The 72,089-nt window shown below is 40.8% G+C and overlaps 1 protein-coding gene across 3 annotated transcripts; it reads left to right on the top strand.

Annotated features, from left to right (window-relative positions):
- Window positions 1-18,658: 18,658 nt before the first annotated feature.
- Window positions 18,659-61,227, top strand: LOC149205128 (lysM domain-containing GPI-anchored protein 1-like). 3 transcript variants are annotated; one of them, XM_089394899.1, is made up of 5 exons: window positions 18,659-19,879; window positions 60,104-60,221; window positions 60,326-60,487; window positions 60,606-60,637; window positions 60,773-61,227. In XM_089394899.1, exons 1-5 carry the CDS (start codon window positions 19,237-19,239, stop codon window positions 61,036-61,038), a joined length of 1,221 nt encoding a protein of 406 aa, XP_089251025.1. In that variant the 5' UTR covers window positions 18,659-19,236; the 3' UTR covers window positions 61,039-61,227. The 3 variants fall into 3 exon arrangements, with proteins under 3 accessions (XP_089251025.1, XP_089251027.1, XP_089251026.1); XM_089394900.1 differs by having other exon boundaries at window positions 18,662-19,879; window positions 60,326-60,447; window positions 60,773-60,928; XM_089394901.1 differs by lacking the exons at window positions 60,606-60,637; window positions 60,773-61,227 and having other exon boundaries at window positions 18,660-19,879; window positions 60,326-60,491.
- Window positions 61,228-72,089: the final 10,862 nt, after the last annotated feature.

Genomic DNA, 72,089 nt, shown 5'->3' with positions numbered 1-72,089 from the left:
TACGAGTTTACTCAAATTTTGAGTGGGAACACTCATTGGATGCATAATTTGATTCGTCATCCAAGGAGTACCCATGTTGCATAATTTCGATGGACTCTGCTACACAAAAATGAGAAATACATGAAAAACGTGATTGCAATCAAGTTTTTCATGTATTTTTCATTTTTCGTGTAGCCAGGTCCATCGAAAGTATGCAACATGGGTACTCCTTGGATGAGGAATTAAATTTTGCATCCAATGAGTACTCCCGCTTAAAATTTGAGTAAAACATTAGGGAGATAAGTTGAAAATACGAGTTGAAAAAGTAGTTTTATTATTTTATTATAATTTTATTCTTTTTACTTTTTTTACACAAAAAATGGTGAATCATTCTCCATGGTTGACATCATAATCTTGAATCCTATTGGTTCTTATAAAGTTTATTTTGGTTGTACATTTTTCTTAGAAGGCCCATTTTAGACCTCAAAATTCCTCTAATGTTTGATGAGCTCAAATTTAACCAAATGTTGAATGTGAATGTATTTATTAAAGGGAGATTCCAAAAACTTGAGATGTAAATTTCTTAGTGCTTAAAATATCCTAAGTTAAGATAAATTTACACGAGCATCCTTATATATATATATATATATGAGTGTTTTAACAAAAAAATGTTTTAAATATCTCTTCTTCCAATTATTGATATGATTCAATTACTACAATGCTACTTATATATAAAAGATTTGTATAAATATTATATTTTACTTGACATGTAATGGGATAAACAAATGGGAGGGACATTACAATGTCTTCAAAACTAGATTCTAAAATGCATCTTACTTGTATTTCAATATTGGATTGTAAAATTCATAAAGTACTCAAAAGAAAGGGCTTAAACATAAGTCTCATCTTAAATTTAAAAATGTTTTTTGTTTTTTCCAATTAGGCTAGACCCTATTTTTAAGGAAATACAATCTATAACTTCTATTTATGAGTAATAAGTAAAGGTTACATAAGTACACGATGTAAGTATTTTAATAGCCCAAGGCCTCTCAATAGACAACTTGAAAATAATCAATATTTACTTCCACTAAAGACCATACCAAAATCTACCAATCCCAATATCATTTGTTATGATTTTTTGACAAATTATCCCAACAAAAAAAACAGACAATCTAAAACTTGCTCTAATTGATCTATTAAACAAAATTTTGTTCGAATGCAATGCATAACATATATTGAAGGAGATCATATATAAACATAGATAAAAGTTGTTTTGAAATGCTAATCCATCTGCAAATCAATCAGACCCAAGGGTCAAAAAGAAATTCTTGTCATTGACATTATTTGACTTCAAGGATCTTGCATGAGCCTCGGTCCAAATCCAATCAATTTTTTGACAACTAGTCAACTTCCTCGTTCGTGTTCTTGTAGATATGATTGAAGGAAATATGAGTGAAAAAAGTTATATTTTGTGTAATTTTTTGGAAAGGAGCAGAGTGAAATTCTTGATAGTTGTAGATCCCTTCATCCAACTTTTGAATTTTATAGAGTCACCATATATGTGAAGAGAATGAGCATCAAATTTATATGTCAAAAGAAGAGTTCAATATAATGCAAAAAGTTCTGCATAGTTGTTTGAAGCATGTTCGATATTGGTAGAGAAGGAGAGACTTTGCGAAGTTGAAATATGGAGAATTTCCCTCACACCCCCCATAGAAGGGGTGTCGTAGATTGCTCAATCAAAGAAAGCCCATGATGTATTTGTTAGGATCTCAGTTGGAGGAGGAGAAGTTGTAAGTCCATTGAAGGAGATCTGTGTAAAGGAATTTGCAATGGTCGGGTAAGTCGTGGACACTTTCATAAACTGAGGTCAATTTTCAAATATGGTTATATTTCTCTCCAACCAGATACTTTATAAAATGCACAACGAGAGTTCCTTGTGATTTTCTAGGAGAGTGTGAGATATCCAAGATTGAAAACAATGGTTTAAGTCATCTGCTTCCCAACAGATGGAAAAATTGCCAAGATTTCTGGTATCAAGCCATACTCACTTGAAAAAATGAAGAGGTGGGAGACTGATCTAAGTCCTTCCAACACAAGGGATAGATGCTAGGTCATGAACCGATATTTTATGTAGATTATCCCTGGTAGGGACTTTGTCCCTAAGCATAAGCCACATGAATAACTTGGTTTTGGGAGGGAAATTGAGTTTCTAGAGATCTCCCCACCCCCGCCATGGGGGGTCATTTAGAGCTTGAATTTGTGAGAGATATCAATATTTTGGGGGCATAACAACCACACAGGCTTAGTGTCCAGATTAGTTCCAAGACTCAGAGAGTAACATTTGAAAAATTGAGAGCTCAAATGTAGTGATCTTAGGATTCCACTACTTCTCTTAACAAGAGAAGGTCAGTGGAGGACATCCAGGCTTGGGTTCCATTTGGAAGTTGATTTAGGGAAACTTGATTGAGAGGTAAGACCTAATTCAGATAATTAATTACTATATGATATGATTTGATTACTATAATGTTATTTATATATAAAGATTTGTATAAAATATTATATTTGGTTTGACACATAATGGGATAAATTAACGTGAAAGATCGTAGAATGTCTTCAAAACTAGATTGTAAAATGTAGCTTATTTGTTTTTTAATATTGGATTGTAAAATGCATTAACAAATACTTAAAACAAAAAGCTTGAACATAAATCTCATGATAAATTCATTTTTTTCCTCAACTAGACTAAGCCTAAATAAAGACTAACTTCAATATTAATAATTAATTTAAAATCTTTGCCATTACTTCTAAACAATATTTGAATTTTTTTATTATCTTATAACCATTTACATTTCAATCATTATACAAATTTTTTAATTATATAATTTATATTAAAATTACTTAATAAATGTTTTTTAAGCAGCAAAATATTAAATATAAATATTCATATTATATAAAATAAAAAAATGTTAATGTAAATATAATTGTGAGCATTTTTTCCCAATTTTAACGGAAATTATTTATCACCAAACTAATGGAAGAAGCCAAACTAATTAAAAAAGAGGACCATTATCTTAAAAGGAAAATCAAAGAAGCTATTGAAATAGAAAAAAGAAAGAACAACTTGAATCGCCCAGATGGATTAAAACTAAGCAACACCTGGAAACCTTTATTTGAAATCCTAAAAAACCAATAATTAACTCTCATTACATAGGTCCCTTGTAATAATTTAAATCCCTTATCATTTCTATTTCCTATGAATAATCTTCATTATTGTGCATTCTTTCAATCCTCTTTCATATAATATAAAAATAATTCACTGAAATTAATCTAACATCCTCTTCTAGAATTGCTCATCCTATTAATTTTATAAGATAGTACAATGTATATAAATCCATTATAATACCTCTAAATTAACAAATCTATACATCAAAGCTCAAAAAATCCTTTGATTGTAATAAGATGCACATTTTTTTTTAACAAGAACGGTTAATGTTTTTATTGCCAAAAGTGGAGCAAGCTCCTATTACAATCGATAGTAGCTTTTAAAAACTGAGCAATGAGAATGAGCTGATGGTAGTCCCTTCTCCTATGCTTATATTCAAAAGTTTTGTCAGGCCAAGCAGTGACTCCACAAAACAAAAACTGATTCATGTATTATTCCATTAGGTAGGTCTTTGTTATATACAATAGGGAGTGACTGTTCAGTTCATCTCCCGATGACTGTTCACATTCCTAATTTAATTATTTACATAAATTCACCAAATCATGAAGATTAGGTGTCAACATTCCCCCCCTTAATCTGAAGGGATGTTGTTGAGTCCAAGCATCATTCTGAATCGTTCAAGCTTTTCCCTTCCAAGCGCTTTGGTGAAGATGTCTGCAATTTGTTCATTTGTGGAACAATGACGGAGATGGATTGTTTTGGCCTCAACATGATGTCGAATCAGATGATATTTAGTATTGATGTGCTTCGTTCGATCATGGAACTTTGGGTTCTTGTCCAACTTTATTGCAGAGGTATTGTCAATCATGAGTGGAGTTGATTGTACTTGTTTTACCTGCAAATCTTCAAGAATTTTCCTAAGCCACACAATTTCTTTTGTTGCTTCAGCTGCTGCCATGTATTCTGCTTCTGTTGTGGAATCTGCTGGAACTGATTGTTTGCGTGATCTCCAGGAGACAACTCCTGATCCAAGACTCGTAGCATATCCTGAAGTAGATACCCCAGTTTCTTTGTCTCCATCGAAGTCTGAATCAGAGTATCCAATCAAGCTGAAGTCGTCCACCTGTGTACTTGATTCCAAGGTCTTGAGTTCCCTTCAAGTACCTTAGAACTTTTTTGCAGCAGACCAATGTCCCTCACAAGGCTTTTGCATAAACCTGGAGGATTCCAACAACAAACGAATTGTCTGGTCTGGTTGTAGCTAGGTAGTTGAGACTTCCTACAAGCTGTCTATACTTTGTTGCATCCTCAAATTCTTTTCCGTCAATAGATGTGAGCTTTAAGTTTTGTTCCATTGGAGTAGTAAGGGGATTGCACTCTGTCATACCAAACCTGTTCAACAGATCTCCAATGTATTTCTTTTGAGAAAGAAATATGGACTTTGGATGTTGGGTTACTTCAATGCCAAGATAGTAATGAACATAACCCAAATCAGTCATTTCAAAACTTTTCCCCAATTCCTTCTTTATGGATGCAATGTAGCTTTCATTGTTCCCTGTCATCAAAAGATCATCTACATATACCACAAGATATACCACTGTTTTGCCAACTTTCTTGACAAATAAAGTTGCATCATCAAGATCAAAATGTTTGAAATTGAGTTTCAGAAGATGCTCAGTTAGTTTTTCATACCAGGCTCGCGGTGCTTGTTTGAGGCCATATAAGGACTTCACAAGTTTGCATACTTTATGTTCATGTCCTTTCACAACAAATCCTTCAGGCTGGGACATAAAAACATTCTCTTTTAGATCTCCATTCAAGAAAGCAGTTTTTACATCCATTTGATGGACTTTCCAACCGTTCTGAGCTGCTAGTGCAAAGAGTGTCTGGATGGTAGCCCATTTTGCTGTGGGAGCAAAAGTTTCCTCATAATCGACCCCTTCCTTCTGTGCAAAACCTTTTGCCACAAGCCTAGCTTTGTGCTTGTCAAGTGAGCCATAAGCTTTATACTTGTTCTTGTAGACCCACTTGCAGCCAATTGCTTTGGTTCCTAATGGAGGATCAACCAGCTTCCAAGTGTCGTTCTTTATGAGGGCATCATACTCCTTTTGCATTGCTTCTTTCCATTCATCATGAGAAGCAGCTTCTTTGAAGGAAGTTGGTTCAAAATCTATAGACAAGTTCAATTCACAATCATAAGAAACATCCATATCAACAGGTGAATTAAAGTCATCTACATCACCTCCATTTTGCCGGTTTGAATTTCTGGTTCCTATCTTTCCAACTTCATCAGGATGAACACTTTCAAGTGTCTTTGTCAGCCACTTTGGGGGACCTTCCTGAGATGGTCCAGGCTGCTCCGTTGATTGAGTTGGGATTGAATCAAGATTGAATCTCCCAATTCTATCAATTACATCACTTAAAGCATCATCCGTTGTTGGAGTTTCATGTGGGGGAGAGTGTTCTTCAGAAGAAGATTCCACATGTTGATCTAGTATAGGAATCCCCCCTTCAAGATGTGGAATCTGATTATCAAATTCTTGAAATGATTTTGCTTTTGCGAATCTATCCAAGCGATCAAGTTGTCGCTCAACAACATTGTCAGTTTTGGATGATTCAAGAAAAATTACATCTCTAGATACAACAAACTTCTTATTTACTTCATCATAGAGGCGGTATGCTTTGGAGGTGTTTGAGTACCCCAGAAAGATACACTTACGACTTCTAGCACCAAGTTTGTTTCTATGTACCTTTGGTATCAAAGCATAACAGGTGGAACCAAAGACCCTGAGATGCTTTACTGAAGGAACATGTCCATACCACATTTCATAAGGAGTCTTGTTTTTAATAGCATTAGATGGACATCTATTCTTTATATATGCAGCACATAGAACAGCATCAGCCCAAAACATTATCTTTACATTCTTGAAGAAGAGCATGGATCGTACCATATTTAAGATTGTTCTATTCATTCTTTCAGCTACACCATTCTGTTGGGGATTATAAGGCACAGTTGTTTGATGTTTGATCCCATGTTGGCGAAGATAGTTTTCAAATTCATTTGATGTGTATTCTTTTCCATTATCAGTGCGAATAGACCCAATGTGAGATTGTTCATCATTTTCAATCCATTTATGAAAAATCTTGAATGTTTGAAAAGCATCAGATTTGTTCTTCAATAAATAAACCCAACACATTCTGGTGTAGTCATTAATAAATGTCATGATATATTTATTTCCATTTGCAGAAGGAAGAGGCATTGGACCACATAAATCTGAATGAATGAGTTCAAGCTTCCTATGTGCTCTTGAATGTGAATCATGAAAACACTGTTTGCTATGCTTTCCTAGAATGCAAGGATCACATTGCTTAAGTTTCCTAGGAATTGTAGGCAAACCAGTAACACCATTTTTCTTCAATAAGCGGAGACTGTCATAGTTTAAATGTCCAAATCTAGCATGCCATAATAAACTTGATGGAAGTGTACCTTCTTCATGATGAGAAATATATGAGAAATGTTGTGCATGAGCAGAGGTTCCTTGCAGTTTGAGAAGCCTTTCTTCTTCTATTCCCCTCATGACGAGTGAGTGGTCAGATGCTTTTTTACCTCAAGCTTGCCATGAAACATATGAATGGAGTGACCTTGCTAGCGGATGTGGACCAAGGACAGCAAGTTTCTCTTGAGCTGTGGGAGATATAGAACATGATCCAGAAGATTTCAAATCTCTTCCTCATATACCAATATGTACATCAATACCTCATGCTACAACTTTATGCAACATATTTTCTCCAAATGTATTTTCTTCAAATGCCTCCAATGTTAGATTTAAATGCATCCATCATTACATTCAAATATTACATGGTATGGAAAATATGTATAAACATGGGCAGAATAATCCATTGTATCCACTATTTTTGAGCTTTCAATACATAACAAATTATTTGCAACATCTCAAATTTACAATATTCTTTGACCAATCAACGAATATTATATCAAATACCAATCAACACGCTCATCGAGGTATGGACCGGCCAGATATATATACAAAGAAGAGGCCGAGCTGATTAGCTTCCTGCATGAAGGCTTTGAAGACTCCAGAGAACCAAAATATCCCAACAATCCGAACGAAATCTGATGGCACTTTGAAGACAGCAAGCGATGATTTAAACGGGGGAGTAATCTTTGACAAACCGTCCCAAAAAATCGAACGCTCATAGCACCACCATAACTTCTCTTTAACTGATTAAACAAATAAACAACGCTGGGGTGTGCCAGGCCACCGAAGCTAAAGGACGAAATAAACTATTCAAATTCGAAACAACAATAAACTAATCAAATATTGTGTGCTCAGATTCGAAACAGCAATAAACTAATCAAATACTTTCTGCTGTTACGCTATAAAGTAAGCTTGAGGTTTTCAACGTTGACGGTTTCTGGTTCTCAGATCAACGAGTGGTGGTGGTCGCGATGAACTACAATGCCCAACATAACTCATGACAGGCTTTCAAAACCTTAGCAATGGTGGTTAGAATGAAGCCCGTATACAGCGATTCAATACAGGGCAACATTAGCAGGCGCAAGAATGTAATAACAAGAGAAAAAAAACAATTCCCGTGACTCTTCAGGCTTGGAATTATGAGGAAAACAGATACCCATATGTCCAAGATCGAGCAGGCCAGGCAGAGGCGTAAGGTCGAGCGGTCGATAGTGAGTTTGCAGCAGCGCCTGGCATCAGTTTTTTTTTTGGAATATGGACAGAGGCAGCGCTGGAAAGGAATATGGCAGAGGCAGCGCGTTATGGCAAAACAGAGAGCGTAGGTAACTCAGGACTGTACCATGTCAGGACAGATGGGATATGGCAGACAGAGGAGTTACAGGAGCATAAGAGCTAAAAAAAGGAGCTGGCTTTGATACCATGTCAGGCCAGGCAGTAACTCCACAAAACAAAAACTGATTCGTGTATTATTCCATTAGGTAGGTCTTTGTTATATACAATAGGGAGTGACTGTTTAGTTCATCTCCCGATGACTGTTCACATTCCTAATTTAATTATTTACATAAATTCACCAAATCATGAAGATTAGGTGTCAACAAGTTCTGTGAGTTCTTTGGCTATTCTTGTTTTCTGTCTTACATATTATCTCTAGAAGAGAAATTTCTGCGACCTTTTCCTTGCATTTTTCTTTTTGTTGTTTCTTGAGTTTGTCGTTCCTTCTGCTGTTGTTCTTTCTGCTTGCTATTCCTTCAACCTGTTGTTCCTTCGGCCTGCTGTTCCTTCAAATATTGTTCCTTCAGTTTGTTGTTCCTTCGGATGTTGTTCCTTCTATTTGTTGTTCCTTCAACCTGTTGTTCCTGTTGTTCCTTCGAATGCTGCTCCTTCGGCCTATTGTTCCTTCGGATGTTGTTCCTTGTTCCTTCGGCCCGTTGTTCCTTCGGATGCTGTTCCTTCTGTTGTTGTTCCTTCGGTCTATTGTTTCTTCTGATGTTGTTTATTCTGTTGTTGTTCCTTCTGTTGTTGTTCCTTCTGGTGCTATTCCTTCTGTTGTTGATCCTTCTGATTATTGTTCTTCCTGTTGTTGTTCCTTAATCTTCTTGTTGTTCCTTCTGATGCTATTGTTCCTTAATCTTCTTGTTGTTCCTTCTGCTGTTGTTCTTCCTTCGGTCTGCTGTTCCTTCTCCCTATGAAAGGCTAGAGAGAGTAGATCCGCCTTTTGTAGATTGTCTAATGAAAAGGATGAATCGAGCAGGGTCCTCCATTAAGGCCAAGATTACCTTGAGACAACAGGCAGCCTTTATTTGCGAGCGAGTCTACTTGTTTGTTTAAATCCCGCAGAATATGGTATGAGTCGACTGTGTCGAAGTCTTTCAAAGTGTTTCAAATTCTCTACAAGGTTTTGTTTAAAGCTAGGTTACAAAAATATTCTTTGGAGTTTAAGAGCTTTATCAGAAGCTCCGAGTCTCCGAATATTTGGATTGTTTTGTAATCTAACTCCTTCACAATCTGGCAAGCTTTTAGGAGACTGTAATTCTCTGCTTGATTGTTCGAACTTATGCCTAGGCCCTAACTGAAGCTGGTTATTTTCGATCTGTCTGGGGAAAGAAGCAATCCCCCTGTGCCTGTAGTGCCTGGATTCCATCAAAGAAGATAGTGGCGTTTGGGGACCCCTGCCACCACTTAAGAAAGTCTCCTTCAGTGAAACGTAGGTGCCAAGTAGGATCTTTCATCGGTTTGTTCATTGAATCTTTCCTTTCTCCTGACATGCAAGGTCCTAGCCATGCAGAGACTTCTGCAGATAATATAAAGGCAAAATTTGATTTACCTATTATTTCCAACAAGAGAGATTTAACTTTGGCAGCCACTTCCACTGATTTCAGGATCCTGTTGTTGAAAACACACTCATTTCTAGCCAACCACACTTTCCACCAAAGGCATTTTGGAATAACTTGCCAAATGTTTTTCCACGCTGCGTTTTTAGATTTTTTCTTAGGGTTTTGATTTGCCCAGGAGGTAAAGAGAGAAACGACTGAAATCTGGGAGGGGGTGGGAACGCTGAGTGCGTGGAGGACTATCTTCCAGACTTTTTATGTGAAAACACAGTTAACCAATAAATGGTCAAAGGTTTCGATAGCAGAAGTGCATAGGCAACATCTAAAGGGCTCGTGGAAGCCTCTTTTGTTCATATTTTCTCCTATTAGTGCCTTTTTATGCATGAGTAACCAAGTGAAGAAATTCACCTTTAGAAGGCAAAAGGGGGACCAAACGGATTTCCAGAGCTTCGAAGTCAGCAAAGATGTGTGTGTGGCTTGTAATGAGGAGAATCCTTGAGCTGTTGTATAAGTTTCGGTGCTTCCCCACCCCCATTTGTCTTTGGATGTACGATGGACAGGGGCGAGGCCAGAGAGTGTTGCACAGAGCAAGTTTTTTTGTACTTCCAGAGGGTCAGGAACCCTTGGAAAAGTCCATCCTGCCCAATTCCCTTTGTTGTCCCAAGAACATATGTCTGCAAGCCGAAGAAGTCCTTTGTTCACTAGCCAGATCTTTAAATCGTTACAGAAATTTAGGGTGGCCAATGGGGCGTTCCCTTGAATGGTGTAATGTTCTCTGTCCATTACCTGGGATTTTGTATAAATGCTGTTGTATATGGTCGATGATTCTTCTGACTAAATTCCATATTGTTGTTCCTGTTGGAGTAGAAGCAGTTGTGAGGTTTCTCAGGGAGCCTCCCTTTAGGTATTTCTTCCAGAGGATCTTGCTGACAGGATGATTTTTATCTGCATACAATTGCCATATGATTTTTCCACCATGATTGCCCTTGCCCCTGTTCCATAGGAAGTCTCGAAGGAGTTTGGAGATTTGTTCCATGGTAGACTTAGGAGCTAGCAGGAGGGAAGATTGGAAGATGGGAAGGGCGGAGAGGACAACGTTTATCTAAACCAACTTCCCAGCCTTTGTTAGCCACTGGCCTCCCCAATATGCTATTTTTGCTTTTATCTTGCTAATTACTTCAGTCCATAGGGAGGGAGGGCTTGGTCCCAAGGTTAAGGGAAGGCCTAGATACCGATGATTAGCAGTTTGCGCTTCTCTCGACCCATCCCCATAGCTTAGGACCAGCCTTCCCGTTCGCTTTCGTCTTAGGACCAGCCGGTAACTCGATAAGCTGGGTAGGACCAGCCTTTTGAATTGAGGGGAAGAAATCGATCTATCATTCATGGCATAATAACATATATAATATATGCATTCACGCTCTCTCGATCGAATAGGGTGAGGTACAACCGACTGGATCCACTCCCACAGACCAACCAATTGAATCTCGATTAGTATTAGTACATAATTCAATTGGATCGAACACTATTTTAAAATAGTTTTTTTTAGAAAAAACTTGTTTCAAATATTTCATAAAGTATTCGGTCTGATTGGACCATTTGTACACATTCAAATTCCGATTGATATGTTTATCAATTTGAATAATAGAATGGTTGAACCATTCTCTCTTAATTTTTTTCCAACTTGATGAATGCCGGTCAATTGTATCTTTCGTTACATTATTTAAATTTTCATTTTCTATAAAATTTGTTCTAATTTGATCCTTTAAATTGCGACTGAGCCTATTTATAAAATAGAATCTATTTAATAAATTTTTCGAATACCTGTTGTCAATGTTATACTTAATTGATTCATACCAACCCAAAGCTTCAGTTCTATAATTGTTAAAGGGAGTTCCTATCTCCAAGCAATTTTTGGAATCGATTTGGCTCAATTGTTTGTCGATTATTTGATCTAAATAATCATCCGCTTTATCAATAATATTGAGTAGGACCCATAAAGATTGATTCTTCCATTTTTCTCTGTGATTGAAGATCCGATCCGATCTCAACGATCCATTCTTGTTGAGTTCATATAATGGATTCATTTTATAATAAATAAAAAATGAAATTTTATCATGAACCTGACTAGGCTTAGTTATTGATAGAGTGAATTGATCTGTCATTTCCAGAAATTTTTTGTGCAATATGTATTTTCCTTTGCTTTGATCACAGAATGCAGAAAATAGATTCCAAGGCAGAGTAAAACTCCGCATAGCACAATTCAAGGAAGGATTTTCAATTTCAAAATATGTTTTGATCAGTCGAGCCTGCTTACGCATCCTCTCCTTATCAATCGAGCCCCGTTGCCGGTCCTTATCAGTCGAGCCCCCTAAAGGGTCCTTAACAGTCGAGCACCTAAAGGTGATGGCGGCCTTAACAGTCGAACCTGCTTACGCATCCTCTCCCTCTTGGTCGAGCACCTAAAGGTCCTCTCCTTAACAGTCGAGCCTGCTTACACATCCTTAACAGTCGAGCCCCTGACGGACCTTTTGATATTTTCCCACTTGTCATACCCAGGGAATCCCAATGTGCAAGCAATTCAAAGGATAGTTGGGTGATCTACATTCCAGCCATAAACCACACTTTTTCTCTTATTTATCAAGGCTCCTGTGATTAAACAGAAGTGTTGAAGGATTTCTTTGAAAGCCTTTGCTATCTTAATCGAGCCCCCTCCCAAAAGGAGAGAGTCATCAACAAAGAGGGCGTGATTTATAGGGTCCACCCCTCTTGCTGCCTTGATACATGGGATATTGCCTACTTCCATTTCCGCTATCAGCTTTCTGCTTAGGGATTCTGCCAACAAGATATAAAGAAAGGGAGACAAAGGGCATCCTTGGCAGAGCCCTCTAGAAGCTTGGAAGAAGTCAGAAGGTCTGCCATTGACTAGGGGGGCTATTCAAGGTCTGTGAGTGCAGACTTTTATGAAGTTGACAAAATCAACACTAAACCCGAAGGAGAGGAGGCTTTTATAAAGAAATGAGAGTTTAACTCGGTCAAAAGCATTTGACATATCCAACTTGATGAGCATACCTTTTTCATTTTGAGGGTGGCTAGAGTGGAGGGCTTCATGCACTTGAATCACATTGTCTATGAGGTGCCTTCCTTTGACGAAACCGCCCTGCAGAGGGGAGATCAGGTTCCCTAACAGAGGCTTCAGTCTATTGGCAAGGAGTTTGGCAAGGATCTTGTAGGAGGCATTACATAGAGAGATTGGCTGGAATCTGTCGAAAGTCTCAGGGTTAACTTCTTTCGGGATTAGGGCAAGGAAGGTGGAGTTGGTGCACCCTCCCACTTTGGCTTTCTTTTGGAAGGCTTTTACCATTTTGAGAAGATTGAGTTTTATTACATTCCAGCAAGCTCTGTAGAAATGTATGGTGAAGCCATTTGGCCCAGGTGCTTTGTTCGACTGCATTGACCAAATGAGTTCAACTATCTCTTTTTTAGAAAAAGGCTTCATTAACCCAATGTTTACATCTGCAGTGACAAGAGAGGGGATGTTTGACAAAAAGTCGGCAACCAGGTCGTCATCAGAAGAACCATCCTCCTGGAACAAATTCTGATAATGGGTTGTGGCTGCCTGTTTTAAGAGAGATTGTCTTTTGATAACTTCCCCCTCCTCGTTGGATATTCCGGAAATGTGATTTCGAGAGAGATGAGCTCTGCACTGTCTGTGAAAGAAAGTTGTGTTTCTGTTTCTAGCTTGGAGCCAGAGGCTGCGAGACTTAAGGCGCCAGTATTCCTCTTCTTGTCGAAAGGAAAGAAAGGAATTGAACTGGGCCTTCTGTTCATTGAGCATCTGAGCTTTGGTGATTTCAGATCCTTCCATGCCTAATTGAATCTCTACTAGAGCCTGAACTATCTTTTGTCTATGGCTCGTAGGAGTGGAAAGGGGTTTTTTATTTGCCCAGCCTTTTAATGCAGACTTAGTGTATTTGAGTATATGTTCCCACATGACACTGGGGGATCCTTCAACTGGTTGTGCCCAAACGTGAGCCACTATGTCCATAAAGCCATCTCTCGATACCCAAAGAGGGTTGAATCTAAAGGGAATATGGCCTAAGTCCTCTGCTTTCTCTATCAGCAGCGAGATGGGGTTATGATTAGATGTTATTTTGAGCAGAATTTTTGTAGAGATTAAATGATTCCCCTCCAGCAGAGTACTTTGGACTAGGAACCGATCTAAATGGGCAACAATGTTGGCATTACCAACTCTATTGTTGGTCCAGGTATAACGACCTTTCTTAGGTTTGTGGTCCAGAAGGTCCCATTCAAGAATTAGAGACTCCACCGAGGCATGGAAGGGATCTTTACCCCATACTTCGCCTTTTTTCTCGAGTGGGTCTACAGTGATGTTAAGATCCCCTGCCAAAATGATGTTTTGGGGGGAATAGATTTCTAGGAAGTCTGAGAGAGAGTTCTAGCAATCCTTCTTTTCCAAAAAATTGACAGGAACATAAAGATTGAAGAGAGCTAGAGAAATCTTACTTGGGAGATGAAGAAGATCTGTATATATCCAGTGTTGGGTTGCAAAAGAGCTTTTAAGCTGGAACAAATCCTCCGACCAAAGGGTTGCAAGGCCCCCTGAAGTGCCTCGGGCGCTAACCGCTTTTCCTGAGTTCTTTTTCCATTTGGTTCGACTTAAAGATAGAAGAGCATCTTCTTCTATCTTTGTCTCTTGGAGCAGGAGAATGTCTGAGGTTTCCATTCTTAATAGATCTTTTACTGCTTCAGCTTTCAGAGGGTTTCCCAGACCCCTGCAATTCCAAGAGACAATCTGCATTATTTACTAGAGGGGGGCAGTGCAGACCCACCCTTGGGGGGTCTGGTTCTTGTGTTCCTGCCTAGTGACATTTCGATTGTGGACTGACTGCCCTGCATCTTTAGTCTCTCCGCCTCTTCTTCTCTGATCTCCTTGCGAGACTTCCTGCCTTTTTGATGGATTGCTCAAGAGGTTCGTCTTCGGAAGAACCAGGACTATCTATCAGCTTTTTCTTTTTGGTCATTTCTGCATAAGAGGGTGGGGAAGTGGCGCCTACAGGAGGGCCCTGATTTTCCTGTTGGATTGCATCTCCACAAGGGGTTTCTGAAGTGGCTTCTACAGTTTGTTCCTGAGATCCTGGGTTTATTTCTGCATCTTCTATCTGTTCCATATTCTGTTGCACCTCTCCCTCTTCAAGTTCTGGTTGGTCTTCTGGGGGGTTTAGAGTGGCAAAAGGATTTGTTGAGATGGTGGCTTTTGCTGTGGCTTGATCTTCAGTTAAAATTTTCCCAGCAGAGGGTCCTCCGGTCTCTGGATTCCCTCCTTTCCTTTTCGCTCTATTGGTCCGTTTAGTTGTGGCGGTTTTTCTGGTTTGTGTCCATTGTTCACCCTTTTCTTTTTCAAATTCTTCCTCAGATTTCTTCTTGCAGTTTCGAGTGAAATGACCATAGCCATGACAATGTCGGCACTTGAAGGGGAGCTGTTCATAATCTAGTTCCTAGATGTGAGACTAGCCAGCTATGGTCAACTTGATCGCCTCAGGCAATCCTATCTCCAGATCGACTTCGACACATATTCTAGCACACAAATATTGTTCTCTCCTTTCAGCCCTATCAATGTATTTTCCTAATTTGTTCCCGATTGTTTCCATAGATTCCGGGTTCCAGCAATGAAGAGGAAGATGGGGTAACCTTACCCAGACAGGGACGGTTGAAGGAGTGTCCTGGGAAGGATCAAAGTCCGGCGTCCATTTATTCAGATAGAGCCCTTGGGGGCCCATGAAATATGGACCATTTTGGAAAATGAGATCTCGATCTTCTGCTGATTCGAAAACAAAAACATAATACCCTCTGCCTACCATATGGCTTCGTATTCCTTCAGAGACAAGGGGCCTCCAGTTTCGCTGGACCCATCCATCAATAGCTTTGGGAGAGGGCTAGAGACCCGTGAATTGTCCAATGAGCCCTCGTTCATCCAGGTTTAGCGTAGTCCGGCACGGGTGTTCCGCAAGCAGTTCTACCGAAGGGATGGATTCAACTTTCTTAACAAATTTCTGCTGGTCCGAATTTGCTTTCCTCTTGCCACAGGAGGCTACCAATCTTTTGAAGGCAGCAATCTCAAGAGGGGGGTGGGGAGCCCCCTCCGACGTCCATACTGGTTGGACTCAAGTTTTTGTTGAAGAAACTCCCCGCGCAAAGCTATCTCTTCACTCTTACTAGTTGGTCTTAGCAGCAGGAGACTGTTGAGAGAGCTCTGGAGGAGCGATGGCTTAGCATGCTCTAGAGAAGAACCCTAATCCCCCCCAAAAAAATAATAAGATCCACAATTTAAACAATTGAAAAAATAAGCATAAAATCCCTATTAACTAATTAACCTTAATTTGATATTAAATCTAATTAGAATACTTCTTATAATAAATCCTCATTTTTAATTAAATCTCTTATAATTTTTCCTATTTCATAGATGCAATTTTTGTATTAATATAATATAATGAAGCTTAAGGAAAATTTTACATACTAATTGTATATTATTAATTATAAGCTCATAAGAAATCGATGAATTTAAAACTAAATATTGTAATAAAGATTCATAATTCAAACAAATGAAAATGAAACATAACTAATTAACACTAAAATCTATATTAAAACAATAGATTATAGTGAACAATTATATTTAAATATCACTTTTAATAAAATCCCCTTTTTTAATTAAATCCTTAATGTTTAGAATTGCAATTTTATTAATATATTACTAAACTATTTAGATTATGGCTGACTATATCTCTTATATTAATCCTCTTCATAATCTATATATATACGCTCAATATTAGCTCCAGGATATATCATTAATCTCTTCTTAATCTATTGGCATATCCCCTGAGGATGGACTCACATGTTCGAAACGTTGAGTTAATGCAACTCTATAACAAGTTATTTCTCCATTATCTATTAATTCATATTGTCATCTAGGTATAACAAAATTCATTAAAACTCTTTGAAATTTTATGTTCCATCATTTAAAAAATACATTTATTATTATACATTCTTTTTTTGGGGTCAATCAACAATTTTCATTAATTCATAATCAAATTACATCGTTTTAGTAGCTTTGTCAAAAATGTTGTAGCCTCACTCCGATCGGATTTGTTGGCCAATAAGTATCAGCAAAAAGTTCGGGATAACAACAAAACAAAACTATAAGTCCACATATCAACAACCCATAAGGCCCAAATCTTAGCAAAATACAAAAAATAGTCAATCCTCTTTATCATTCCTGAGCATTGTTTGAATCCAGAGCTACATTGTTATCCTCACCATGGCGGTGGAAAGCATCATGCACATGCAACTCCATAAGTGCCATGTGCCCGTCAAAGCTATCCATTCTTTCCTGGAGGCATTTTTGGCCTTTGCGGAGGGACTCTTGACTGTCCATGATATGCCACTGGTTGTGTTGGATGTCGTTGAGAAAACTAATCACCTCATTGCGATCATCGTGTCGTTGAGCTTGTTGTTGCATATCTACTTGGATAACCCGAATCTAGGTTCCCAATGAGTCAACGGGTGGCGGTAAATCTACCCGCCTAGAAGAGTTTCCCGATGATTGATCAATATCCCTCGCATTGGTTGGTAGGTCTACTAGAGGGCAATTGCCATGGCTACGTTGCCCTCCCCCAAGGTGTGGGCGACCCAGTTGACGCAACATGACAATGGCAACCCCAACACTAAAAACTTCAGAAGCCAAACGACTAGGACCCACATTCTAGACCAATCCCTTGCAAAACCAGAGGTTTACCTCACTAGGCTGGGGAGGGTTGGTCTGCCTTGCCCTTCTTTACAAAGACTGGGGAAGAGAGGAGGACGACCTGACACCTAGAATCCAACCACCACCAGGGGTTCGAACACACAATAGACTAGATCGAAATACCAAGGGGGGTCTGTTACAAATCACACCACATCTCGACACTGTAAGCAGATAAAATAAGGTCCAACCTCAAGCCACTGGAAACCATCAGACCATCCCACGGTCCCACTTAAAGATAATGATGCACTCCTCTAGATGTAACCAAACACAAAATACAATTAAGCCTACTCCCTTAGAAGATATAAGTCGACTCCGAGGGGATGGCATTCCCCACCACCCCAATTGCAGATAAAAGAGAATGGAAGCGACCACCCATCAACACTTTCCAAGCAGGTACTTGGGAGAAAAAACTACCCCAACCAAATCAACATAAAACATAAATAGAGATGCCAGACCTTCCCCAGAGGGGCAAGACTCTAAGAATTGGGCCACTGAGGTCTCCACTTAACCCCTACAATGCAAACATACCATAATTCGAAAAATATGAGTTGCCAATAACCAAAGTTTACCTGCTAGTGCTCTTCCCTTTTGCTATCGGCTTGGAGGAGGCTAGGCCTAGGACTCGGGTCCCAAATGTCGAGCTTGTCGTCGTCTGATACCTTGGCATCTATAGAATCTGCACTAGCTATCACACATGAGCCTCCCCACCTGAATATTACTCTGCAGGGCACTTTCTAGCAACACCCTGCAAAACACGCGCTGGCAAAACCTCTGACAGACCTTCCACTCATCTCATAAATTCGAATAATACCAAAAGCTAGTAAAACCCATAGCCAAATAATCATTAGTGCCTCAAGAATGTTCATAAATAGAATTCCATAATCTATTGATTTACCACGTCTCATCATCCACCCGCTGCAAGGAATAAGCATTAACACCCTCAACTTGCAATATTATAACCTCGTCCATCACCCCAAGTGGGAATTATATTTTTTTAATGATTATTTTTTAAAATTTACTTTATCAACATTACATGTATGTTTAGATGTATTTTAATACTTTGAACCAAAAAAAATAATAATTACACCATTATTTATTTTTAAAATTTTAAACTTGTACCATTCTTTATTTTTAAAACTTATAAACTTATTTTTTAAGCTTTTCTAGACATGTAAGCAAATCTATGGTCAGGTTTATGATGGGGAATCTCACCCTTTGACTTTAACTTTCTCTTTTACTTTCATGTTTATTTTATCCATATTTTTCTTTTACTTATCATGAAGTCATCACATGGACCAACTATCAAAGTAGAGAAAAGAGGACTGCAAATACTGTGTTCGATGATTAAATTGCTATTTAATTTAAAACCACATGATCATGGCCATAATACTTTCTAGAGCTTCAAATGAAAGAGAAAATATCAGAATAGCCCTCAGAAACTGCGTACTGTGTAAGGTATACAGAGATGGGCGAATAGATTTCAGATTTCCCAAAAAAGACCAAGGCTTTCGAACATGGTGGTTCCACTTGTAAAACCCTCTGGGCCAATGGATTCCCCACAAGAGGCAAGGTTTGTAATAGCATGGCGGTTCCGCTTGTACAATCCTCTAGGCGAATGCATCACTCCAAAGAAGGCAAGGTTTATAAGAACATGGACCCATGGAACTGTGTGGAGAATAAGTTTGATAAGAAAGCACAATTACAGAGTCAACAATCCTTACGAAAGTGGTTTGCTAAAAGAAATTTTGTGGGACACACAAAGCCTGGTGCTGGCAATTGCTGCATGTTTGAACATAGCTTTTTCTCCTATATTGATCCTAGTGATTATAATATTCCTCAATCTGAATCAGAGTGATAATGATTAAGGTTCACAGTCTGTCTGTATCTGTAGGAGGTACCTAACTTGCCCCAACATTTCTGGTTCATTAATTTTCCGACAGAACGATGTGGGTGCAATTCATGGTAGTAGTGGTTCTTGTTTTGATTGTAGGGGTGAATTCCAAGTCTACAATGGAGCCCTGCGATGGGCATGCCACTTGCTCCTCACTACTCTTATACCGCCTCCCCACGGACCTGGAACTGTCGGAGGTGGCCTCGCGTTTCCAGGTGGACCCGGTGGCACTCCTGGGAGCCAATGCCTTCGACATGTCCTACTCGGACGCAGAGAACCAGATCATTCCTGCAAATTACATGCTCCGAATCCCCACATTATGCCAGTGCGTGGGTGGTATTCGGAAATCCGTTTCCACTAGTTACAAGGTGAGGGCGGCGGACACCCTCTCCACCATCGCCAACAATGTTTTTGGGATGTTGGTAACGGCGGGGCAGATCAAGGATGCGAATCGCATAACGAGTCCTGACGTTGTGGACATCGGGGAATCGCTGGTTATTCCTCTACCCTGCAACTGTTTCAATGAGAGCGATAATGGCCTCCCAGCTGTTTACTTGTCATACCTTGTTCAGCATGGAGATAGTCTGTTCAGCATTGCTTTGGAGTATCGGACTACTGTGACCGACTTGATGACTGTGAATTCACTAGCTTCCTCCTTGATTGCACCGGGGGATATTCTAGCGGTACCCTTGTCAGGTAGTTGCTTCTCTTCTCTTTCTTACTGAATTTTTTGCCTTTAGGGTATACACATTCAAAGCTTGTCAATTGAAAATGTAAATTGAAAATTGCCCTTTTTCAAGGAAAACCTCGTAGGGAACTCCCCTAACCTGTAGGGACATTGTGTACGGAATAGTGGCAGTGAACCCAGGACAACGCAGGGCAATCAATAGAGGAAGCAGCCCAGGGAATAGACCCTTAGACCTTTTGACATGGGCAATCAATAGAGGAAGCAGCCCAGGGAATAGACCCCTCGACTTTTTGGCATGAAGTTGAAAGTACTTACCACTTAACCCATGAGGTGTGCATTAGTTGGTTTGAGTGGGGTTTAGTTTCTGTTAGGTCTGGGAGGGGTTGAGGATAGAAGCCACTTTGGGGAAATTAAATGGGAGTCCAGGCTCGACTGATCCTCACAATTCTGGTGATAGCTTTCCATTGTGGGTTGATCATTCTTCCATCCAATAGACGAGCTGGTCCTGCCCTAAGCTCAGCTTAATCATCATTCCTCCATCCAATAAACGGGTGTTCCAACCCTAAACTCAACTTAATCACAAAAAAAAGAAGAGAAAGTGCTCCCCACTTGAGCTAGCCCACCTGGCTACAAAGGTGGTTGCAATATCATTGATATATGTATTATCCAATGAATTTTGTGATTTTAACTGCGCAAAGAAGTGAGATTGATGTGAGGTTGCAGAAGACATCTTAAACCATCCTTGTTGAAAAAGCTCTCATCATCGTTGGAAAGAGTAAATTAAATGGCATGCTAAAATCCCGTCTTACTACTCTTCCTTCTCTTTTTGTTTACCATTGCAGATTGATTGTGAGGTTTGGTACATAGTTGCATATGAGTTCTAAGATACCATGACTTTCATGCCACAACATATCATCAAGAACTTATGCCGATGGGGTGTCTATAGAGGCAGTAGCTGCCCTACTTACATAATAATTTGAGTCCCACTAACCTAATAATTGAGTGATTGCATGATGAATATGGACAAGTTGTGTGAATGCATATGTGTGATAATAAACCAGGATTGTATATCAAATTTTGCAACCTCTACCAAAAACCAATTTTTATTTTAAGAAAGTGACTTCATCTTGGAAATGCAATGTAACTGCAATCTGGATTTGCCTTGTAACTGCAATCTGTCTTCCAGAAATGCCATGTAACTGCAATCTGGATTTTCCATGTCAAACGCCTTGTAACTGCAATTTGTTACCCATTTCATTAAAACCCTAAAAACCAATGAATAATTCCATAAACTGCGAAACCCGACGTCGTCCTATGATCAATACGAATTTGTAATTGTTTGAATGGCTCTCTATGGATTTGAATATTGAATTTGCGATCCCTACTAGAAGTTGATTTTATTTCAAGAAAGTGACCTTGACAATAATTTCTCTAAGAAATATCATTCTTTTTAGAATTAACTGCATATTCATTGTTCAAAGCCACTCATCTATGACCCATTTCCTATGAGCGTCATTCGCTAATGGTTAAGCATGCTTGAGACAAAGGAGTCCTGGATGGGTGATTTCTCTGGTGGTCTTGGTTAACAGGTGCAAGTATAGGAGGTGGCAATTGACACTGTGTGATTCATTTCACTAGTTTTAACTTTCAATCACACTTTTTCACTCTGTGACACTGAGCATCACATAATACAATGTGTTAAAAATGGACTATTCAAGTTCATGAGAATTTGGTTATTATTGAATAACACTTATGCAATGAGTGTTAAAAGTGGACTATTCAAGCTCATGAGAATTTAGTCATTATTGAATGACCACTTGTGTTAAAAGTGGACTATTCAAGTTCATGAGAATTTGGTCATTATTGAATGACACTTATGCAATGAGTGTTAAAAGTGGACTATTCAAGCTCATGAGAATTTGGTCATTATTGAATGACACTTATGGAACATACATGAATGATTTTGAAGTTTAAACTTAAAGCTTTGATATACACGTTAATCCTGAAAAATAATATTTCATAATGCTAAACTGTGGAAACCCCCTACCTGCTTAAAAATTGCCTTGTCAAATGCCGTATGTAACTGAAATATGTTTTCCATTTCACATTTTAGTTCCCACTTTCTTTGAGGATGACAAAGAATTGAGTGAACTCCGAGCTTAAAAAGTATTCCTTGTTATTCATTTACAGTGCACGTGCAGAGTGTTCAGATCTTGTCCTAACAGAAATTTGACATTGTTGAAATGTGTAGATCATTCGATGAATATATTACAGGGAACTTCTGTTCAACTGCCTTTTCAAAGTTTGAGTCGTTTGGGGTCTATATAATTGGTTGAGATAAAATAGCATGTTTTTTACAATTCATTAGCACTCAAGAATATGATGTATACAATATTTTTTCCAGATAAAATAGCATGTTTTTTACAATTCATTAGCACTCAAGAATATGATGTATACAATATTTTTTCCAAGAAATTTTTTGTAGGGAAACAAAAAGATACTTCCCCACATTCATAGATGGCATTCCCAGAGAAACCGAAAAGATACTTCCCCACATTCATAGATAGATGGTAAACCTGTTGGCATTGACTAGTGTGCCTTATTCAGCCGGATTTGAATCTACATTGTGTGGGAAATTCCCCAGGCCCTTTGTTTTGTTTCCAAATTGCATTCCAAGTAGGAGTGCCTCCAAAGTGCCTTCAAAAGCGTGCTTTTGGTTGCTCTTGTCCAAGAGCATTGTTAGGGAGCATGCTTTCGGGGGTTTTAGGGTGCTTCCTGCCTTGTTGAGGAGCAATTTGGCAATGACACTCCTAAGGGCAAAGACACTCTTCTATTATTCCAGGGGCACCCTTGAGCCATTAGAAAGCTCTTCTTTAGTAATTATTTTTTGGTTTTTCACTGTGGTGTCATGGCAAGGGAAAAGAATTCATGCCTAGTGTTTATTAATGCGCCGAGAGACGCTCTCTAGTCTAATATGGAAGAGATGTTGTAAGGTTATGTTATGTAAACATTTTGACTCGGTCAAATTAGATAACAATACAAATAAACGTAAAATATAATTAAAAAAATAAAAAAAATGAAAATAAAATTAATAATGATAATTATTAATTTAAACATTTTGATTAGATCAAATTACATAAAATTAAAAATAAAAATAAAATAAAATTATAATTATAATGATCAATCATTAATAATTAAACCAATCTAGATCCATCTTAACTCCGAATCTACCAAGCACTGAGAGGGATCAAATCTCTTGAGGTGCAAACTTCTTTTAGAGTGAAAAGAGATTTGATCCCTCTCAGTGCTTGGTAGATCCAAAGTTAAGAGGGATCTAGGCTAGTGGATTAAAGCACTCTTTCATTCCATTTGTTCTGATTCTTTCACTCCTTTCACTTAGTGTTATGAACATTGCAATTTTATTGCCTAATCGAGATTTTTTTGATGAGACAATTTTATCAACCGATAAAATTGAGTGATTTTTTCAAAACGAAAAAATTGCGATTTTATTGTAAAAATCGCGAGTCGATAGGAAAAAATCGCTTGTGCATGGAACAACGACTTTATAAACATTTTTTTTTTGGTTTTTTTGGTTTCATTTTGCAAACAGAGGGCAAGTGAGAGAGGTAAGGAGGAGGAGAATGAATCTACAAGGGTGAGAGATGAGACAACCGAAGGTATTTAGGATCCCAAGCAAATAAATTTCTATTTTGGATCGAGTTTCTTCAACAGGCTGTGGATTTCAGGTATGGGCATCAAATTCGACCCTATTTTTTTGTTTTCTCCTTGTTTTTCCTTGGGTTTCAGTCACCCATTTATTTTCCATGATTTTGCTAGGGCAGGGAGTGTGTTTTTTTTTGCCATTATTGTTTCATTGAGTGGAGAGGGTTTTTTATTGTCGTAAATTCAAAATTCTAATTGTGTTTCATTGAATGGAGAGGGTTTTTTATTGTTAAAAATTCAAAATGCTGATTGTTGATTTTATTTTTTAAAATTCTTCTTGTGCCCTAGGTTCAATCTTACATTAAGAGTCAACAAACATGCTCAAACATTTAGACCTTCTAGAGGAATATGGTGAACCTGATGGGGGGTTCGATAGATCAAATTTGAGTTGCAATTTGTGTGGGAAGCATATGACAGGGGGAGTATTCTTATTGAAATTCCACCTTGCACAAATTTCGGGACATGAAGTAGGACTTTGCCCAGGTGCAACTCTAGAAATCATCTGTAAAGCCCTCAAATCATTAGAAGATATGAAGTCAGCCAAACTAAACAAGGAAGCTATGAAGACTCAAATGAAAAGGGGTGGAGTGGTGGTAGGTGACCATGAGAGTGGTTCTTCTTCAGCATCAACATTTACAGTTAACCCCGCAACTGCTTGATCATTTTTTGTTCCTAGAACCACACTTGGTGCACAACCATCTATTAGGTCAACTCTTGAAAAAAAGGAGAAGGAAGAAGCTGACAAGCTGGTGGGTAGGTGTTTTCTATGGAGTGACATTCCCTTCAGCATTGCTAGGAACAATCCATTTTACTAGCCTATGTTTGATGCTATTGCTATTGTTGGCCTAGGGTACAAAGCCCCTTCCTATGATGACTTGAGAGGGCTTATTCTTCAAAATGAAAAGGTTGATTGCACTGTAAGATTGGAGCAATTCAGGGCATCATGGGCACACACGGGATGCACTGTGATGTCAGATGGTTGGACTGATCAGAAGGGTAGAACCTTTATTAACTTCTTGGTTAATTGTCCCAAGGGGACACTGTTTATGAAATCTGTTGATGCATTTGCACACATCAAAGATGCATGATTATTATGTGATTTGTTGGACATTTTCATTCAAGAGGTAGGTCCACAACATGTTGTCTATTAGTTTTTGTAGCATCGGATGGTGTTTTAGTCTCGAGACTTTGTGTAGAGGCTCAAACACATGAGATCTCCAAAACCCATAAATCGTTTCTGGAAATTCAACTTAGAGATGGCTCAATGAAATTAATTAGCCATCATTTAATTTTTCCTAAGTTTAACTTAGGAAAAGGGGTTAATTAATAGAAATTAATTGAGAAGGGTGTGAATTATCTAGAAACTCACACGGATTGACTTAGAAGATAATCTCAACCATTGATTAAGTTTTAATCATGGCCATTGAAGTCTCAACTGGAGATCCGTTGATGTCTCAACTGGAGATTATATGAAGAAGTTGATGGGTAAATGGAGAATACACTTTGGAGAACACTTGAAGGTGAGAAGCACTTGAGTGTGAGACTAGTTGTAGATACTCAGTGATCTAGACAGATTGATTCTCCAGTGCAGGTGATTCAGCAGGAGTGATCAAGTCAGAGATCGAGTAGCAAAGTGTCAGAGGGGCAGAGACAGTGATCTGGAGGAGGATTTCCAGATCTGGAAGAGGCAAAAGCGAGTGATTGAAGTATTCCACGATGCAACTAATCCAGATCAGCCACAAGGGTCGCGTGGAATTTCGTAACGGGTCGCAGTTACGGTTGCATGAGTTTTCACAGTACAACTACGAGGATTGTGCGAGTTTTCCCAGGACAATCGCGTGGATCGATTAGAAGTTGCGAGGGCCTGTGCAAAGATTGGACGACCAATTTTCAGAGGTCAAGGTTTGCTTGTGGAGGGAGACAACCTTCTCTCCGAATATTTTTTGTCAGATCTTGCTGATTGGATAGCCAGCTGGGCTTCCAAAGATTGTACTCAGATTTTCACTACTGCATAATAATAAAACCCTTAGCTGCTGAACTGATTTTCCCAAGTTGGTTTTTTTGGGGACTTTAATCCAAAATAACTATGTCATATTTTGTGTGTGTGTTAGTATTTTCTCAGTTTCCAGTTTATCTTTTGCAGTATTTTATTTGTGAAGATTGCAGTGTGATTTATTCAATATTTTTTCATAGTAAATAAACTGCTAATTAATTTACAGTTAGAAGAATTTAGTCTAGTTGTTGCAATAAAAATTTCAGTAGTGAAATTTTCACATTGTCTAGGTCATAATGGACAATGCTACAAATTATGTCGCTGCTAGCATGATGCTTATGGAGAGTCATCCTAACTTGTTTTGGACACCTTGTGCTGCACATTGTATTGACATGATGTTGGAGGACATAGGAATTTTTTTTTTTGTCAGGGATATTGTTGAATCATCAAAATACATTACAAAATTTATATATAATCATGCATTTGTGCTTCATTTGATGAGAATATTCACCAATAACAAGGAGTTGGTGCACCCTGCTATTACAGTTTGCCACTAGCTTTATATCTCTTGAATCTCTCTTAAATCCTATATGGGGTGTGAAGAGAGTGTTTCTTTTAGAGGAGTGGTGTGCTTTATCATTTAGACACAAACCAGAGGGAGCGGCCATATGCAGGCCAGTTTCACACTAGGAAAGCAAGCTTTTGGGTAGGAGTGCAGGAGGTGCATACCATTATTGAACCTTTGATAAAGGTTCTTCGATTAGTTGATGGAGACAAGCCCACAATGGGCTACTTGTTGAAGCCATGGATAAGGCCAAAGAATCTATTTGTAGCTTTATGATGATAAGGGGGATGAGGGGTTTGAGGAACAACAACTGATATGGAGAGTGACTGATGAGCGATGGAACAATACACTCCATCGTCCCATTCATGTTGCAAGGATCTACCCGAACCCCGCATTTTCTTACTCCTCTGGTTTCATATTTGATGCTGAGGTCATGGATGGATTCTTTACTTGTGTTTAGAAGATGGTGTCATCTTTAGCACATTGTGCGGAAATTTCTAAAGAAATGGAGATATACATGATGGCAGGTGGCACATTTAGCTTTGACATGGCTATCCAGGATAGGACGACCAAAATGCCAAGTAAGCTTTACTTTGTTTCAAATTATTTATCTCTTTATACTTTGTTTCAACTTTCAACTTTCATTTTTTTCTTATGTTTCTTTTATTTGTTGTAGATGCGTGTTGGAGAAACTATGGGGGCAGAGTACCAAATCTCCAAAAGCTTGCCATTCGAGTGCTCATCTAAGCATGTAGCTCCTCCGGATGTGAGCGCAATTGGAGTGTATTTGAAAAAATACACACCAAGAAGCACAACAGGAATTTTCAAATTAATTTTTTGAATTCATTAAATAATAAAAATTATAATATATTATTTTTATAATTATTAATTTATAATTTATGACTCTCATACAGGTTGGAGTCCCACGACATGGCCTGCGTCTACTACAATCTCCGATTGTGGGTGAGGCAACTTTAGAAGACACTTGACGTGGAGGCCATATCATTGGATGGGATTGAACCACTGCTGCATGGAGGGTTGAGGCCGAGAGTCTGTCATGGAATCAACCCTTGATTGGTTAGAGGAGGAGGCAGTGGATGAGGTAGCAGTTGTAGAGGAGGAGGAGGAGTAACAGGAGGAGGAGGTGACACCACCTACCATGTTCACCAGTAGAGGACGTGGTCTACCTTCTCCGACTCCTAGTTCTTCTAGAGGACATCAGAGTCCAATGCCAGCCCCAAGGCCTTCTTCATCTAGAGGGAAAGCTATTATATTTTCTCGCAAAAGGGGCAGAGGAAATCATTAGTTACTTAGTGGTTCATTTCATTGTATATGACTCATGATATGAGATACACTATTATATTTTTTGTTGATATTTTGAGGCTGAGTCAGGACTCGGGATTCAGGACACAATTCACTGTTATGTGTGATGTAGCACTAAACATGATACACATCTTATATATTAGTTTTCTTTTCATATTTATGTGTCAATGAATTTATTTTATGTTGTGGATGCTTTAGACCTTTACCTTGCGTCAGATGCTGCCAATCAATAACAACTTGTTGCATGTATCCTAAAGGATAGAATTGTTTCCTAAGAGCTTTCAAAAACTTAGAACATGAAGAGATGACTTTTCCTTTACGCTTGACATCTCGCTGAGTTTTACTTTCCCACCAGATTAAAGTTGTTCCCCCCATTCTAAGTGCAGCTAACTGAATTTTAGTTTTATCTCTAGAAATGTTCTGAAAGTGACAATACACTTCTAACTGCTTTATCCAGTTATCTAACTTTTCAGGATTCATTTTTTTACACAGTAATTTGTCACTGTCCTCATCTCAGTCCCTCTGTTGTGTCATGTGTCAAATAAACATGTTCATATCTTCCCACTCATGTAAGAAGATTAAGCAAATGCTCTCTGATGCTGAAGATTGACCCTTTTTGACTAAGTTCCTGCATCGTCGCTAGTAAACCCTTAAAATCCACGACGGTTCTCTGTCATGCACGGTATCGTTGCGACATCGTCACTAGTCCCCAGTTCATGACCCGCGACGATACAGATTTAGCGAATTAGTTCAAACAGTGGGCCTTCTGGAGGTTTCTAGAGCTGGTTGTTGGGTCAGTTTGGGTCGCCTTTCCGACTCTGGGATGGTGGTTCCGCCTCTTGTGCAACCTCCCATGAAGATAAGCTCCCTCTCCCTCATTTCATGGAGACTCCTTCTCCTATAAAACCACTCACCATTGCTATGATCTGCTAGTTCCTAATTCTTGGATTGCTGGTTGCTAGTTCTTGTTTTTAGCAGAGTAGATAGCTTTGGTGTGAGTGTGACAAGTGTGGGATTGCTAAATAGTTTGTAAGAGGTTGTGGAGTGCCCTTAACTTTGTATTAAAGCTTGTGAGTGAGAGAGAGATATTGTTTGTTTGGGAGACCCATCTTTGAGAGTGAATGCTCGGAGAAACACACTGGTTGGACCCTCTGAGAAGGCTTGCGACGTCAAGACTTGGTTGTAAGCTTTGCTCTTGATTTATTATTAATACAATCAATGATGATTTCCTATGTCTTGTATGTAATTTACTTGATAGCTCATGACTTCTTGACTTTATGAGTAAATAGATCATTGTTGTTTCTCGGTTACGTGCTTTGTTGTTTCTTTGTGGTGTTTCAGGTTGATTGCTTGTTAAGGAGAAGGAAACGGAAGCTGGAGCAGCGCAACGGAACTTCATCGACCACCGGCTTGAGGTAGGCCTCCAACGATGACTATTTAAGGGAGTTAACTGCTATTTTGTCCTTGCTGTGACTAGACCCACTCTAGGGCTAGAGGGGTTGCCTCTGTCCGCAGAGGGAACACTTTCCTGCATCACACATTTCTCCATCATAAACTGGTAACTCAAATTTAACATCAAGTTTCAAAAGAGATGTTTTCTTAGGTTTCTTTTCCGTTTCAAATTCTGCACTGGAAGAAGAAGAAGAAGAGGATGATGGAGGTGAAGGAGATTTATCAGCCTTCCCTTTACCTTTGTCCTTCTTCGATGCCTTTGAAGAAGAAGCATCTCTCGCCTTCTTGTCTTCGTACAATTCTCCCAACATCTGCTGCATAGTTAAGAACGCCTGCTAAAACTGTTCCTCACTCATCTTAGTTTCAGTGTTTTGACCTGCATCAGGTCCTGACATAGTCGATTTCTGAACGACTTGTCGCTTTCCAATCTTTGGATTGATCTGCTCAGGGTTTCCTTCTCCTCGTTGTTACTTAGACCTGGTTAACATTCAATGGCACATTCTACAAACGCAACCTGCTCTGATACCAAATTATATGATCTGAAATGACCATATACTAAAAATTGATGTAGAATTGATTAGCCTTTAATGAGTTTGAATGTTAACTGAAAGCACAGAAATCGAGGAAAACTGCTTGAATTGATCACTTTATGACAACTGATAAACCATAATTAAGATGCAAAACAGAAGTGAAAACAACGAATACATAGATATACCAGATAGCAAGATTGATTACGGAGTTCGTCCCTGATGGACTACGTCTCCGGGTCCGCTTTCAAGATGGGCGATTGTTTTTATTAGGAATGAGAAGAAGGTGTCGATTACACAGTGAATTAGACAGACTGAACTTGCACACAGGCAATTCTGACCTCTGTCATCAGATAGCTCTCTGAACCAGCTTTCCAACGCTGCTTACGGTTTCCAAATCTGACTCTTGATGCTCTCGAAACACTAAAATCAAAATCGCCTCTATCCCTCTTGAACCTGCATACAAAAGCTGGAAACCACTCAAGCTATTCTTCAATGAGCAAATCTGCCTCTTATAGGCCTGCAGGTACATAATAACCTCCATGGGCTGATTACAAGATGAATTGGTTGCTCCATGATGAGTTTGGGAACTCGGTCTTATGGTTTTGTGCCACCTAGACTAGGTTGGCATGGTCACCGAATTAAGTTTAACAAATAAACTGTTGAAAACCCAAATTAAAACTTTATAATAAATTCTGAAACCGCAAACAATTTGGCTGCGTGGATTGTGTGGACCGCTGGCATGTGATCAAGCGGTCTAACCCTTGGCGGCCACCTGGAAGGGTTATCCCCACAGCTCCGATGACCAACCCGCCGATGGCTTACCTCAGCTCACATGACAGTTGACCCCTACGGTTTTCAACATGGTTTATGCTGCTATCTGTTGCGGTGAATGCTAACTGTGAGCGATGTTCACATGAACAGACTCCTCCGATGCGGTTAGAAGGCCAACAGTTAGGGGCTGTAACCGTAACCTCCACTTGACATGTGAACGTGGTTAGGTTCCGACACGGTTAGCCGTGCGATCAGGGCCTGTTTTATTATAATGTATTGTTTTATAAATAGGGATTAGGCCGAGAGGGTTTATTCTTAGGTGTAGGTTTATTGCATTAGGTTTAGATCATATGATTAATGTATTTTATGTATTTTTAATACATAGGTGTGATTAGAACTTAGGACTAGGGTCTTAGGTAAGGATTTGTACATAGGATTAATACATGGTTTAATGAATTAACACATAGCTTTGGTTAGGATTTAGGCATAGGTCTAGGATTATGGTTTGTAGAACTTAGGCATAGGTCTAGGATTTAATACATGGATTAGGGTTTATATGTAATTTTTAAAAACTCGTATGTAGCGACGTTCGCGACATTCGTCTCATGATGACAATGAACCCATACCTATCGTCGACAAATGACGATATTGATCCTCTGCCACGATGACACCTATGTCGACACATCAAACCTCTGTGATGGACGACACAACCATGTTGACACTAACTCTGCGAGTCGAATGAGAAAACACATGTCGTCGATCAATCCTGGCGAATTTGTCGATGAACATAAGTCGACAGCCAGGTACAACACCACATCAACTGAATGCCATGAAAAACTACGAACATTACTTGAACAACCTGATCATAACCAACATCGTCGAAACTGAACGACACCCATAAACTAAGGCGACAACACTTTGAGCACCTGTGTAATTGAATCATCAGATCATCCTGGATCACCGACATATATTACTCCCTTCCCACTCATTATACACCCATTCATCATTTCTCCCACCTGGGTCCACATTCCCATTCTGGGTCCACATAGGGCTAGCCTCCCTATCCCCTTGCCCCCACCTTGGGTCAGGCCTAGAATGATGCCCCGGAGGTTGAAGCAACTTAAAAAAAAAGAGAAGAAAAAACATAATTGGCCACATTTAACAGGAAATTGTACCACAAAATGCAAAAGATAGTTGGGACAAAAGTAATTAGCACGTGGGCAAAAGCCAACACATGAGCTCTACCCCAATCCATGGCCATTACCCTAGTTCCATAGGTCCTAGATGAGCCTCCTTTATCATTTAGGAACCCATGATTGTCCCAACCCCTGGAGGGCAATGAACCGCCCTGCCTTAAAAGGGGTAATCACTGCTATATCTTACACATCATGCTCTTGTCCTTTGAGCTCTGAGCATTTAATTAAAGAAAATTCATAAAACACAAAAGGCATATAAAGAAGGGTGGAGAAATCAATGGTGATTACCCCCTGAGGGGGGATTTGAGTGATATTTATGTGCCACTTTGTGGGTGATATTCCCAGGAGAAATTTTTTTCCATGATGAGCCTCAGCCGACAGTCAACAACCCCTTGATGCCTCCTATTAGCTCGTTGTGCCATTTCTCTGCCACCTGAGCCAGCCATGTGGTCCCTCACCCACCTGTATTGATTGTATGTTTGAAGGTGGGACTCTCGAATCTAAAGGTATGTCTTGTCATTTGATAATTGAGTATTGGGTTTAATTATCATGGATACTTCTATGTATGGATTGATGGGGGGATTTGGCGAAAAGAGTGGGTTTAGTTTGTACTCTTGTCTCCTTGATATATTTTGGTTGTTACCCTTGAATCTTAGTCCCGTGGGATCTCCTTTATTGACCATTTGGTTCTAGGGTGGTACTACTTGGGAAACCTCGACTTTGGGTGCGTGGTCCTGTTCCTTTACTCGCATAAATTACTCCCTTCCCACTCATTATATCTCCGTTAATCATTTCTCCCACTTGGGTCCACATTCCCATTCTGGGTCCACATAGGGCTAGCCTCCCTATCCCCTTGCCCCCACCTTGGGTCAGCCCTAAAATGATGGCCCGGAGGTCAAAGCAACTAAAAAAAAGGGAAAAAGCATAATTGGCCACATTTAATAGGAAATTGTACCACAAAATGCAAAAGATGGTTGGGGCAAAAATAATTAACACATGGGCAAAAGCCAACACATGAGCTCTACCCCAATCCATGGCCATTACCCTGGTTCCATATGCCCTAGATGAGCCTCCTTTATCATTCAGGAACCCATGATTGTCGCAACCCCTGGAGGGCAATGAAGCACCTTGCCTTAAAGGGGGTAATCTCTATTATATTTACACATCATGCTCTTGTCCTTTGAGCTCCAAGCACTTAATTAAAGAAAATTCATAAAAGGCAAAAGGCATATAAAGAAGGGTGGAAAAATCAAGGTTAAGGCACCTCTTGTACCACGAATCTTCCCTCCTATACATTATATACCCAGGTGTGGGCTTCCCCTTATCTAGATACCCCTATGCCCCACTATGTGACCCAGGACTGCCCCTCTCATTCCCTATTCCATCTCACTTATTTGTCACTTGCCACCCCCATTAGAGGGATGTACCTTGGACATACTATCCCCTTTAAAGGTTGAAACCACCTAATAAGGTACTTGGCTAACCCCCTTTGGAGCTTGGAGATACTAGCACATGCCAAAGCCCACTATGGAAGGGCATGCCACTATGAAGTGCCCACTTTGTTATCCATGATTTGTAAGCTCATTTACCCGATTATTTAAATGACTGGTTGTACTGGAAGCCGAGGGGACACATTGAATCTTATGTAGGATTGCAGGTGGTTTCCATTTGGGTTGGGTCTCCCTATATGGGATCCTAACCCCCAGAGGTCTACATTGGCACATGTAGGGTGTGAATAGAGAGCCATGGGCCTCCATATCAACAGACAACACTCCACGGGTCTTCATGGATGCTCAGAGACTACTAGTGATGCACTTGTGGGATGATGGTGATATGCTTGATACATTACGCCCAGCAGGCCCCCACAGGGGCCCTACACTCTTGGCAGGTGTCCCAAGACTCGTACGATGTCATGGCAGCATTCATTCCACAACTTGGACCCTTGCAGAGGATCTACAAGCATCCTCGATTCATAAAGAGACCCATGGGGTCATTTATGTGCCCTTAGACCCATTGAGAGCACCACAGGTCTATTACTTGGAGAACAAGGGGCCACCCCCTTGTCCATCATAATTCGAGGAATTTATTCCTCAATATGGCACTTCTGGATATTATTGTGCCTTTGGAGGGCCTTGTGACATGTACATATTATTATTTGGCTCCTTGTGAGGCTTATTTTTACACTTGTGAGCTAGTTTGGTGGGCTTGTCACCAATAGGGGTTTTATTTGAATTTTGCACATTATTTTATCATTAGGGGCTAATGTAGGCCCATAGGCTAATTCAAACTCCTTAGGAGGCTATAATTGATGTTAGATACATTCATTTGTATCATCACTTGACTTGGGATCTCTCTAATCATATAGAACTTCACATTATTTCCTTGGAGGACATTTTCTGGACGTGGATGAATTTTGATGTATGGATTTGGGCTATTTATCTTGTCTTGGAGCTTTGTCTTGTGAACAAAATGCTGGTTGGATATACTCTATAACGTTGTAAGTGAATTTTGATGTTATTATTCTTGTTGTTGCATATTGCTAAAATTAGGGCTAGTTGCTGCATAATTGAAATGTGGAATTGAGCATGTTTTAGTTTAATGTATGGGCCAATGTTATATGAATGAAATGTCCTAGAGATTATTTGTCTCGATAAGCTTGCATCGTTTGCTTTGAAGTATAAATGCTTGAAAGTCACTTTTCTTGTCTTTCTCTCAACATTGGATGAAGTTGACTTTCTGGGCCTCCTTGATCAAGAAACCAAGTTCTTACTCATTATCATCTTTGACTCCATATCCCCAAGTGAATTAGGCACTGGTCCCTTAAAGGGGTGATCATTTTAACCTTCTTACTATTTTCCCCTTTTTCCCCAAGTCTAGCTCCATTAGGTCACCTAGGGCATCAATTTCCCAGGAATTGACCCAAGGAAAAACTTCGATCACTTAGAGGCTACTGCGCTGGTGGGTCCCCTCCCTCTCCTCCAAATTTGAGGCAATTCTAATGGTGGAATCTCCGGGAATCCCAAGCCCTAGCTCTAGGACCAAATTTTTCCTAGGCATCCCCAAGGCTAGACCTCAATAGGATCAATTCAACCTTTTGAAGTAAATATCCTTGCTTGGTCCTTTCCTCTCACCTTGTCCAAGATAGGAACATCATTGGCTGCTACATTCCACCTGGAACCTGGGTTGGGTCCACTTGGCCCTGTGTGGTCCCACTTCTCAATAACTATTTGTCAAGGACCATTTAGGAATCCAAGTTTCCAAGGATTATAGGGATTGAGAAACTCCTTTATAAGCCTATCGTTTCGCCCTCAACCCTCCAATCCTCAACCCTTACCCTTAGTGGACCAAGTCCCTTGCTTAAAGAGCAAGCAAGTTCCATTCCTCACTCCATCCTTGGGAAAGGGTTTTTAGGGTCACTTCTCACCTCTACATTGACATCTACTTAAGTGATCCCTACACTACCAGGAATCCTCCCATTGGTGAAAGTCTGTAAAGAGCAGGGAGACTTAGCTATTGTGACAGTGGGCTAAGCCTCCACCATTACCCTTGACCTAGTAGTTGCCCTCTTAGGAACCCCTTTTAAGTCCCCTACTGGTTTGAGTGGTAACATGGACCACACTATTCTGGATGGTTAGTGTGGGCTTAGTTTATCTATGTTTTGTAGTTCATCAAGCCCATTTATAAATCTGATTTAGTTTGCGGGTACATATCAACTAGTGATTGGGGAGGTGTATGAGAAGATGGATAACATGGTAGGCTAAATAAAAGACATGGTTTAGTAAAGAGATGTGATCTTGTATGATCATATTCATAAATATGTGGTAAAAAATTGGGATAATTTGAATGTTCCACTCCATGCGTTAGAGTATGCCCTTACACCCAAATATTATTCTCCATTTTGCTTGGCCCAACTAACACTTGGAGCGGGGTTAGGAAAAAACCACATGGATCCAAAGGTACAAATTAGGTAGATGCTTGCATCAAACTAGGTGGTCTTTCAAGATGAGGAATTTGCTCAAGTATGAAGTAAATTGAACAAGGGCATCGATAAACATAGAGTGTTTGATAGTCTACATGTAAGTGAAGATTGAGATAGGTTGTGAATGCTTCTTTTGTAGAGAGGTATTGAAACACCTATAGCTTCATCCACAATGCGAGAAGAAATAACTTGACTGTAAACCCGGAAAAAACTTGATTTACATGCACTACCACTTAAGGTTATAGTCCCATTAGTGTGAGGTGGCGAGGAATGACATGACTTATACGACTTGGGTGAATAATCTAGAGGAGGCTAATTTGGAGCATGGAGCCATAGGTTTAGAGTACTTGGAGGTTGAACTTTTAGCTGGTGGGATTCATGATGGCAACGTTGCGGAGATGTGGCCCCCATCCACCACCATTGCTAGCACTAGCAAGTTTCTAGATGTAGTAGCTTTAGGTACACAATCTCTAGCCTTGTGTGGGGGTCATGTAGCACATCGTCTTGTTCCACTTCTAGATATGCCTAGTCCTATTGCTCCTAGATCACTGGAAAAGAAATCAGATGTTTCTCATGGCAAGAGGAAAGAAAAGTAGATAGTAGAATTATTGTCTTTTTCTGTTTAGATTCTAGAATCTAGTTTCTAGAACTTAACGAGTCCTTTGTCTTTATTGTGGCCTATTTTGTAAACATTATATGATAGTTTAAGATTGAATTTTGAATTGTTGATTGCATATTACAACTCATAGGTCATGAATATGATGCTTTTTTTTTGTTTAATTTTGTGGCCGATATCATGTGTTACAGTGTGCTGATGACAAATGTTAATTGTTGAAACTTGAAGGTTGATGTCATGGTTGATAATTTGATAACAATGTTAGAACGGCTAGATAATTGATGTTGTATGTGTACTAAATGGTGGATGCTTTAATCATCATCATTAATCCAGTAGTGAAATCCATGTTTTCTTATTTTTGCAACCAACATTCTACATGCTTCTTTCGAATATATAGGCATCAAAATAATTTAAGGTGTATATTATATAAGAAAAATGCTCTTGGAATCTTTTGGAAATTGCCGCTTTCATCCTTGCTCCCAACAATGTAGATTTGAATTTGGCACCTACCATCACATACATAGCCAAATGCCTAGCAATATGGCGACAACTAATTGAGTTAACTCCTTGGGCTTGATGCATGCAATATTATTAAATAGAAATGTGAAATTGTCTATGTTTCCCAGCAAAAGTGGGTACCCCTAGGAGAGCTTTGCTCCTATTCATCTTCTTCAGCTGATAGCCCAACTCTTGAGAAGCACCTTGTAGCCGATGTGATGTGTTGTTTTATTTCTGCCCCCTTGTTAAAATTGGAAACTAGGGCCAAATTCCACCTTGGGACAACTCATTTGATGGAGAGGACGATTGCATTGGATTCCTCTTTTCGAGAGGTCCAAGATTGATATAAAGATCATCTCATTCGGACAAGCATAAGTACGATTTTGAATTCATGCCCACACGTGTAAATTGTTCAGGTCGGCTTCATCATTATGTAGGCTCAAGAAGCCCAGCCCAATGGATGTGTCTCTTCACCCACAACAAAGTGCATACAAGAGACATCTCTCCTCATTGTTGATTTGGGATAGCATCGGATGTGCTCTAAGCCTCAAATTTTGCAGGGAGGCTTGGACACGGGATTCCAAAGAACCCAGAAAGTGTTTTGGGAAATTCCATCCAGAAGTGATTTTATTAAAATAATTAATATTTTTAATGGGGTTTGTAAGTCTAAACTTTAGGAAAATTAAAATATTAATGGGTATTAATCTAATCAGGGGTGAAACTTCTAGAAAAAGCCACGGATCAAACCAAAACAATTTGAGCCTTTGATTATGTTTTAATCTTAGGTCGTTGGTTGTTCAGCAGGAAGATATAAGAAGGGGCTTGAGGGTCATTTGGAAAACACACAGAGAGATAGAGAAAATCGATTTTCTGAAGTGAAAAGTTCTCAAGAGGAAAAATCGTTTGAGGAGATCTCTTGCAGTTGAGGGACAGGGATAGCAGGTTCCAGAGAGAGAGATTCTCAGCCGGAGATACATCAGCAAAGAGAGGCAGTGAGTGATCCAGAAGCCTTGATGCAGAGGAATTCGATTTTCAGAAGTCGGGAGCTGGGGTGTGAGACGGGAGGCAGAAATCGAATTTCCTATGCAGTAGATCGACCAGCCAGATAAATGATGCAACACCCAAAGAGCTTGACGTTGGGCTGACGCATACACTGCACAGAAGCAGCGCAAAGGCAACTAGAAAAGCTGGGGGGCAGTCAGTTTGGGGCTAGACCAGCCAAGATTTCTCAGTGATTGTGTGAGGTAAAACTCACAAAGCTTCTGCTAGTATTTCTCTCTGTAACTAAATAACCCTGTGAAGTATTCAGTGATGTATTTAGATTTTGCTACTGCTTGATAATAATAAACCCTCAAAGCTGCTGCACCGATTTTCTCGCATTAGGTTTTTCTGGGGACTATTTGTCCAAAAATAATTATGTCCTATGTGTTGTATTTTTCTTTCTTGCTTAGTATTTTGTTTCCGCATATATGTAAATTAAGTGAAGGTTGCAGATGTATTTGCTTCGATATACTGTAGAACACAGTAAATAACTTGCATGAATTGACAAGTAGGAGAAGTAACATCAGTTTGCTGTAGTAGGGATTCCGGCTTAGGAATTTTCGCACTCATTTGGCACATTCATCACTCACTCATTTCTCTCTTTCTTCATCAGATTGGTTCGTACAACTATTGGGCAACCTCTCTCTCTCTCTCACGTGTGGCAAGGAGGACGGATTTTTTGAGCAACAATTGCAGGCCGCATTTCAGACTTCAGGGACAGGTTTGACTAGCGTTGACCAAGGTGTTTTTCACTGAGTTTGACTTCGGTTTTTGGGTCAAAAGTTTGGTTTTCTCAGGGCACATTACTGGGCACAAAAACTGAGAATTTCTGGCTGGTTGACCGATGTTGACTGTTGTTTGACCGCAGAAAAATTACAGCAGTTTTCTCTCTTCTTTGATCGAGTTTGACCGCGCTGTTTTGGGCTGAAATTGACCTCCTGATCAGGCCGAATTTGACCAAGGAAGACCAAGCTACTTTGAGGAAGATTTGCTGTTGTTTTGACCAGCGTTGACTTTTTGGTTAGCGCTAAAGTTTGATTGCAAAATTTTACAGGCTGTTATGACTTTGTATTGGGCAAGTCAATTTGACTTTTATACTCTCTCTGCTGAACTTTTGATTTAATAATAAGAAGAATTGATCAAAGGGTTTTCCCCACATTGGGGTTTTTCTCTGGCATCCTCCAAATCTGGTGTCCTCTTGTCTTGGCTTGTCTTCTGCATTTTGTTTCATGTTCTATCTGCGTTTACTGTCAATGTGATTATTGTGATTGCTTCATAGAAATTGTTATTGGGCTACCAAGAAACATTGAAGCAAATTGTGCTAAGCACAGAACATACCATTGTTATCAAAAAGTAACATGGTTTCAGAGCCTAGGTGAAGACAAAGCCCAAGCAAGGGTGAGAAAAGAAATCACTAAGGAAAGCTATTGGACAAGAATATTGGTCTAGCTTCAATGACGACTACATCATTCTTCAAATCCGAGGACAAGCTCAAGGACAAATCCGACTATCATGCATGGAAAATGACTTTGGAAGAGAATGATGCTATGGACTATTTAAAGGGAAGAGTGGTGGAGCCTCCTTCAAATGCACCCGCTGCTGCAAAAATAAAGTACAAGAAAGGTGAGGTCAAAGCTAAGAAAATTATTGTAGATTCCATTCACAAGCCTTTGGTTGTATATATTTATGATTTGGAAACATTTAAGGAGATGTATGATAAGCTGGTTGGGATGTTTAAAGTAAACAATGCAAATCAATGTTTCCATTGGTTGTCATTGATGTCAACCCAAGCAGCACCAGGGGCTACCTCGATCTTGCATGGGCATTTTGACTTGACAACTTACTCTATTCTAAGTCAAGGATCTTCTATATGGATTCTACTCAGCGAGATGTTTCTGTTGATATATGGCACACCAAGTAATTTTTCACGGTTTGAGAAATATTCATGTTCGAAGTTAGTAACCCCAGTTAGTGGGCTAAAACCCTATGGAGTTGTGGCATGGCACTCATAATTGGTTGTGGTCATTGAAAAGTCAATAATTAATAATTTTTTCTCTCCTAAAATCCCTCCAATGTTCACTTGTTGAGGACCCTCCCAACTCAAGACATTCATATAAATAATGACCCTCATATCCTCCTCTAGTAGGGATTTTGTGGCTTCAAACAGGTCATCGTGGCATTTTCGCTATAACTTTTTTCTGCGAACCTTCAGAAGCTACAATTAAAACCCATTTGAGTTGAAATCTTGGTGAACCTTGTGACTGAATTTTAGATCTTGGTTCGCTATATTTTTGGAGATATGATTTGAGGAAGTTAGGGTTTTTGCAGGCTCCCGAATTCCATGTCAAACAAGTGACGTTGGAAAAATCATCATAACTTTCTCTCTGAGCATTGGATTCAAATTTCGTAAATAGTCACAGAAAGAGGACAGACTGTAGTTTGTTGAGTAGCGTTTTCAGGGCCGAAGGTCGCAACAGTGACACGTGGCACTTCGTACAAGTTCGCTTTACTGAACCAGTCTATAATCAGGTCATCAGAGGAGATTGGGCATACCTCTTTCTTGAAGAATCCAATCTTGATCAGACCTGTGGGGTTGGAAAGAGGACTCAGAGGGCTACCACAAGAAGAAATTTCAGACCCTGGAGATCTGAAATTACATAGGTACAATAGATTCAATATTGAGCTCCTAGAAGGCAAGAAAAAGCATGCATTGAAGGATCACTGCAGTAAGGACCACACATCAATAGCCAAGGGTAAGTCTCTTACAACAAGGTATGTATGATTAGTGTTTACATTTGAAATATGAGTATCATCTCTGACATATGTTTTTGCAGGACAACGTAAGTACATACAGGGTCTTGGTTATATCTCTATGTCTCTATATGTCACAGTTAGTTTTGATACCACATTTCGGATGTCCTATTCTTGATACTACACATTTGATGCTACATATTCTTGATGCTACACCAAGTCTGCTAAATCTATATGATGTTGTAAGTTCATGTTACTTGTCTTGTCATAGTTGATAGAATGGTCTCTGTTGTTGTACTTAGAACTTGGTCCATCACAAGTCTAGGGTTTGTCATTAGTTTCTATTGTATATATCTTTAGGTCAGTTTTGGATATAGTCTTGCATAGAGTCCAGGCCTAAATCGAGAGTGGGAGTCTTTGTCTGCTGCTGCAACAAGTCAACAACAAAAGCAACAAGCACACTTCAGGTACGCATTGTAATTTTAATTTGTATTTATTCATTATTATGCACTTACACATGTTTTGCAGGCAGAGGTAAGTTGAAGGGTATTTTGTTTTGTTTTGGGATTGTTTCGCCGAGCAAATTTTGCATGCAGGTAGAAGAAGATTCAAGTACAACTTCAAGCAAGAATTCAAGAGCAGAAGTATCAAATCAAAGGAAGCATTGTAGTGGGACATCCTTTGAAGACATGACAACCATCCGTATATTGTGAAGAAGTGTCAAGGCCAAGAGTCATCATTGTAAAGTTGTAAAAGAGTCATTTGTAAAAGTGTCATCATTGGAAGAGTCATTATTGCAAAAGAGTCAATCTGCCTAGAGTCAATAAGACATTATTGGGAGGTATAGGAGTCTCTGTGGGGATAATGTCATGGTTGGGTTGCAGGTCATAGTGTGATTGGGTGTTTGGTCAAAATCATTGTAAATCATATTGTATCGTGGATCGTTGTCCCTGGTACGGGAATCCACATTATTGTCTCATTTCAGTCATTATAGGGTGGCAGGGAGGTGCTAGGCTGGTGCATGAAGTCGCTTATAGGTTGGAGCCTGTGAACACTTCAGGGTGGTAGGTTGGTCTAGGATGTTGGGGCATCCATTTAGTTGACTATTGAAAAAACCAGGGCGTTGGGGCATCCTTCTAGTGGGAGCTGGAGAAGAATGCTTTTCTAGAATTCTAGGAAGTTGTTGCTTTCATTTCAGTTGGGGCTGAAGATTAAAGAATTTATTAGAAAAGTGTTCGGTGGTTTTGACCCGGAGGGGGTTTTCCACCTAAAATTCTTGTGTCTATTGTGTTATTTTATTTACTGTTATTACTGCATAAACATTAATAATAATTGAAGATTAACTAATGCTTTGAAAATATTTAAAAGTGCTAATTGCTAAGGAATACTGATTCACCCCCCCCTCTCAGTATTTCCAACAATCAAGTCCTTTTTCTCAAGAACAAGTTGAAAGACATCAAGATGGATAGAGGAGAGTCTATCCAATCCTATTTCATGAGGATTACCGAAATCAAGAATGATCTTCTATCTATTGGAGAAGTTGTTGGTGACAAGGAGCTCATTCTTATTGCACTTGGAGGTCTTACAAGAGCATGGGATGTGTTTGGCACCACCATCCTCAACAATGACAAGATTCCGTGTTTTGATAAATTATTGGCTAGATGCACTCAAGAATAAATAAGGATGATGGAGGGAGATAAGCCCTCAAATGAAAATGATCCTATTGCTTTCTCTGCTCATTCTAAAAGGAAGAACAACGCTGGTCCAAGATGGCAATGTCAAGGATTTAAGCCGGGATTCAAAGAAGGAAGAAAAGGAAGATGTTACAATTGCAACATGTTTAGCCACTATGCTAGAGAATGTCCTCGCAAGAAGGATAATCCAAGGGATGATGACAACAACAACCACAACAACTACAAAGGTAGTGGCAATCAAAGGAACAACAAGTTCAACAACAAAGGAAAGAGGAATTCTCCCGCTGCTCGATATGGAAATGGTCATCCTACCAAAAGATCAAGAAACTCCAGGTATGAGGAAAGTAATGTTCTAGAAAAACAAAATGAATTTTATCTTATTTCCGCTTTATCTACTGCCTCTCCTCCGGATACATTGGATCATTGGCTGATTGATAGTGGAGCCTCAAGGCACTTCACTGGGTACAAAGAGGCCCTCTCGAATTTGGTTGAAAAGAAGACTAACTTGCAAATCATACTTGGAGATAATGCCACCTATCCTGTGAAAGGAATAGGTACCACCACTCTTCACTTGAATCAAGGTCAGACCATTCATCTACAAGAAGTATTATATGTGCCCGATTTGAAGAAGAAGCTGGTATCTATTTATGCGATAAAAGATAAAGGCTTCAAGGTAGAATTCGTTGATGGAAAGGCATGTCTTTGGCAAAGAAACCCTAAAGATGCATTTACACTTGGATTTAGGGTTGATGGTCTTTATCAAGTTGGAGGAAATCTTTTGGGAGCCATGTCTTGCGATACTTCTCTTCAATCCGAATTGTGGCACCAAAGATTTTCCCACCTTCATTACAAAGTTGTACCTAGGGTAAGGAAGATGGTCACAAGTATGCTCGATTTCAACATGAATCATGAAGGTGTTTGTCAAGGTTGTGCAACTGGGAAACTTATAAGGGGACCATTCCCCTCAAGCAAAAGTCAAACTTTTGATATTCTACAACTAGTCCATTCCAACCAATCTGGTATGTTGCCCGTAACATCATTAGGAAGCTACTTATATTATGCTATTTTTGTGGATGACCTCTCTCGCAAAACATAGATCTATTTCTTGATGAAGAAAGATGAAGCATTCAAATTGTTCTGTGCTTTCAAAGCCTTGGTGGAGAATCAAACAGGGAAGAAGATCAAAATATTGAGGATCGACAATGGGACTGAATATGAATCAAATGAATTCAATGACTATTGTAGAGAAGCTGGCATTAAGAGGGAGACAACCGTTGCATACACTCCTTAGCAAAATGAAGTTGCTGAAAGAAAGAATCAAATGATCATGGAAGCCACCCATGCCAAGCTTCATGATCTTAGTCTACCGAAATTCTTATGGGGAGAAGCTGCAAATATTGTTGTATATGTTCAAAACAGGTGTCCACATCAAGCATTGAATTTCAAGACACTCGAAAAATTTTCATTGGTAAGAAACCTGATGTTTCTCATTTTAGAATATTTGGTTGTCCCATATATTTTCATGTGCCTAAAGAGAAGAGAAACAAGTTGGGAGCATGCGGGAAGAAAGGAACTTTTGTGGGCTATAGTGAAAACTCAAAGGCATATAGAATCTATGTGCCTAGTCAAAGAGATGTGGAAGTAACCCATGGTGTCACATTTGATGAAGACACTGCTCTTGGGAAAGCAAGAGATCTCCCCATTCCAGGAAAAGAAAATGATGTTACTACAGGAAGCAGGAAGAACCTTCGTCCGATGAGCCTATGCCCGATGTTGAAGGTCCGATGGATCCCATTGATCCACCTCCTAGTGATCCCTCTACCTCAAAGAAAAGACTGTTGTGGCTCAAAGACACTCTTGAAGATGCTGAAAAGCATATTGCTCCAAGAGGGACATTTTGTGAAAGTAAGAAGCCCACCAGGTATCAAGGATACCTTGCTGCCATGAGTACTATTGTTCAATTTGAGCCTTGTACGTTTGAAGAAGCTGTGAAATACCAAGTATGGAAGGATGCAATGAATGAGGAGTACGAATCCATCATGAAGAATGATGTTTGGGATGTGGTTCCTAGACCTAAGGACAAGTCTGTGGTCACGTCTAAATGGATTTACAAAATCAAACATGGCATTGACGGGAGTGTTGAAAAATGCAAGGCCAAGTTCGTTGCTCGAGGCTTCTCTCAAAAGGAAGTGGTGGACTATGATGAGATATTTGCACTAGTTGCCCGATATACCACTATCTGTTTGATTATAGCTCTTGTTGCCTCTCAAGGATGGAGCCTACACCAAATGGATGTTAAGACTTCTTTCTTGCATGTCTCCCTCCTACTCGGAACAACCTAAGGGGTTCGAGGTACAGGATCGAAGGACACATGTATGCAGATTGAAGAAAGCCCTCTATGGGTTGAAGCAAGCCCCCAGGGCTTGGTATGGGAGGATTGATAACTATCTTATGAAGCTGGGATTTACAAGGTGCAATGCTTTATGTGGATGATCTCTTTTTGACAGGTGAAAACCCTCTCATTTATCAATGCAAGAGGGAGTTGGCTTCAGAGTTCGAGATGGACCTAGGACTGATGCATTACTTCCTAGGGCTGGAGGTCTGGCAAAAGCTAGGTGAGGATTTCCTTTCTCAAGGAAAATACATTGTGAAGCTGCTTGAGAGATGTGGGATGGTGGATTGCAAGTCCGTGTCTACTTCGATGGAACTCGACTTCAAGAAGCTATGTGGAAGTGTTGTTGAGCCTGAATTGGCGAACCCTTCCAAATATAGACAACTTGTGGGGACCTTGATGTTCTTGGTAAACTCCTGTCCTGACATATGCTTCGCTGTGAACACGTTGAGTCAATTTATGGTTGAGCCTTATCACATACATTGGATTGCTGCTAAGAATCTCTTGAGATATCTTTGGGGCATACTACATTATCGACGGAGATACACTGCCGAGAATTTGAGGCTGCATGGATATACAGATGCTGACTGGGCTGGCAGTGTGGTGGATCGTAAGAGCACATCTAGATGTTGCTTCTCATTGGGGTCTGCTTCAATTTCTTGGATGAGCAAGAAGCATAAATCGATTGCACTAAGCACCGCCGAGGTCGAATACATTGCAGCTAGTATGGCTTGTTGTGAAGCTGTTTGGTTGAGGAAGCTCTTCAGTGAGCTATTTGAGCACGTGTTGGATACCATCGTGATCTTTTGCGACAACCAGAGTGGGATTTGCCTTTTAGAGAATCCTGTGTTCCACGACTGCTCCAAGCACATTGATATCAGGTACCATTTTATCTGAGATATGGTACAACGGGGAGTAATAAGGCTCCAACACATCAGGACTGATGAGCAGGTCGCAAATATCCTCACAAAGCCATTGGGGAAGGTCAAATTCTTAACCTTCGAGAGAGACTTGGAGTTGTGGAAAGATCCTCCCATGAGGGTCTCGCTTGAGTTGGACATTGAGCTTTGAGAGCTCCTGGGGGCTTGGCGTACTTCTTGGAGCTATGAGCAACCATAGGGTGAGTGGTTCACATTCTCCTATGTGGCGCACTGTTTACAGGGTGAGTGGTTCACCTTCCCTTGTGATACCCCTTGGTGACGTGTGTAGGGTGAGTGGTTCACCTTCCCCTACGATTGACATATGCATAAGATGAGTGGTTCACCTTCTCCTATGGCATATGAGCAGGATGAGTGGTTCACCTTCTCCTGCTGATGCCCCAGCGTACATCTTACCCATGTAGTCTAGGACTCATGTGAAGTACCTCTCATCTGGCCAATGAGTTGGGAAATGTGGATAGGGACCATAACACTATCGATGGACGCATTGTGTATTGCTGTACTCCCTATGTCTAGGATGCATGGTGTTCAACAACTTGATCTGGGATCATTTGAGGTTCTACCTCTAGACTGACTTTTGTCAGTGGCGAGTGGTAAGGTCTTGTGACTCACTCTTGGTCAATTCTTCTTCATTATTACTTCATGGTTCGGTAGGGTAGAGATGAGATGACATAGATGGTACATAACGATAGGATGGCATGATGATAGATGGATTGGCAGGTGGAATTCTCCCTAGTTGAGAGGGAGTGTTAAAATTGGTAACTAGGGCCACCTTGGGACAACTCATTTGATGGCGATGATGATTGCATTGGATTCCTCTTTTCGAGAGGTCCAAGATTGATACAAAGATCATCTCATTCGGACAAGAAGAAGTGTGATTTTGAATTTGTGCCCACACATGTGCAAATTGTTCAGGTCAGCTTCATCATTATGTAGGCTCAAGAAGCCCAATGGATGTGTCTCTTCACCCGCAACGAAGTGTATAAATCCAAGAGACCTCTCTCATCATTTGGCACATTCATCACTAGCACATTTCTCTCTCTTCATCAGATTGGCTCATACAACTATTGGGCAGCCTCTCTCTCACACACGTGTGGTAAGGAGAATGGATTTTCTGAGTAGAAATTACAGGCGAATTTCAGACTTCAGGGACAAGTTTGATCAACATTGACTGAGGTGTTTTTGACTGAGTTTGAATTCAGTTTTTGGGTCAAAAGTTCGATTTTCTTAGGCCACATTACTAGGCACAAAAACCGAAAATTTCTGTGTTGGTTGACCGACGTTGACTTTAGGGTTGACTGTTATTTGACCGCAAAAAATTACAACTTTCTCTCTCCTTTGACCGAGTTTGACCGAGTTGTTTTGGGCTGAAATTGACCTCTTGATCAGGCTGAGTTTGACCAAGGAAGACCAAATTGCTTTGAGGAAGATCTGCTGTTGTTTTGACTAGTGTTGACTTTCTGGTTAGGGCTGAAGTTTGACTGCAGAAATTTAGAGCGCTGTTTTGACTTTGTATTGGGCAAGTCAATTTGATTTTTGTACTCTCTGCTGAATTTTTTGTGAAAATTTCTGAATCTAACATAGCAAAAATCCTACTGCAGAAAACTGATTTACATTACCTACTTGTTTTCTTCATTTAACAAGTTATTTTTGGAAAATATTCAGAAAATATAAATGTAAATACACTGCAACCTACACCACCATATAGATCAACAACTGAAAAAAAAGAGACATCATGTAAAGGACACTTATTTTTGGACTAAACATCCCTGGAAAAACCCAATGCAGGAAAACAGGTGCAACAGATATGAGGGTTTTATTATTAAGCAGATTTCTTAATACAACTAGGGTGCCAAATCCAGCACACCCAACAGAGAATAAACCTGGCAGAAGTACCTCTATCCGGAGACAGATATTTTCGCGAATCCAGCAACTGGATGAACAAACCCCACAGGTGACTGCATTGTCCCCAGTGCTGGGTAGCGATGGCTGCTCCAAGCGCTGTGCTGGAACTACATCACCTCTAGGAGTTGAGTCACCCACCCAGTGAGCCTTCTCGGCTCAAAAAGTCGATATGTTAAACTGTTGCTCTCTCTGCCTCACAGAAACCCCAACGTTGCCTCTGAGTGACTGCATCAGCTCCTCTAGCTTCTGCGTCACCCTTTCTGGAGCTGCGCTGTCTCTTCTGGTGCTGCTCTGCCTCTCTGCTATGTATTCTTGGCCTTGGAATTAAGTCCCTATGCTGAACTGCCCCTCTGCTAGAGATCTCCCCAATCGGTTTCCTTCCTGAAATCTTCTCACTTCAGAAAATCAATTTTCTCTATCTCTGTGTGTGTTCTCTAACTGACCCCAAGATTTCCTTTATATTTTTCCTGTTGAGAAATGAACGGCCGTGATCTAATCTCTAATCAACGACTAAGATTAAATTATACTTGATCCTCGTCTCTTAGAAGCTTGTCACCCATATTTTCATTAATACCCATTAATATTTTTATTTTCCTAAGGTTAGACTTAGGAACCCCATTAAAAATATTAATTATTTTAATAAAATACAATCCGGGTGGAATTTCACCAAATGATTTCTGGGTCTTAGGGATCTCACGTGTTCTAGCCCCTCCACAAAATTTCGGAGCTAGAGCACATCTGATGCGACCCAAAATCAACACTCCCTCTTAGCGAGGAATGTACTCTAGCCTCTAGCAATATTTCCTAGTAAAAGTATCACACTGATCCACTGCATTGGTTTTCTGCGCTGCTGATGCTTGGCCTGCTGCCCCTCATCCATTGTGCTGTTGCACCCCTGTACTGTTGCCCATGACACTGCCACTGTCACTGCTACATCTGTACTGCAACTCCCTCCCAATATGCTGCATCATGCTGCCCATAGCATTGCCACTGCTAACTGCTGCAATGCAACTTAGTTGCTAAGAAGTAAGCAACTGAAAAGCCACCCAAAAGTTGACATGCTAGTCAATGTGGATACCCTGTGATGTTGAAGCTACCTCTGCTGCTAATTTGTGCTGACCCTCTGATGCTATTGCGCTGCTGTTGTATTTGCTTTGTGCCTCCCACACTGCTGCAACACTCTACTGCGCTGCTTTAGACTTTGGCACTCTAGCTCTGCCACTGTTGCTCCATCATCCCTCGCACCAATTGACTCCCGTCATTCTACTACTGTCATTAAGGGCTCCCGTAGCCATATGTGATCCAAGAGTTTGGGCACCTCAAGGATCTTGCCCCTGTGTAGTTCTCCCGACTACAACTCAATATCGCTCCACCTCTTCTCTAGAGGTGCATGAGCACTCATGGCGCAATCCTCATCATCGTCCTCTTTGTCAGCTTTCGCTGGAGTAGCTTTTGAGTCAAACTTCTCTTCCTTGCCCTTCTTCTGAGGGCACTGAGTGGCAAAATGACCTAGTTCTCCACAACTGAAGCATCTGACTTTGGATATGTCTTTCTTTTTCCTCTTCTGCTGCGCTTGCTGTCCTGCTAATGCGAGACCTACATCCTCCTCTTCCTCCTTCTCGACTCTGATCCCTTTGTTGCTGCTTCCCGCCTTGGTCAACCGTCTGATCTCTTCCTGTCGAAGAGCTGCCCACATCTCCTCCCAACTGGGGAGAGAAGCCCTGCCCAAGATGCTTTGGACAAAGGTTTCCCAGTCTTCAGTGACTGCATTTAGGGCAACCCTGACCATGAATTCAGGATCTGGTGTAGACCCTACAGAAGTTAGCTGGTCTCGGATCCCTTGCAACCTGAGAAGGAAGGGATCGATTTCTTCTCCCTTCTGCATCTAATACTGTCTCAGCTGACTCTCAAGCAACATCTTTCGTTGAATGGAAGTTCCCTCGTACAAAGTGGTCAAGGCCTCCCACATTTCCTTGCTGTGTCCTTCTTAGCAATATGTGGGATCATATGATCCTTGACCTTTCCAAGATCATGCACTTCGCTTTAGCCTGAGCCTCCTCGTACTTCTTGAGAGGATCAACATCAACCGGAACAACAACCATCTTCAAGGCATAATCCTTGATGTGATTTTTGTCCAAAACTGCCAGGATCCTGGCCTTCCAGATGACAAAGTTGGATGCTCCATCCAACCTGTCCTGATCCCTCAGTCCATTAACTGCCATCTCTGCTCAAATGAGTGTCGAACAGGTTCTCTTCTCCCTCTTTCGCTGCTGCCCCAACAAAACTTGGATCTAGATTTCTTTGGCGCTAGAAATCCTCTAAGGAACAAGCTCCCTCTGAAATTCGATTTCCTTCACGGAAATCCTTCTGCCAACAACTGTCAAACCACCCCTCTCTAATCTCTCTTTGCTACTGCTCAGCACTAGATCTAGATTTCTTGGCAAGAAATCTTCTGAGAAACTGATTCCCTCTACTTTTCTTCAGCCCCACTAGGTACTATTCTACACCAACAGAATCAACACCCCACCAGCACCACAAATCTGATTTGCACTGCTCTTACTGACCCGACAACTTGCGGATCTGAGCTCCTCAGGCTTTGCGCAGTCACTATGTGAGCTAGATCAGCTTCCTCCGGCCACTGCGTCACTACTTCTCGGACCAAAAAGCTGATGTGGCTCTGCGTGAGCCTTATTTGCCCCTCTCAGTGTCTGTGTTGACTTAGAGAGTTGACGCAATCACTATGTGGGCTCCTCTCGGCTACTACGTCACCTCCTCTTGGCTCAGAAAGCTGACGCAAGCATTGCGTGAGCTTTTGCGTCACTCCTCCTGCCTCAGAAAGCTGACACAAGCACTGTGTGAGCTTCTGCGTCACTCCTCCTGCACTGCGTCACCCCTTCAGCTGCTTCTCTGGCTCTGGAACAACACTGTCACTTGGTACAACTGCCTCTCTGCAGCAGATCTGCTGGATCTTCTCGGCTGATGGCTTCAGTGTCCTATGGTCTGCAATTTCTCTGATACCATGTGAAAATTTCTGAATCTAACACATCAGAAATCCTATTGCAAAAAATTGATTTACATTACCTACTTGTTTTCTTCATTTAACAAGTTATTTTCGGAAAATATTTAGAAAATATAAATGTAAATACACTGCAGCCTACACCACTATACAGATTAACAAATTAAAAATAAATGAGACATCATGCAAAAGACACTTATTTTTGGACTAAACGTCCCTAGAAAAACCCAATGCGGGAAAATCAGTGCAACAGATATGAGGGTTTTATTATTAAGCAGATTTCTGAATACAACTAGGGTGCCAAATCTAGCTCACCTAACAGAGAATAAACCTAGCAGAGGTACCTCTATCTGGAGACAGATATTTTGACAAATCCAGCAACTGGATGAACAAACCCCACAGGTGACTGCGTTGTCCCCAGTGCTGGGCAGCGATGGATGCTCCAAACTTTGCGTTGGAACTGCATCACCTCCTCTAGGAGCTGCGTCACCCTCCCTGTGAGCCTTCCCGGCTCAAAAATTCGATATGCTGAACTGCTACTCTCTCTGCCTAACAGAAACCCCAGCGTTGTCTCTGAGTGACTGCGTTGGCTCCTCTAGCCTCTTTGTCACCCTTTCTGGAGCTACGCTGTCTCTTTTGGTGCCGCTCTGCCTCTCTGCTATGTATTCTTGGCCTTGGATTGAAGTCCCTCTGCCAAACTGCCCCTCTGCTAGAGATCTCCTCAATCGATTTCCCTCCCGAGAACTTCTCACTTCAGAAAATCGATTTTCTCTATCTCTTTCTGTGTGTTCTCCAACTGACCCCAAGCCTTCCTTTATACTTTTCCTGTTGAAAAATCAACGACCGTGACCTAATCTCTAATTAACGGCTAAGATTGAATTAGACTTGATCCTCGTCTCTTAGAAGCTTCTCATCCATATTTTCATTAATACCCATTAATATTTTTATTTTCCTAAGTTTAGACTTAGGAGCCCCATTAAAAATATTAATTATTTTTGTAAAATACAATGCGGTGGAATTTCACCAAACGATTTCTAGGTCTTGGAGATCTCATGTGTTCTAGCCCCTACACAAAACTTCGAAGCTAGAGCACATCCGATGCTACCCAAAATCAACACTTGATTTAATAATAAGAAGAATTGATCAAGGGGTTTCCCCACATTGGGGTTTTCCCTTGGCATCCGCCAAATCTGGTGTCCTCTTGTCTTGGCTTGTCTTCTGCGTTTTGTTTCATGTTCTATCTGCTTTTACTGTCAATGTGATTATTGTGATTGCTATTGGAAACTGAAAATTGTTATTGGGCTTCTAAGGAACATTGAAGTAAATTGTGCTAAGCATAGAACATACCATTGTTATCTAAAATTAACATCCCTGCATCAATTGTATGTTTCCTCGCCCATTTGTCAAGAGCATATGTTAGAAGGTGGGCAATTTGATCCAAAAGATATGTTTTTCATTGTGCAATTGGGTGCTTATGCTTATTTTTCATTTGGGCACTTTGGGTATGGATTATTGGGTGACTTGGAAGAAGGAAGGATTTTGACCATGGTTTTGTTCCCTCACCTTAAATGGGGAGTTAATATTCAATCCTAGTCCTGTGGGATCTCCCCTATTGTCCTATGGCTTTAGGAAAGACACTACTAGGGAAAACCCCGATTTTGGTAGCATAGTCCCATTTCCCCATTCCACATTTTTCACTCCCCTTCGCACATTACAAACCCTATTTCATCATTTTTCTTCTTTGGGTCCACAGGGCACTGGCACACCCCCTCCCCTTGCCCACGTATCTGGGTTGGGCTTGGAAACGTTGCCTCAAAGGTTAATGCAGCTAAAAGTAAGTTAAAAGCATATCATGGCCACAAGTAAGAAACACAAGGAAAAGAAAATCATAAAATGCAAAAGATGGCCGAGACATTTAATATAACATGTGAACAAAAGCCAAACATGAGCTCTACCCATTATCATTATGCCCATCACCCTGGTTCCTAGGGCCCATGAGTGCCCCTCACATCATAAAGGAACCCATGCACGTTCCAACCCCTGTTGGGCAATGAACTACCCCACCTTTAGGGGGATAATCACTACTTTACATCATTCTCAACATGCTCTTATTTCTTGGAGCCCTGAGGGGCAAATAAAGAGGGGTGGAAAAATAAACGCTGGGGTAACTCATGTAACCACAATTTCTCCCTTCTCAAATTTGTATGCCCAATATGTCGACATCCCTCATCATTGCTATCCTTGTACCCATGGCATTGGGCCTTGAGAGCCCTATGTCCCCATCCATTTCATCATCATTCACATGCGACCTATTGAGTGAATGATGTACCAGGGACCTGTCTTTCCCCTTGGGGGATGGGAACACGTAATAGGATCATTTATTAGCCACTCCTACCTAGCGAGGTAACACTACTTTGAAATTAAAACCCCAAATTTGGAAGAGAAGCCCCATATGAAGTCTCAATTTGCCCTTGATTAACAAGCTTGGTTCACTTAGATGCATAAATGATTAATGTTACCTAATGCTGAAGATGCAACATTAGACATTATGTGTGATTAGGCAGGTGGTTTCATCATGGGTTGGGCAACTTAATTGGGGCCTAAGTCCATTAGAGGAGCATATGACATCCTATGGGTGAAGCGTTGCGAGCCATGGGACTCTTGTTGCTTGCAGAGCATCATCATTCCACTCCATGGGTACCTACAACCAATGTTTTAAAATTCTGACTCGGGTTCGGAACTGACCGAGGGTCGACTCCGACTCCAACTCGGTATCGACTCGACTAGTTTGATTTCAATGATTCGGTCGTTGTAAAAAATACATTATTTTTTATTTATTTATGAAAAATCATACTTTTAAAATTTTTCATTCATGTTTCCAAACACAAAGCATTAGAATATAGAGAGAAGACAACATATGATCCAAGTAGGCTCATGAATATATCCGTTATATCCAAATGGCACCCAGTGCACTGTCCAATACATACATGATATAGAGATCAGAACAAAAGCACATAACCAAGGAGGCTCTAAATGGCCTCTGGCCCTCTACAACAAAAAGTAAAACATCACTAGTCACTAGTCACTAGTACTATTGGCTACTGCTAGAGAAGCCAACATCATCTGGCTCAAACTCTGCATCCGAGTCAGATAGGTAAATCCATGACTCCTCCTCCTCATCACCATCTCCAACTGCAACTGTATAAGCAGTAGCACTAGCAGGCGCAACAATTGCACACTGGGATAGACGAGATATGCTCTTCCGTCGTGGCTGAGTAGAGAAGTGCTTGCAACTGGAGGACTTGGGGTTGGGCCTGGTACTAGTGGATCTGCATTTAACTGAATGTGATGTTCAACTACTGCCTCCATCTGTAAATCCAAATCAACACCAATATCCTCATCAGAATCAAACTTTGCTAGATGACTCTCCACTACCCAATTTGATGTTGGATCGATATCTTCCAACACAATAGGATCTATATCAGGGCTTTTGTTTAGAAATTGGTTGTGTCGTAGCCGGAGGTTGTATTGGACATAGACTAGATCATTTAACTGTTTTTGTTCCAAACGGTTTCTCTTCTTCGTGTGAATCCTCTCGAAGACAGACCAATTGCGCTCACACCCAGTAACACTGCAAGTTTGACTCAAAATACAGATTGCAAACTTCTGCAATTGAGGACAATGGCTACCAAATGCCTCCCACCATTGTGCTGCAAAAAACATAGTTGTGTAATGAGTTAGCTCAACAAATTATATCTAACTTTCAAATTATAAACAATTTAACAAAATAAGAATTTGAAAATTGAAATTGTTTGTTTACCTAGCTCATCTGCTTCCCTTGCAATCCTTGCTAGGTTCTTGCCAAAGGTACCTGTGGCTCTGATGAAACAAGTGATTTGTCGGTGTATCTCCAACTGGTCACTCTCCTTAGGGACTATGCGATCGATGTAGTCAATCAATCTATCTCTAACCTCCCCAGTCAAAGCTTCTGCCTCCAGAGCTTTATAATGATACCTTGGGTTCAGAAAATACCCAACTGCACATATAGGGCAATGGAGTTGATTGTTCCATCTTTGATCAATGATTTCCCAATTGGTCCCATACTTAGCCACTCTATCCTTGTATGCTTTCTTTATTTGCTCCTTTGCTTGATCCATATCCTCATAAATGAAGCCCATAGCCAATTTTTCCCCATCCACCAACCGCAACACCTTAACCAGTGGCTCAACAACCTTCACAATCTCTGTTGCCTTTTTCCAAAATATTTCTTCATTAACTTTCTTTCTCACATCTTTGCCATCCTGTTTGCGAGACCATTGACATTCATTCCATTCATCACTGGAAAACACCATTTGCAAGTTTCTATGTTGGGAAAACATAGATTGCAATGTCAAAAAATGAGTTGCAAATCTAGTGATGGTAGGCCTAATAATATCCCTGCCCCCTGTATGTTTCCTCATCAGGTTCAAAATCCATGAATGATTGTAGATATATTTTGTTATGCTTTTGGCATGCTCTACAGTGTTCTTGATCTAGTCTATTTTACCAATATCCTCAAGCATGAGGTCTATGCAATGTGGAACACATGGGGTCCAAAAGATGGTTTTGTGTTTTTCCTCTAACAATTTACTAGCAAGAACATAGTTAGAGGCATTATCTGTGATGGTTTGAACAACATTAGCCACCCCCACCTCTTCAACAACCTCATCCAAAAGTTGAAACAACAAGTGTGCATCTTTCACCCTATCAGATGCATCAACTTATTTTAGAAACATGGTTCCTTGTGGGAAAAAGATAAGAAAGTTTTATGATGGTACGATTCCTTTGATCAATTTATCCATCTGACATGATGGTACATCCTGTTTTTTCCCATGAGCTTTTGAAATCTTCCAAATATTCATCAATGGACAAAACCTCTTTTTGCAAAAGAGATCCCCTTAACTCATGCATAGTAGGGCCTTTGAAGCCCTTTCTAGCAACAAATATGGCATCAAACATAGGTTCATAATATGGTGAACGAGAAGCATTGAAGGGGATATCAACATCATACCTCCATCTAGCTATGTAATCACAAACAATTTCTATCAATTCTTTCTTCCAATCGTCATCTAAAGTGTGCTGCATTTGACCTCTATTAGCTTGAGGACCATGTGCACTATCAGAGGGAGAGGAGGGTGTGAAATAAATTTTGATATCACCCTTCTTTTCCATTTTACCCTTAACCCTTTTCTTGAATAGACTCCAAAGAGGGAGGAACATAGCGAAAGGGGTTGGATGCATCTGTGTAAGGGATAGATGAAGAGACCTCATAATCAAAATTGGGGTTGACAACCATCATGTGTTTTGTACTCCTCGTCCTCCCAATTTCAGCCTCTATTTCTTTTTGCCTAGCTTTTTGTTCCTCAAACTTCTCAAAATCTTCTATCAACTCCTTCCTAATCTCCCCAATTTGTTCTGCTTGTGTTGCACATAGAGAAATTTGGCCTCTAATACCAGCCAAGTGTTGTTTCAGCCTATGAATGTCCTTTCCACATCCCTTAATTTTTCTATGACAAAATTTGCAATGCATTTGATTATCAATCATCTCAGCATATGCCCAAGCAACATCTTTCATTTTAGGAGCCATTTTATGATATTTGGACTTGGAAATGAAAGGAAACAAATATGAAAATGAAAAGAAAAAAAAACTATTAAATGTTCATTTCTTTTACAAAAATTACTCTTTTCAATTTCCAGATTTGCAAGAAAAAAAAAAACACGAGCAAAGGCAAATTTTAGAAGTGAAATAAAAAATACCTCTAGGCTCTAGCCTCCTCATTGCTGCTCCAATGGCTGCCCAAGAAGCTCCTCACTATTGCTCCAAAAACCAACTCCACAACTCTTCACAAACTCCTCACAAATTCTCACACAAATGCAATGAGATAGCTGCGAGGAAATGTGAGGGGGTTGGGTAGCTTTTATAGGCTTGGGAGAGGTTAGATGGGCAAAGAGAAAACCTAAAACCAAAAAATAACTGAGTTTGGGGTCCGCATTCCCTCCAAAACGCGCCGTTGACCGAGTTCGATTGGCTCAGCCGGTTCAAGTCGGACTCGACTGATCTGGCTGAGCCGGTTCGGTAACAAACCGACCAACGAACCGGTTTTTGTACCGAGCCGGCCTAGGCAGGGGTCTAGTTCGGTCGGCTCGGCCATTTCCAATTCGGTCCGACCGAATTTTAAAACACTGCCTACAACACCACAACAATCTGCACTTTGCCCACATTGTTCTTGAGATGATGCACATGGACTAGTTTTCCACAACCGACTTAACGGTGTACATAAGATTTGGCAGCTGATCCGAGGCCTAAATGAGGTTTGTCTGACCCCTTGAGACACGGGAGGGCTAGCACCATTCGCCGAGTCCTCAACGATGGAGCAAAATTAGGTTATTCCATCACCAAGAGACCCATGAGACTTATTTTGTGACCCAAACACAAAACCGGGGCCCACATAATGATTTGCATGGAGATCTAGGGTCCAACCCCTAGAGTTGTCTTTGGAGCTCTCTTCCTTCAATTTGGCACCAAGAGAGCTCAAAGCATGCCTCCAAGAGGCCCACGTAGTGATGACATCAACATTTCGGCCCTCTTGTGGGTTTATCTTTATGATTTTACATTGGCTATGTGGTTGCCTTGTAACCACAATTAGTTTTTGTCCTCCATTTGACAACTAAGAGGGGCTTTAGGCTAATATTAGACTTTATTAGACATGTATAAATATGAGAGACCTCATTTAGTCTCTCATCATCATCACACTTGGAATTCGACCTCTTAGAAGAATTTCACACTTGTTCCTTCTTGGCTATTGGAGATTCTTGGAATGCATTTTGATATTTGGAAGCTATTTTGGATTGTCTTTGGCGCCATTTCTTTGGTGAATGGATGGATATACTACATGTTATCTTGTAAGTGCCTTTTGTGAAAATTATCATTTTGAATTTGTCTAATGTATGGAATTGCTACTTTTAGATTATGCTTGATTATGTCCTAATTAGTTGAATTTTTTTTTTAATGTCTATGTAGTTGAGAATTGCATATGTTACTCAATGTATAACATGTAATGAATGTTCCTAGAGGAATTCTTATAAATCTCCATCAAACTCCATTTATCATTGAATAGGTAAATGCTGCAATTTTGATACTTAGGGCATCAAATTTTGGCCTCCTTAGCAACAAATTTGGCTTATCTATCACATCCTTGACTCCATATGCCTAAAGGACAAGGCACTGGTCCAAGTCATTGGTGATCAATCCTAAACTTTCTCCATAATTATTTCTCCTTAAAATCGGTCTTTTTAATGCTAGGGCGAAAATCTAGGATTCAGCTAAATTTTAGGGAGGAGGATTTTTGGTGATTTGAGGGCCTAAACATCAATCTTAGGGTCTAGGCTACCTAACCTCCAAGTTTGGTGAGCATCCACCCAAATTTCATCCATAAAATCTGTTGTCCTAGGTGCTGCTCCAAGAGGGAAACCCTAATCTCTTTTCCTTTCAACTTGATGACTTTTTTGAAGGTTGTACGAGTTTATTACTTGTTGAAGTATATCTTAAGAACTCTTTTCTCTCAGGCCTTGACCTTGTGAATGCCTATTACCATTGAAAGACGTCAAAACCCTAGGTCTTGTGCCTTCTTTTCTAGGGCTTTTCTTAGAGTGCGGTTAACTTATTTGAAGCCTTGTACCTTTATTGAGCCTCTCTTTCGAATGAGATCTAGCTGGATAGCTTTGTGCCTTATACCTAGCATATCTATTTTAATTTTTAAGTGATCTCCTTCTTATTGGGACTCCTCCCATCAATGAAAGTCCATAAAGAGCAGGGGGTTTTCGCTGACGTGACATTGGGCCTCTACCCCATTGTTAACACTTAGTCTAGCTTTTGTCTTGCAGGGTTTCCCTCTTCAAGGCCTGCTAGATTTTGTGGTAACAGTCTAAATAAAAAATAGAAAGGATGAGAGGGGAAGTTCTTTAGACTATATAGTATATGCATCTTCAATTGCCGAATCCTATAAAATCTGCCCCTCCATGAAGATTGAAAATTGGCCAAGTAGGCACTTTGATGCAGCATCAAATTGGGTTTTCTGTCAGCTTTTGTTTGGAATGATGTGAAACTTAAAAGTTATAAGTTTTTGGAAGGTTAGTATAGGTGCATTCTCTACCACTGTGTATGATCTAAGAGTATCCTTTAATATGCAAACTCTTGTACTGAGGCAGAACCTACTCCGCATTGTGAATATACTAATTTCTTGAATTAATATTAAAGTTTTTTTTCTTACTAAAAAGAACAACAACTTGGAATTACAAGACGACACATTCATCACATGAGAGTTTGTTTGTTAAACCTTGTCTACTAATTTTTGGTAGGGAGAATCTCTCATGAAGGGTATTCAAATCTTAATATGATTGTGTGGTTAGGACAAGAGGATTTTATGGACTCAATGAAGGGTCGAAAGATTTGCAGTGTACTCCCTCTCAGTGTTCTCTATTGGTTGGCCTCCGTGGTCAATTTACGTAGAAAACAAGGTTCTTGACTGATTGGTTCAAATAATTTGGGTTGACTCTTTTCCAAGTTTCTTGAAAGATTGGTTTAAATGTTTTGGGTCTTTCCAAGTTTCTTGAAAGATTGGTTTAAATGTTTTGGGTCTTTCCAAGTTTTTTTTTTTTTTTCTAAAATGGGAAGACGTCTTTTTACAGGCAGTAACCCAAAGGCTACATCAGTATCAATAGCCATATTTGGAAAACCCCAAGTAGGGGGAGCATGCCTACCATCTTTGAGCCTGAGTCATTGTCATGACTTACAACTGCTCCAAGTTGCCACTAGACCACAGCTAGAGGAATTGGGTCTTACCAAGTCTCTTAGTGATATATAAATACAATCTTATTTTATATGGTATCCTTTCTTTAGTGTTACACACACACACACAAAGAAGACAAACATGAATATCTCCCACACATGAGATGCAAAGTACCTCACTTCTCTTGGTGCATTTAAATGTTCTTCAAGTACATTAGTAAGCAAAGGAAGCATGAGACTGTCACTGGCTTAAGGTTTAAGAATTTTGGCTGTCAAGCCTCTTCTGACCTTTTGAAGGGGCAGATCCTTTAGTGACTAGTCACTAGTCAACAAGTGCTTATAGCTGTAAAGGCTTTCATCATTCCTAACTAAACCTCCTCTAGTGACTAGCCTCCAATTGCTTAGAGCTGGAAAGTCTTTCATAATTTCTACCAGGTTTAGGAGATTAAGATTTTGTCTTCAATTCACAGTTAAGAGTCCCCACTAGTTGTTTTGGTATGTAATTTAGCAGTGAAGCCAAAATAACACAGTTTGCTTTAAAGTTTCAAGTTACACAGGACAGATAAATGGCTGCAGAGGTTCTACTGAATTGTAAAGATGCTCTAGCACTTGCCTTGCTCAGCACACATTAGTTTGGTTGTGCCGTTTAGCTTTTGATGCTTAAAGCAGATGAACAAGAGCTGATTAAGGTACAATGCATGGCCACCAGAACTATGCATCCTAAAGAGGATCTTGCAGGGCATTTACTTTCACAGCTATGCACAACTTGGCCGTGTCTTGATGGTGGTTGCATGGTGCCCCAAGCACATGTTCCTCATTTTTCGTTTTGGACATGAAGATTTTTAAACATCCCGATTTTTAAAACAACCATGATGCCTGCAGTGAATGATTCCTGCTTGAAGTATGAAATATGATTTGTCAGAACAGAATAATAACTGCATTAGTGGGAGACTGCTAAGATACTGCCTTGCTCATACCCAGAGAGTTTTTTGTAATCTTAACAAATGTGCTAACTTTTGCAGCATGCTCATCAAATATTTCTAGTATTTCCATGGACCGAAGCCTGCTTGTTGCGAATGGGAGTTATGCTATCACAGCCAGTCACTGTTTGCAATGCAGCTGTGGCCCAAGGGATTTAGAGTAAGAGCTTCGTTTCAACTTATTTTTACTTTTTTCTGCTCCAATCAATTTTTTCTGTTTGTTCATCACTATATTTTTCACTCAGTCTATTTGTCAAATGGTAGCCTGTACTGTGCACCAGCACCTCTGGCTGCATCCTATTCTAGCATGCAATGCAACAACAGCAATCTTATGATTGGAAACGTCACTGTCCAGCAAACAAATGGAGGGTGTAACGTTACAAAATGTATGTACAATGGTTATGTTAACAACACAATTCTTACATTGTAAGCACTTTTCATCCTACCGAGATTTATAAGTTTCTAAGGTTACTGCTTAAAGTCTACCATGTCAATAACAGCATTCTGCTAATTTACATCTTTTCAATGTTGTCATGAATTTCAGATTGGAAAATTCACTTCAGCCGCAGTGCCCTGGTATGCATTATGTTTCTCTTAGCATTTATGTAGTCCAACGCATGGACTAGTTTTATTCTTTCTTAGATCCTGTAGACATCCTAAGGATTATCTGCTTGCAAAACTGAAAGGTGATTGACTGGGATTTTTATGCAGCCAAACATGTTCTACCCACCTTGACAAGGCCCCCTTCTACCTTGCCAGCTCCACCAGCTGAAGCTCCATCACCAGCAGCTTTGTCACCAGGCAGATCTACTTCACCAAGAAGTGGAGCTTCTGGATCAGCTTCTGGATCAGTAGAGGTTCCTGCAACTGGACCATCGGGTCAAAATTCTATGGCTCCTGATTCACTTAAATGTATCTTTCTAGCCAGTATGCTAATTTCGGTGTTTCCTCTTCTAGTTCACTTTGGTTATTGGTAGTCACTTATACGGGATTCACAACCTTCTCAAGTTTACATATTCGGTTCTTGAAAAAAATTCGTTATTGTGAAATCTTCGACAATAATAATTATTTGCCAAGATGAAAGCTTCTTCGTCTTTTAGGTATGTCTCTATGCTTCAGGCAATTTATAATATATACGATGTAGTTCTAAAGAAAGTTACTTTTTTTCTGATAAACTCTCTCTGTTTTCTATTTATCACTGTAGATTCTCATCAGTGATGATAATTTCATTCTTTATATTGTTTAATATTAAGAAGAAGAATGCAGAACTATGTCACTAAGTGGCTGAACTCATAAGTATAATCTATAAATAAACATTCGTAGCAGTCGCAAACAAGTTCAGTAAAACCAGTAAAAAGGGGATGAACCAGAGAAAAATTTCATCCTCAAAGAAACTAACTACAAGAAATGAAACCAGTTCTTTGAAATAAAAGGAAACATAAAAAACGAAATGCTATCCAATAACTAAAATCTTTTAATTAGTTTAAAACAAGAGAGAGAATGCTAGAGTCTATTTCTCAATTTCACCCATGGCATGTACTGCCTCAATATCTTCAACTTTCGGCTTTGAATGCTGTGACTCAGCCACTGGAGAATTCCCAATTAATGAGTTGGGGCACATTTTTCATCATATTCTGATGAGGCAGAATGCACTTTCTATACGATGGGCAGGTCATATTTATCATATTGAAGTGGATTCTTCAGACTGCAGTATCTTTAATAATTGGCTTCATTATTACCACATCTCTGAGCAACAACGCTTGATCTCCCTGCAACAAGTGACAATAATTCCTAGACTCTTCTGAGTCTGAGTTGACTCTACACTTTGAATAAACTGGGTCCAGTCAGCGCTTCCAAGTCTCAATTTGCATCTCAAACATGAATTGGATTGACACAATGAGATTGACTCGAGTCTTGACTCATATTGAGACGGTGAGTCAAATTGACTTGACGAGTTTGACTTATAAGTCTCACAAGCCAGACTTGGTCTTTGTCTATAAAAGACACTGAAAAAGATAAAGAAGCACTCATTTTGCTAGTTTTTAAAATCCAATTTCACAATAGAAAACCAGTTAACTTGTTTCGCGTCCAGACCCTGTTGACGGTGCTGGACCTGCCAACATGTCAAGGGGATCTCCCCGGTAAGAAGTCCCAATTAGACCTCAAACTATTTGGTGTAGGAGTCCCAGTAGTGGGTCGTAAGGTAATGCCTTGACCGCGATGTCGCATAGAGGCAAGTAGGATAACTCTATCAGTAGCAAGTGTGTGACTGCTGCAGTGAGTCAAGGAAGGTGAATGAAAACATGGGGGGTGAGATGAGTGCGCCCCTTAGCAACTTGTAGCAGTACTTCGCTGAGAAGGGAACACACGAGCGAAGATGCATCAAGCTGGAAAGCAGATCAGTCAACAATCCAAAGTGATGGTCAAACCAACAACACAACTGCAACAAGATTCATATAATCACATACGAAGCAGTTCATACACAAATACGTAAGTTAAACAACATATATTGCTAAGCAACTGGAGCAGTGCAACTACAATAACAACACATGCATGAAAATGTGCTGACTCTTATTATAAAGAAGTTTAAGTCCCAATCATACAGTACATCCATGTAAACCTGCTAGCCCCGACAGTGGAACGTTACAACCACATCTGCCTGCTCCTCCAAAGAGATGAACTAGCTCCGTGCAGTGGAGAAGCCAAGGTGCGTTACAATACTGTCCAAGCTTTCTCCAAGATAGTCTTATCAAAGGCTTGGCTGACCAAAAGTCTATATAATGAGTTATGAGGGACTATTTATAGCAAAGGGTGGGGTGACCCTTGACATTCCCCTTTGTGACAATTCAACTACCCTCATGATTCTTCACCTACTCTATGACTGTTACATCCAACTATTGACACTTGACTTACACTTGACATGACTCAACATTACAATGCACATGTACCCATTTGAGACAACATGGCTTGAGCAAGCCATGCAAGACATCACTGACACTCGGTCCACTATGATGAGACCAACTCTTTGACATGCTTGTGATGGTGAAGGTGGTGAGTTGATGCCAAGCTTGGTCATCCGTGATGGTGTGCATGCACCTCATGGTGACATCTTGCTGAAGCGAACTCTTGCCTCCGTTGCAACCGGTGCATTGGTTCGGCTCCTTCATCCAACTCATCTGCTAACATGCGCATGGTTTTCTTGGGTGCGGCTGAACCGGCAACACACTGATGCATAGTGTCCGTGTTGATCTTCAAGTGTGTGCTAGTGGTCATGCACATAAACTTGCCGAAGTACATGTTCAGCCCCAGTTAGACTTGCTTCTTGTCTTCGCCTTGGTGAGTGTGTTGAAAGGGTTGGATTGCATGCGTGCGCTCAACGACATGCATGCTGCTAAATCCCTTGCATGCGATCAACGACACTGCTCACTATGTCTACTCCATGTGAGTTGTTGGGATGGATCTTTAACTTGTACGGGCGCAGTTTCATCCGTGAGTGCATGTTGCGCCCACTGCTGTTCTTCTTCCTACTACAACTCATTCATCTGTCCATGCGACTTCATGTTCTTCCTGAGTTGCTGTTTCAGCACATGCAACTCCTTTTTCGTTCCATTCTCTGTCTTCACGCGATCTTCATGTTGCGCCGTCACCTCATAGCCTGAGTCTCCAAAGTTGCTTTCATTATCAGTGGATCTGCTTGATCTTGCAACTTTGTTCCGCCTCTGTGTTGTCAACAACCTTCCTCTTTCATTCATTGCATTCACTGCATTTGCTGCGTTCACTGCATTCGTTGCGTTCGCTGTATTCACTGTGTTCAGTTTGTTGCCTTCCGTTGCGATTCATGATGCTGCTCGCTGTGATATCTTGATGCCCTTGTCTACGAGCTACTTGGTATCTTCGTGAGAAGGCAAGCTCATAGACATTTGATTGATTGCATCTCTAGGTGTGCTGTGAATGGTGTCTTCGACTCTGCTATCTTGGAAACCATTGTACCCGCACCACTGAGAGGCAGATGAACACCTGCAATACCTAGAGACATGACAACACTCATGGCAAGCAATTTGTCAGTCGAAAACCAAAATGAACTTAAGAACTGATTTGCAACATACCTGTGTGACTGCTCATGAAAGTTGCGCAATTTCAGCTGGGGGGTTGGAACACTGACTGCCAAGACTGCACAAGGCACAGTCTGGGCTGTTGGGAGACTGACTCACTGCTGGAACTGCGCAATGCACAGTCCAGTTTCGCTGCTGACTGCTGGAATTGCGTAATGCGCATGGCTGTAGGCTCAGTGACTTCATTGCGCAATTTTTTGGGCCAGTAGTCATTGTCCCTCAGAAATGCGCAAAACAGTCATGGAGGACAGTGCTTGGGCAGAAATGCACATTTCCTAAGAGGAAGACAGAGCCTTCCCTCTCAGGATTGCGCAACGCTGTCTTTGGCAGAGTCTGGGCCAAGGCTTCTCAGACTCGCCGACAGGCCACTGAAAGTGAATGTGAGTGCGAATGCATGGTGATATTGAGTGTAAGCTTAAGTGAATGATCATGCATGCAAACAATGAATGACAGATTCAGAAAACAGAACAACATGATTATGGGTGAGGTGAGTGCCGAATCGGCGACCGTTCATGAAAAACAGTTTCATGCATGCGACAACAATGAGATAGCAACAAAAACTAAAACAGTTCTAAGACAATCTAGTATACATGTAAACGACAACAAGCGTTCAAAGAAATCAAGTGAACAATACTCACACAAGCGAAAACACAAAAAGTGACAGAAATGCAACACAAGTAATGGAAAGCGGACTTACCCCAAAACAACTGAACTGAATGTGCTGGCTGCTCCTAGATGTGATGTGGGATGCTAGAGCTGCAAGGTTGATGCGAGGAATGAGCTCTGCATTGTCTGGTTGATGAGTTTTGATAACATCGAGGTTGTGATGCGCATGCCACAAATCTGGGGAAAACGACACTTGGTGGGAGGTTTCTGAAATGATACTTGCATGTAACCTCCAACTACTAAACATAGATCCCTGAAACAAGGGATGCCTTTGCATGTTGCCTTGGGAGAAGCAGCCCATGCATGCAAGTTTGTTTTGCTCGGTCCCGGAGGGAACTGGTCAACTCAGCTGCACATGCAAGAGGTTGTTCGACTGCTTGAAGGAAATGCGCATTTCTCGCTGGGAGCTGGGCTGACTGCCTAGGAGATTTGCGCAATTTTTGGGCAGAGCAGCTGACTACTGCCCAGATTTGCGCAAATTCTGGGCTGAGCAACCCTGCTGGGGAAAATTGCGCAATTCTTGCTGGGAGTGTTGACTGACAGAATTGCGCAATTTTGGAGCCCAGCAGGCTGCTAGACAGGATTGCGCAATTTCTGGAGGGAAGGCTGGTTTCCCTTCAGATATGCGCAATTTTCTTGGGGAAGCTGCTCAGCCTGCAACTAGACCAAGTCCGGGTGAATAGCCTGTGAGGGGAATGCATCAAGCTTTGATCGACAGGCTGTCTTTGTGCAAGCAAAACACTGAAACTTGTGAACTTGATGAAGCAAGGCAAGCTGCTGTGAAAAGTTGGTAGGGAGGATCCAAAACGGGCCAAGGCAAAATTTTGGAGGGTGGTTGTAGCTGCTACAACACTTGGCGACACACTGGTAGAACTCTAGCTCTCTGAATGGACCTCGTTCGTGAAAAGCAAGTCTAACACCTCTGGAAGTATTGTTTAGTTCTCAACTCATCTTGGCTTCACACTAGATTGATTGTAAGATGTAGCCTCTGCCAAGCCCTTGGTCGATTGACACACATTCCAAGCCAAGGCAACACAGTTGTTTTGTTTGGGGTTGATGCGTATATAGGTGCACAAGCGGTATAATCGTCAGAGTCTTAGTTTCATCTCTGGTGTTGCTCCACTGCCAGTAGGCCTGGACAGTACTTGGGTGGAGTCATGTAGGAACACAAGCATGGCTTCGCTGCTAGCGAGCGTGGTCAGTATCGCGACAAAGTTACTTGCATCACCTCCCTGCGCAGGAAGCGTTTTTCTTCTTTCACCTTATTCATTTTTCATTTTGAATTTTTTGACTTTTCATTTTTCATTTTTTCAACTGTGCATAACAGTTATTCATTTCATAGGCGGAAGAGAGATCCCGACTTATTGAGAGCAGAAGAGGTTGTTCTAGCAGAGAGGTAGTTTATTGTATCTTTGACGCGCCTGTTAAGGTTTCCCCCCTCACCTTACTCTACTTGACTGAGCTGAAAATGGTTAACCCAAAAACAACCGACTAGAGAAGGTGACACTAGTTAGCGCGCAAGCGTTGTGTTTTCACCAAGGTTCACTTCGAACAGTACGTATTTTCCTTCGACGTATCATGGACTAAAAGTAACAAGCTCTTCATACAGAGGCAAGATGACAGATAACCAAGTAGCGATAGCTGCACAGACCCTCTTGTACTTCACCCAACTCGTTTCAAGAGTCATACATGGTTTCATGCAAAACTAACCTCTGAACGAAACAAACGAACTAACAAACATCAAAGCAAAGCAAGAGCAGAAGAGAGTGAAAGAAAAACAATTAAACAAGCAAGCAAGCAAGCGAACAAACAAACAAAGCGAGTAAGCAAACAAGCATGCAAGCAAACTGACTGAAAGAAAGCACTACTCCTACTCCTACACTAATGGTGCAAGGGCCTGATCACGTGAAGTGATATTTCCAATGTAGCCACCGACGCATTGGTAGACCCATATTGGTGAAGACTTGGTCTGCGAGCAACCCAGCTGTGCGAACCAACAAGCAAGAAAGATATAACAATGAAGACAACCACACTTCGTGTTTGACAGTGCCCACATGACATAAGTGAGTGCAAGTGCATGACGAGCAGTTCGTGGACTTATCATAGTGTTGTGTGACACTGCGTGCAACTTTGAAGCATAAGCACACTCTTGACTGAGACATGCAAGCAAATGAAAGAAACAAAGATAACTTGCGTCGTACATGTGTGCTTGCAATGTAAGATTCCTCCAATGCATGAGCGATGGGATCGTGCAGTTCGAGTGGAGGAAGTGTGATCTGTGTGTGAGATGGATCTTCAATGCATACAGATGAGTGATGAGGAGCCTTGGGTGATTGAACAATTTCATGATCGGAAGTGAGACTAACCCCAAGAGAGCGAGGACCTGACATAACCATCAGCTTAGGTTGAAGTGCCTCGACAGTCTTGGGTGTTTCAACTTCATCATCAGGTAGATCATCATAAATCGGTGGCTTCGAAAGATCAACTGTGATAGATTCATGATCGTGATCAAATACGGAAACAAATGGATCACGATCGCCACAATAAAAAAAATCAATGAATTCATTGACATCCTCATGATTAGATGAATCAAACAGAGGGGTAGATAAAAAGCGAACAAACTCATCCTCTGTGTTCATGGAAAAGACAGATGACAAATCAAGTGGATTTTCAACGAATAACTTATCCTCTTTGTTGTCGAATGATGGACCAACATCTGGTGAGTCCTGCGAGTGATCAACAATGGGTGCATCCGTGGATGAAGACACATGTGAAATCATGGATGGCAGGTTCACCAAAGGTTTTAGCAAAGAACGGAGGGGGCTCAGACGAAAGGGAGTCCTCCTTCGCCGAGTGTTGATGCTCAAGCTCCCACTTATACTCTTCATGAATGACATCGCATGTTGGTTGTGCAACACCAACTTCGTCAATGGGTTGTTCCTCGTTCACAACAAGTGAAGAGTCCGGAATGGACGAACACAAGTCATCATCATCCAGAGGAACACCTGAGTGCGAAGATGGAGGTCGTGGAACAGAATGCATCTGAGAACTCGAAAGACTCACAACCAAATCTGCACGAAAATTGAGTGAAGTGATGTTGGGAAGATGTGAAATATGAACAGGTATGTGAGCATGATCTTCAACATCACTAGGCAATGGTGGAGCTGTTGAATGAGAGGAAGACGGATAGTCAGTGGAGACAGTGACCGCATCCACATGAGATTGCGCAGCTCCATCAATGAAGAATGTTGAGCAAGGCTTGATCTTAAGCTTCTTATTGGGACGGGTAGATTTCTTAAGGCAATATTCGAACCGGTCCCAAAGATAAACAAATTTCATCTGGTTCCTCAGAGCTTGAAACTTCAAGTCACAGAAGCACTGCCAAAAATGAATGACCGATTCATGCGGATCCTTAAGTTGCTATAGCAATTTTTGGTCAAGATGGTCTAGATCAAAATGATAGAAAGTGTCTTCAATAAGATCACAGAAGTGCTCAAGTGAGTGCATGCTATCAGCCGGTAGGCTAAGCAACCATCTACGTGGAGATTCGCGAAGTGTGTGTGCAAGCAACAAACTGGCCTGTTCGTCAGAACACCCATCTTCCTCATGAAGCATGGAAAGAAAGGCATGTAAGTACTCAGGCCAAGCCACTTCGCCTTCACCATCATACGTGTAAGTGGACAAGAGATCGAAAAACTCCCCTGTGATGGAGACATCTTCATGATTTGAAAAACATCGCGGGGGAAGAAGAGTGCAAGAATCCATGAAAGGTATGCAAAGGTTCAAAACTGGATGAGAGGACACAACTTGTCATTTGACCCTCCTTCTAGCACTAGAAATGTTGACGGTGCTGGACCCGCCAACATGTCAAGGGGATCTCCTCGGTAAGAAGTCCTAATTAGACCTTAGACTGTTTGGTGTAGGAGGCCCAGCAGTGGGTCGTAAGGTAATGCTTTGACCGTGATGTCGCACAGAGGCAAGTAGGATAACTCTGTCAGTAGCAAGGGTGTGACCATTGTAGTGAGTCAAGGAAGGTGAATGAAAGATTCTAACACATGGGGGGTGAGATGAGTGCACCCCTTAACAACCTGTAGCAGTACTAAGTTGAGAAGGGAACCACGAGCGAAGATGCATCACAAGCTGGAAATCAGATCAATCGGCAATCCAAAGTGATGGTCAAACCAGCAACACATCTGCAACAAGATTCATATAATCGCATACGAAACAGTTCATACACAAATACGTAAGTTAAACAACATATATTGCTAAGCAACCGGAGCAGTCCAACTACAATAACAACATATGCATGAAAATGTGCTGGCTCTTATTATATAAATAAGTGTAAGTCCCAATCATATAGTACATCCATGTAAACCTACTAGCCCCAACAGTGGAACGTTATAGCCACATCCTCCTGCTCCTCCAAAGAGATGAACTAGCTCTGTGTAGTGGAGAAGCCAAGGCGTGTTACAATACTGTCTAAGATTTCTCCAAGATAGTCTTATCAGAAGCTTCGCTGACCAAAAGCCTATACAATGAGTTATGAGGGACTATTTATAGCAAAGGGTGGGGTGACCCTTGACATTCCCCTTTGTGATAGTTCAACTACCCTCATGACTCTTCACCTACTCTATGACTGTTACATCCAACTATTGACACTTGACTTACACTTAACATGACTCAACATTACAATGCACATGTACTCATGTGAGACAACATGGCTTGAGCAAGCCATGCAAGACATCATTGACACTCGGTCCACTGTGATGAGACCAACTCTTTGACATGTTTGTGATGGTGAAGGTGGTGAGCTGATGCCAAGCTTGGTCGTCCGTGATGGTGTGCATGCACCTCATGGTGACATCTTGCTAAAGCGAACTCTTGCCTCCGTTGCAACCGGTGCATTGGTTCGGCTCCTTCATCCAACTCGTCTGCTAACATGTGCATGGTCTTCTTGGGTGCGGCTGAATCAACAACACACTGATGCATAGTGTCCGTGTTGATCTTCAAGTGTGTGTTGGTGGTCATGCGCATCAACTTGCCGAAGTACATGTTCAGCTCCAGTTGGACTTGCTTCTTGTCTTCGCCTTGGTGAGTGTGTTGAATGGGTTGGATTGCATGCGTGCGCACAATGACATGCATGTTGCTGAATCTCTTGCATGCGATCAACAACACTACTCACCATGTCTGCTCCATGTCAGTTGCTGGGATGGATCTTTAACTTGTACGGGTGCAGTTTCATCTGTGAGTGCATGTTGCGCCCACTGTTGTTCTTGTTCCTGTTGCAACTCATTCGTATGTCTGTGCAGCTTCATGTTCTTCTTGAGTTGCTGCTTCAACACATGAAACTCCTTCTTTGTTCCATTCTCTGTCTTCGCGCGATCTTCATGTCGCGTCATCACTTCATAGTCTGAGTCTCCAAAGTTGCTTTCATTATCAGTGGATCTACTTGATCTTGCAACCTTGTTCCACCTCTGTGTTGTCAACGACCTTCCTCTTTCATTCATTGCATTCGCTGTATTCACTGTATTCGCTGCGTTCGGTATGCTGCCTCAACTACTGTTCATGATGTTGCTCGTTGTGATATCTTGATGTCCTTGTCTACGAGCAACTTGATATCTTTGTGAGAAGGCAAGCTCATAGACATTTGATCGATTGCATCTCCAGATGTGCTCTGAACGGTGTCTTCGACTTTGCTCTCTTAGAAACCATTATACCTGCACTGCAGAGAGGCAGATGAACACCTGCAATACCTGGAGACATGACAGCACTCATGGCAAGCAATCTGTCAGTCGAAAACCAAAATTAACTTGATAATCGATTTGCAACATACCTGTGTCACTGATCATGAAGGTTGCGCAATTTCGACCGGGAGGTCGGGAGACTGATTGCCAAGACTGCACAAGGCACAGTCTGGGCTGCTGGGAAACTGACTGATTGCTGGAACTGCGCAATGCACAGTCCAGTCTGACTACTGACTGCTGGGATTGCGCAATGCACAATCTCAACTGGAAATGGCTGCAGGCTCAATGACTGCATTATGCAATTTTTTGGGCCAGGAGTCATTGTCCCTCAGAAATGTGCAAAATAGTCCTGGAGGACAATGCCTGGGCAAAAATGCGCATTTCCTGAGAGGAAGACAACCTTCCCTCTTAGGATTGCACACTATTGTCTTGGTGAGGCATTGTCCGTGCCAAGGTTGCCCAAACTCGTCGACGGGCAACTGAAAGTGAATGTGAGTGCGAATGCATGTTGATACTGAGTGTAAGCATAAGTGAATGATCATGCATGCAAACGACAAATGACAGATTTTGAAAACAGAACATGCATGTGGGTGAGGTGTGTTTCCGAATCGACGATCGTTCTTGAAAAACAATTTCATGCATGCGACAACATTGAGATAGCAACGAAAATTGAAACAATGCTAGGACAAGCTAGTATACATGTAAATGACAACAAATGTTCAAAGAAATCAAGCAAACAATGCTCACACAAGCGAAAACACAAAAAAGTGACAGAAATGCAACACAAGTCATGCAAAGCAGGTTTACCCCAAAACAACTGAGCTGAATGTGTTAACTGCTCTTAGATGTGATGTGGGATGCCAAAGCTGCAAGGTTGATGTGAGGAATGAGCTCTCTAGTGTCCGGTTGATGAGTTTTCTTAACATCAAGGTTGTGACGCGAATATCACAAATCTAGGGAAAGCGACACTTGGTGGGAGGTTTCTGAAATGATCCTTGCATATATCCTCCAAATGCTAAACATAGATCCCTGAAACAAGGGATGCCTTTGCACGCTGCCTTGGGAGAAGCAACCCATGCATGCAAGTTTGTTTTTCTCGGTCCCGGAGGGAACCGGTCAACTCAACTGCACATGCAAGACGCTATTCGACTTCTTGAAGGAAATGCGCATTTCTGGCTGGGAGCTGGGTTGACTGCCCAGGAGATTTGTGCAATTTCTGGGTAGAGCAGCTGACTGCTACCCAGATTTGCGCAAATTCTGGGCTGAGTAGCCCTGCTGGGGAAAATTGCGCAATTCTTGCTGGGAGTGTTGACTGGCAGAATTGCGCAATCTTGGAGCCTAGCAGGGTGCCAGACAGGATTGCGCAATTTCTGGAGGGAAGGCTAGTTGCCCTCCAGAAATGCACAATTTTCTTGGGAAAGTTGCTCAGCTTGTAGCTGGACCAAGTCCGGGTGAACAACCTGTGAGGGGAATGCATTAAGCTGTGATCGACATGCTACCTTTATG

Source organism: Pinus tabuliformis, chromosome 1_2, assembly GCF_031772625.1.
Source record: "Pinus tabuliformis cultivar Carrire ecotype Pingquan chromosome 1_2, CPIR1, whole genome shotgun sequence".
Lineage (NCBI taxonomy): Eukaryota > Viridiplantae > Streptophyta > Pinopsida > Pinales > Pinaceae > Pinus > Pinus tabuliformis.
The sequence above is the reverse complement of the archived record's forward strand: the minus strand, read 5'-3'. Positions and strand labels throughout refer to the sequence as shown.

Bases quoted from the DNA above. Each gene is read 5' to 3' on its own strand.
- LOC149205128 (XM_089394899.1), top strand. From the start codon at position 19,237: ATGTGGGTGCAATTCATGGTAGTAGTGGTTCTTGTTTTGATTGTAGGG. The intron at 19,880-60,103 runs GTAGTTGCTTCT...TAACTTTTGCAG, and splicing joins TCTAGCGGTACCCTTGTCAG to CATGCTCATCAAATATTTCT. The intron at 60,488-60,605 runs GTAAGCACTTTT...CATGAATTTCAG, and splicing joins AACAACACAATTCTTACATT to ATTGGAAAATTCACTTCAGC.